The 56,097-nt window shown below is 46.0% G+C and overlaps 1 protein-coding gene across 1 annotated transcript; it reads left to right on the top strand.

Moving 5' to 3' along the window:
- The first annotated feature begins 12,967 nt into the window (after nt 1-12,967).
- On the top strand, nt 12,968-55,277 carry TYMS (thymidylate synthetase). Its single transcript, XM_068234724.1, has 8 exons — nt 12,968-13,126; nt 13,199-13,362; nt 34,621-34,694; nt 36,590-36,764; nt 36,876-36,977; nt 46,033-46,208; nt 48,876-48,947; nt 55,058-55,277. Exons 2-8 carry the CDS (start codon nt 13,224-13,226, stop codon nt 55,193-55,195), a joined length of 876 nt encoding a protein of 291 aa, XP_068090825.1. The 5' UTR covers nt 12,968-13,126; nt 13,199-13,223; the 3' UTR covers nt 55,196-55,277.
- The last annotated feature ends 820 nt before the right edge of the window (nt 55,278-56,097 follow it).

Here is a 56,097-nt window from a genome sequence, read left to right as displayed (position 1 = left end):
ACTTCCCCCTGGATCTTTGCAATCTTTTCGGGTGGTAAGTAGATCCTCCTTTCTATCGAATTTATCCTGTATCCTAAAAACACAATCTCCTGTGCTGGATTCAGGGCTGATTTCTTGTAATTTACTAACCATCCCACTTGGGATAGGAGGGAAATCACTGTATCTCTGTGAGCTCTGGCCAGAGCCTCTGTTTCTGCAAACAGGAGGAGATCGTCCAGGTATGGGACAATCGCTATTCCCTGTATCCTGAAAATCTTCATAACCTCTGCTAATATTTTTGTAAATATTCGGGGTGCCGAGGCTATCCCAAAGGGAAGGGCCTGAAATTGGAAATGTCGAATCTGGTCCTGAGACCTGATTGCGAACCTCAAAAACCTCTGATGGCTGGAATAAATGGGAATGTGCAGATATGCGTCGGAAAGATCTATTGACACAAAATTATCCATGCCCTGTAATAGGGCCCTCACTGAATAAATGCTTTCCATCCTGAACTTCTTGTATGTCAGGAATGGGTTGAGAGATTTCAGATTCAGAATGAACCTGAATTCCCCATTTGCCTTCTTTACTAGAAAGACATGGGAGTAGTAACCCTGGAATAATCTCTCCTGGGGTACTGGAATTATAACTTTCTTCTCTAAAAGTTTCAAAATTTCCATCTCCAAACCCCTGGCCTTTTCTGGGTCCTTTGGAGTTGGATTCACAAATTCTCTTTGTGGAGGGGGGCTTGAAAACTGAAGACGATAACCCGTCTTGATTATCTGAAAAACAAAAGGATCGGGATTTAACTTTTCCCATTCGACTTGAAAATAAATTAGCCTCCCTCCAACTGGTAAATCGTCATTTACTCGGCTTGGGGGGCTCCGTCTTTCCGAGAGTGAACCCCCCTTTTCCTTTACCTTTGGGAAAGGACCACTTCCTCTGCACATTCCTATTTTTTGGAAGGTTAGAGTCCTGTTTCTTGGGAACAAACGGTCTCTTTCCCTTGAAATTCTTCTTTTTGTTAGGAAACTGTTTCCCTTTTTCTGCTGAACGGGATAATACTTCTTCCAGACCAGATCCAAACAAGAGACTACCCTCAAATGGAATAGAACATAATCTGTTCTTTGAGGTCTGGTCCCCTTCCCAGGTCTTCAGCCACACTGCTCTCCTAGCCGAGTTAACGAGAGCCGTAGTGCGAGCTGATACCCGAATCAGTTCCGTAACCGCATCCGCTAAAAAAGCGACGGCTTTAAGGACGACCGGCAAGGACGCCGCATAATCCTTAATCGGAGCACCCTTAGAAATCGGATCAATAAGATTATCCATCCAAATTCTAAGGTTTCGGGAAATACAGGTGGCTGAAATACCTGGGATGAAACCAAAGGCAGCCGATTCCCAAGCTTTTTTGAGAAGCGCATCAATTTTCTTATCCATCACATCCTTGAGGACACCTGCGTCCTCAAAGGATAGATCCGAGTCCTTAGAATATTGGGACAGGGATGCGTCAAGTTTAGGACATTTAGTCCATCTGTCAATTTCTGACTGAGAAAAGGGATACTTTCTCTTTGCTGACTTGGGAACGAACAGCGGCCTCTCAGGATTTTGCCACTGGGAAGTAATATATCCTGTAAAGTTTTGTGGATAGGAAAAACTCTGCCCGAGGACTGACCTAACCCAAGATACACCTGATCCTGGGGAGTAATTTCCGGAACTGATTCCTTTATCTGTTCCGTGGTATATACTGCCTTAAAGAGACTCTGTAACATTCAAAAGATCCCCTGGGGGGTACTCACCTCGGGTGGGGGAAGCCTCCGGATCCTAATGAGGCTTCCCACGCCGTCCTCTGTCCCACGGGGGTCTCTCCGCAGCCCTCCGAACAGCCGGCGACTGTGCCGACTGTCATTTCAATATTTACCTTTGCTGGCTCCAGCGGGGGCGCTGTGGCGGCTTTCCATTCCGAACTACACGGAAATACCCGATCTCATTCGGGTCCGCTCTACTGCGCAGGCGCAGGAGACTTGCGCCTGCGCAGTAGAGCGGACCCGACGGCGATCGGGTATTTCCGTGTAGTTCGGAATGGAAAGCCGTCAGAGCGCCTGCGCAGGAGCCAGGAAGGTAAATAATGACGTCACCGCTGCCCGGACTCCACGGATGGCTGCAGCGAGACCCCTGACGGATGGAGGACGGCGTGGGAAGCCTCATTAGGATCCGGAGGCTTCCCCCACCCGAGGTGAGTACCCCCCAGGGGATATTTTTATGTTACAGTTCCTCTTTAAGTAACTCAGAAGATTCCTCGGGGGAAAACAAAAATCTAGGCGTTTTTACCCTATCATCCCCCTCTGAACCCCCCGACTGAGGCTGCTCTCCCTCCTCCTGGGATACTGACACCTCTTCCCCTTCCTCTTCTCCCTCCTCTTCCTCGTCAGCTCCAAAAATATCAGAAAAGGAGTGATGGGAAGGAGTGCCGGAAAAGGGTCCTGGCAGAGACTCCTTAATTGGCTGCACCAAGGACTCTTTAAATTTTTCTAATGTTTCCTGCATATTTTTGTTAACAGTATCCATAACTTCCTTTAGGATGTTGGGAGTCTGGGAGGCCACAATAGCATCTTTGCAAGCCTGACATAAATTTCTTGGGGCTTCTAAGGCTATTTTACTATTACATAAGCTACATCTTTTATAGTTAGCTTGAGTGGATGTAGTAGTAGTAGTTTTAGGCTCAGATTTTGTCTGCAATAAAAACAACAAAGACAAAGTACTGAGATGCCATCCTATACATTACATTGTCAAATGTGGTAGTAGGAAAGATATCCTCCAACTGGAGGCTTACCCCACTGGACCCTGATGGCAGGACCTGCGAAGAGGATCTGGGAGCAGAACTCGCCGCTTCCGACTCACGCTGCTGCTGAGGCTGCTCTCCCCTCTGAGGCTGCGACATCTCACCGCTGCCGCCTGCAGGTCTGATCGGAGACGCCAGGACCACGCTGCCTCACTTCCTGGCTTTCTCCAATGTTCCTCCTCCACGCCCACGTCAGACGCCACGCGACGTCTGACCTCCTTCCGGCGTTCAATCAGCTCTCCGGATGCGCCTTGCAGAGCCGGCGTCTGATGGAGGAGGCGCGGCGTAACGGCCCTACACCACGCGGAAGCCGTACACCGCTCCAAGAGGTCTGTAGTCCGCGCTGCTGCTGAGGCCGCCTCTGCTCTGCCTGCTGCCGCTAAGGACCACACAAAAAAACCTCCAGCGTACTCAAGACTCACCCTCTGGTGAGTCCAGAAAACAAAAAAACGGGAGCTTTGCTTCTAAGGTGTTTCCGTGGCGGAAACACAGATAAACTGAGGATGGAGGGTGGGCGGGGGCTTTTAATGTCCTTGGATTCGTGTTTCCACAGATCCGGGGCGGGACCGGATCTCAGGTTGTCCCGGATGACAATTAGAGAAAATAGCATGTTTTAGCGTGAAATATTGTTTTGCGGTAAGCAACCCTGAATGCAACCTGTTAATTTCAGGGTCAGCTGCAATAAAGGGATCAAAACTTAAATGACGATGAGCGCTGCAGACCGGTGATAAATGGTGTACAACTGTCCATGTGAACTGGCCCCTAGGTAGAACTTGTAAGTATAAGGCTAAGGAGTCAGACTAATTTTGGGAACCTGGAGTTGGAGTCCTTGGTTAAATAAATTGAGGAGTCAGATGATTTTTGTACCGACTCCACAGCCCTGATTATAAGTTTATGGGAGTAACTCTTGGTATAGTAAATCCAGATATTATAGAACTTCTGTTTTTGGGCCCCTGCGGTATTCTGTATTCAGCTATTGTGGAAAGTGGGCGGTTGCATGCGCCACATGTCAGTCAGAGACCCATTAACTGTGGTCGGTGGGCGGGCGGGCTGGCAGCAAATTGTAGTCTGCTCTCTATCTGCTTACTACTCTGGGCCTGCGTCGATTACCTCAAAGCACCAGCTGGTGAGATCTATGCTTCCTGTGTAAGCTGCTGCCTGATTACTGAGGGAATTGCCTGCCATCTGTGACTTGCTTGTGCATGGCTGCAACGTATCAATATCATCCAGACTGCATAGAAATGTGGACAGTGGAGCACACTATCAGTACTTTACCTGCATTAACTGGTGAGATCTATGCTTCCTGTGCAAGCTGTCCCATGATTATTGCATGCAAATCCCTGCATATTGTGCACTGTGCATTTTGATGTAGCTTAGACACTGTCTGTGCTCACCAGTGTTGCCAACCTTTCACATTAATGACAAAGGATATTTTTTACTGACAAAAACCTACGATTGGCGCACTGAATAATGTGCATGGTCACGCAACAGACCGTGGTCATGGGTGGGGCCAAATATACATGACCTTAGCAACGGTGTAAAAGGTCTGCCGGGGAAGTTTGAGCTCGAAATATATTTTTACGGATGCCGCCCTGACTCACGGATTTCATAGGCAGGCAAAATTAGGGCTGGTTTCTGCGTAGCGTCGCGTCTGGGGGCGTTGCGGCGGCTGCGCGGTCAGGCTTTCAGTAGCCTTCGGTCGCGTCGTGATGCGGTTGCGGTTTTTTTCCCCCGTAGGGGAACATTAGCCGTCGCGGTTGGCCGCTCCCTGGAAGCTACATGTTGCTTCCAGGGGCAGCCCGAACGCTCTCGAAAATCGGGACCCGAACGCCGCGTTCGGGTAAAAGCGCGCAAAAGCTTGGTGTAAACGCTCCCATTCACTTGAATAGGAGCGTTTACCGCGACGGTCCGAACGCTTGCGGTAAACGCTCCGCAAGCGTCCGTCTGAACCAGCCCTTAATGTTACATTTACGGAGAATCCATAAATTAACAGACGGTTGGCCACACAGGATAAGTTGCACCAGTTTGTGGTCACATGGGGCAGCCAGAAAACAGTGTATAGCACTGGATGTGAATATTGGTGTGTAGTGTCTGTACTGTATACGGTCTGATCTTCAAGGCTCCACCCAGGGGCGTAGCAATAGGGGTTGCAGAGGTAGCAACCGCATCAGGGCCTTTGGGCCAGAGGGGCCCCCGTGGGGTCCTCCCTCAACTACAGTATTAGCTCTCTATTGGTCCTGTGCCTGTAATAAATCACTTCTATAGATACTTTGAATAGTAGTGATCATTAATATACTTGGTGAGGAAAGGAACAGCGCTACTTAAAAACAGATTGCATCCTTATGACTACCTGCTTGAGAGTGCAAGCCCCACTAGTGGGATAAAATACACACCCAGCATTCAAATAAAATGCACCTGTCTACCATTGGAGGATGTTGGTTTCCGTAATAGCTTACATGCAACTTATTAAGTACTCGTCCCTCCCACTGCAAAGAAGTCATCCCCCATGGGAAGGGCCCTAACACTAACTAATCCTAAATTATGCATATGCATAGCCTGGGTGCGCTACCAAGTAAAAATTCAAAATTGCGCAAAGGTGGATCAGCGCATCACCAGGCTGCCTCCGAATGGCCACCAGAGGTGCACTGAGGCCCCCCAAGAAACTACAAACGCACCTTGAAACCAAACAGAAGCTCTGCATAAACATCAATAAGCAATGCTATTAAATGGGATCATCTGGCCAAAGTTACTTACATTTGTACATCATTAATATACTGTTCCCCATCCCCTTCTAGCACCTCTGACACTGTAGTTGCCATTGGCAAGTTTTGGTGTGCCATATTAATTGTTATGTATAGTGCTTGGGGGGGGGGGCCCATTGTAAACCTTGCATCGGGGCCCACAGCGCATTTGCTATGCCACTAGCTCCACCCTCTGCACACTCCCAGCACCATTCTGGGTACAGATATGAAAATAAGCTCCCAGCAGCACAGTGCATTGTGGGAAGTGACACAGAGATCAGTATTATGCTGCACAGTCTTCAGTCTCCCAAGCACACACCAGCAGCCTCCATTCCACTGAGAACTGCACACCACTGGTCTCCATGGTCAGCCAGCATGACCTGTCACAGCTGCTAAGGTACTACGGATACCAGCATGCCCTGCCACCCTGTCCTAGCTGCTGAGGGACTACAGATACCAGCATGCCTTGCCACCCTGTCCTAGCTGCTGAAGAACTACACATACCAAACCAGCATGCCCTGCCACCCTGTCCTAGCTGCTGAGGAACTATACATACCAGCATGCCAGTCACCCTCTCCTCCCTCATCATCAGTGTGAGGAAGTACTTCGGCTCAGGCTATGAATGAGGCGTGTCAGAGAAGGCTGACACCTATAGTAGATGGGTGGATTGCAGCGATGGAGCCATTCGTTTCTCTTACTAACTTGCAGAGATATTTCAAATTTAAGAAGTAGTCCTAGCTCTCGTGGTAGAGAGAGGGGGTGGAACCTGGCAGAAGGGAAGAAAGGGGAGGGGCTGGGAGGGACAAAAGCTGGGTTCATGTTGCAATGCTGAGCCGAGCGGGGCAGGACTGGAGTCTCTCTCTCGGCCAGCTGTTTCTGTTAGCTGTGCGGCAATGATGCCGCGGCTGCCGGCTCCGCCCCTTGCCGGAATATATTTTTACGGATGCCGCCCTGTTTCTTACGGATTTCATGGGCAGGCAAAATGAACGTTACATTTACAGACAATCTGTAAATTACCAGATGGTTGGCAGCAATGGTGCTTGTCAGGAACCGGCCCGCGGCACGCCTGCGTATACGGTTCCCGACTGCGGGTTTGACCAGACTGAGAGGGGAAGCAGCCTTAGTCAAGCTAAAACAAGGCTGGGACCCCTCAGAACACCTCTCACTGCCACCACTAGCGGTTCGCTAGACACTTCCACTCTGCTGTCGAGTCCTCAGCGCGCACTCCGCGTTTTCGTATTTGGGTCAGCTTTGCGCTTAGGCCGAATACGAGAACGCCACGCACCCACACACACAGTACAGTTGTACAGTAACACAGCACAATCAGACACTGACTTGTAATGCAAGTTACACTGTTGTGCAGCAAAACCCCTAACAGTCGTTCCGAACGATACTGTTAGCTACTCGCACTGGCGTTTCGTACGTTGGGTCAGCTGCGCGCTTTAGGCCAACGTATGACAAACGCCCCCCCACACACAATGCAATTACAATTTCATATGGTAGTGTTGCTCAAACATACAACTAGGCACGGACTTATACACAGCTACACTGCAGTCTCCTTTAGGCTATGAGTGTTAGTTTAGTACGGCAGAAGTCAAGCTTATTAAATAGTAATTTAATATTCCAGAAAAACATAGAACAATGCAGAACTTAATATATACAAAAGATTACAAAAAACAAAGTGAAAATAGTTACAAGATAAAAGTTACAAAGATAACACACACGGATATTTGCGTAAAATAAAAATGGGGATTAAAAAAACGTTACTTGAAGGTCTCAACGTTGTCGGCAGGAGCATGCCGCTTGTTCGACCAGAAGTCGAGATCAACTCTAGCTATGCGCTAACTCCAAGAGCAGATACCGGTGGCTGTCCTGGGTCAGCTTAAATAGTCTGAAGTGTCCCCTGGGGCATTTAATGTCCAGCCCCCAGGAACTAATGCACTTTCCCCGTTTGTGACATCACCGAACGCTTGTCATAATCTTGAGAACAACAAATATCCTGTTGACACTTACAGATTTCAAAGCAATTCCTTTTCCAGAGATCCAACATCCACTATAGTACCCACACCCAACAAAAGACTTCCTTAGCCCAATTTCCCCAGGTTACAATGTCTATACATCCAGAGATTGTTAAGTGAGGCTTTCAACTCCAGGTGCAAACTTGATTAAGGCTTTTTCCTGTCTCCTGTTTTTAAAGTCTGCAGAGATTTCCAACCCCCTTCCAATAGATGTAAGTTACAGGGTATGTTTGCGTTTCTTCACCACAAGTTGACATGTGTTAGGGCCCTTTTCCACTAGCAATCGCTAGCGTTCACGCTGAACGCTAGCGACTGCTGAATCGCAATTAGCGGCGATTCCCCGACGTTCGCGGCCGCGATTTTGCTATGCTATGCACTGCATAGCAAAATCGCGGCAAAAGTCGCTCCGCGGCGCGATCGCGATCAAGTAAAAAACGAATCGCGGTAGTGGAAATGACCTACCGCGATTCCTATGTTAAAAAGCAAACCGTAGCGATTGTAAAATCGCTAGCGGTTTGCGTTTTTGCGATTCAGCCAGCGCAAACGCGCTGGTGGAAAAGGGCCCTTAGTCTTTTCCTGACTAGGCTTGCTTTGTGTATTGAGACAATGGGCCGTCTCCTGAGTTCAAAAGCCAGGCAGATAATCCCATTAGCAGAAACTCAAAGCACCTCATATGGTCAAGACAATACCCACTTCCTTGCCCCAAGCAATCAACGGCCACAGCTCCCTTCTAGCAGACCTACATGGAACACAGGCAGAAAAATGAAATAATATGTTCCTGTTATCCTTACATCATAAGCACCCCAATATATTCCTGACAGTGCTCACTTGCTGAAGCATTGAAAATAAAAAAAAGGTTATTGACTGAACTAAAATCCAGCACTATAGGATACTGTCCAACAGACCCGATTTGGGCGGGACAGTCCCGATTCCCACCCTTGTCCCAGGTCCAGCCCCCTCTTTACCAAGTCCCGTTTTTACCATCCTTCCAAATGGTTACGAATAACAGGTGTCTATGACGCCTGTCTTTTTAAGACAGGTGTTTGTCTAAGGGCCCATTTCCACTGGCGCGGAAACCGGGCCAAATCCGCAGAGTTTCTCCGCAGGCAAATCGCTCGGGGAAACTCTGCCATAGGAAATAATGGCACTGCCGTCCGAATCGCTTGCCGTAGCAATTCGGCCAACATTGCCATGAGTTCTCGTGCGGGATGCAGCGAATCCTGTAGCTGTGTATGGCACGGCTTCTGGGATCCGTCTGCGTACATGGAGACCTGGAAGTGCCGCAGCGCGTCTCGCAGACGCGCAGTGGCTAGTGGAAACGGGACCTAAAAGTGCTAATTACAAGCAGTTATATCCTGCGTGACATAGACTGAAATCCCAGACCTCTCTCTCCTTCCCTCCCCTCTGTGTGTACCTCTTACAAGCTGTCTCCTCCCTCCAACCAATAGAAACAGAGAGGCAGCCGTGGCCGCCCCACCCCCACAAGCTTGTTCAGGCTAGGAGAAGCGTCAGCCTGCATCCTGGAAGAGAGATCAGGTGGCTCCCCACACAGAAGTTTTATGGTAGGCACAATGTAGAGGAGATAATGCACAGCTTATCAGTCACACCACAAATCACTGGAGCCTGTCCCTTACTGCAGAGGCGGCTTGTGAGTGCGACTGATGCTGGGTACACACGATGCGATTTCCTGCTCGATTGTCGGGATCGATCGATTATCTCTGACATGTTCGATTGGGTCTCGATTGATACAGCGGTTGATTTTGCACACTTAGCATTAGGAAATTGACCGCTGTATCGATCGAGACCCAATCGGACATGTCAGAAATAATCGATCGACCAGTCGATCAAGCGGGAAATAGCATCATGTGTACCCAGCATGAGACAGATAGTGATAGACCTGGAAATGTAACTCTTTCCTCCTGTGCTGCTGCAGACACATAGAGAGAGAGAACTCAGCTGTCGTTTCTGTAAGGGCCTGAGCCCACTAACGCAGTTGTGTCTGCTTTTCAGCAACACATCAATGTTACAGATGCTGAAAAGTGGATACAACTGCGTTAGTGGGCTCAGGCCCTAACCAGTATTATTATTACTAGTATTCCCTTTCTCTTCAGTAGCAATCCTTCACGGGAGGAAGGAGACTCGGACTTTCATGATCACCAGTGACTGTCAATAGGACAGTAATGGTCAGAATAATATCACAGTTGCATCTGTTAATTCCTTTCTATTCCACTTCCTGTTTTCTGTCTTATTACTATTCCTCACTGGGGAGAAGCACTAGCAGCATCCATTATCACAACTTTTATTTTTATGAGTTTATAATATGTAGCATAGCTCCCAACTGTCTCTATTGGAGGGACAGTCCTTATTTTGGGAGCCCAATCCCTCTGTCCCTCTTTCTTCCTCATTTGTCGCTCTTTCAGGACTCATGTACAGATCTGTGTAAATTTATGTATTTTTCTACTGAAAATGTGTTTGACTCTAAACTGTATTCCCATCCTTTAAAGCGGACCCAAACCAAACATTTTTTTTAATTAAAAATATTTAGTTGCACCACGCTGACACATACAAAGATAAATAAACACTCCTTCAAGCCTATGAGCATTTCCGTGCATGCTTTTCACCCTTCTCTTTTCATAACTAGGGTTATACAGGTGGCAGCCATTAGCAATTCCTCCTTTGCCGGACACCTCATACTCCACCAGTCTGCTGGATTCTGTCCCGGCAATATGAAAGGAAGGGAGAGGTTTCTCCAATAAATGTAAAATATTTTATATTTGTCATCATGCAGCTGAAAAGGGCTGCTGTTTATTATTATAATTTAGAAAATAGATTTTATTTCTGAAATCTTGTATTTTTAATTTGGGTCCACTTCAAATTGATATATTCATTATTTTCGCATGTTACCATGAAGGCTAATGAACCAGAATAGAAAGAAGCAGGGTGGTTTAAATTATAACTTACAGTATGAAATGGTTATGTGTGACTAAGGGTGTGCTGGGGCGTGGTTAGGGGTGTGGCAGGGGCATGACTTAACTGTCCCTCTTTCCTATCTCAAAAAGTTGGAAGGTATGACTATAGAACTTTGTGTTGTTGATTGTGACTATTTCTGATATTGTAAATTCCTGATGTAGTAAATTACTTTTCTCTGTACCTTTGAGTTTACTATAAAGGGATTCTCGCAGGGAGTCGAGGAGTCTGAGCCATTTTGGGTACCTGGAGTCGGTGTTGGAGTCGGAGTTTCATAAACTGAGGAGTCGGAGTTGAAAGATTTTTGTACCGACTCCGCAGCCCTGGCGCTTTAAAGGAATCAAAAGCCAAATTATAAGAAAATATTTACTTACCTGGTGTGCAGCCGACAGGGGCTTTCTCCAGCGCTGTAACTCCGCCGCCCGCCATCCCCACACGGTGTCTCGCCAGGCGTCCTCTACTGTGCGGCTGTCAATCAAGGCCACATTGTCCGCGGCTTTCTGCGCAGTACAGTGCGTAGAACGTGGGCTTGATGGACAGTGGCGCTTCATGCAGGAGCAGTAAGGATGACCTTGAGGTCGTCCTCTGCACCATGTGGGGACCCTGGGCCAGCAGCGGAGAGCGGAGCTGTCACCATGGGACAGTTGGCTGAAAGGGGCTGGAGAAAGCCCCAGGTAAGTAAATCAGCTTTTTTTTTTTTTTTTATAATTTGGCTGATGATTCCTTGAGACAGGGAACACACTTGACCGTTTTCGTGCGCGTTTTCTGCACAGAAAAACTGAGAACTTAGGTTAATCAATGAAAAAAATACATATATCCAGGCACATCGCCTCTAGTTAGGACATTAAATAAGTTATTAAGGAAAGGGAGGTGCTGAAGGGGGTGTGGCCAAAAAAAGCAAAAATCTATTAACCCTACGCACTCTCGCATGCAAATGTTCAAACAAATGCATTCACAGATTCACTCATCCAGGCACAACTGTTATCCCTACAGCTAAGTTCAAAGCCGGGGTTTTAGTTCACAGAAGAATGCATTCCTATGCTTAGTCACCTATACTGCGCAGAAGTACCCAGGTAAACATAGGTGTCCTAACTCTGGCCCTGTAACATGCATAGTGCAGACATGCAAACACTTTCATTGCATCAAACCAATCAATGGATTAGGAGCACACATCCTGACGTCCTCTCCTGGGACAGACAGTGCATCTTACCAATAGATTTTTAGGTTAATCAATGGGCTAGTCCACACTTAATATGTTGTTCGCGCGCAGAAAAAAAACTGACATTCTGCATCCTGATTCTGCACATTTTGGCAGTTTTCTCTATCAATTACATTACCTGCTGTGAAAAAACGCGCGCGTTTTCCTGCATAGAAACACACTTGGTGTGCAGAAAAAGTATGCAGGAAAACGCGCGCAGAAAACTGAAAGCCAAGTGTGTTCCCTGCCTCAAAGGGAACCAGAGATGAACCTGAGACGGGAAAATGAAAAAGATGTTATACATACCTGGGGCTTCCTCCAGCCCCATACACTCTGATCGATTCCACGCCGCCGTCCTACGCTGCCTGCATCTACGAGAACCGGGTCCCATCACTGACGTCATCGGAGCCGGGCTACGCAGGAGAAGTGTGCCCTCTATGTATCTCTCCAGCGGCTGCTACAGATACACAAACAGCGCACTTCCCTTACGCTTAGACTGGCTCCGACTGACGGAACAGCGGGGACCCGGTTCTCGTAGCTGCGGGCAGAGCAGGATGGCGGCGTGGGAGCGATCGGAGCATATGAGGCTGGAGGAAGCCCCAGGTATGTATAAAATCTTTATTTTTTTCATCTATGGTTCCCTTTAAAGGGGTTCTCATGGGTTTGAAAATAAAATCTGATACTTACCTGGGGCTTCTATCAGCCCCCTGTAGCTGTCATGTCCCGCGCCATCCTCCTCCAATTACCTGTTCCCCGCCACCAGGCAATTATTTATCTAACAAGACGAATAATGCACGCTCCTGCTCGCATCATTAGCAACTTACTGCGCAGGCGCAGTATGACGTTTTCTTGTACTGCGCCTGCGCAGTAAGCTTCCGATGACACCGCGTTAGACTGGGGCCGGCGGCAGATCGTTGGAGGGCGGCGTGGGACATTACAGCTGCAGGGGACCAGTAGAAGCCCCAGGTAAGTGTCTGTATTTATTTTCAACACCCCCCACCCCAGAGAACCCCTTTAAGAAACGTACCCGTTTGCTTTTGCTATTCAGACTGGGAAATGTACTCAGCCAGCTGCAGTTCGTTCTGTACAAAGTCAGCCAAGTAGCAGATATCACTACACCTAGGACCAGATCATGCATACTAGAGCAAAAAGCAGCAGCCACGCTCACCGGAATATAGACCACTCTGCACAGTATATTCCGCACACACAAAGTGACGTAACTCCGCCCCGGCTCTGCAGAGAGAGGACAGGAGAATCAGGCGGGAACTCAGAGGCGCCAAAACCAAAAGCAGCAGCTTTACTTCCTCCGCTGATAAGTCAGGTACTGCACCGCAGTAACGCAATGCCCGTGGCAGCAGAGGTGGCAGAGCCCGGCACACCGGAGCTGGTATGTATAATACGTGCAGAGTAAAGTGTTGTGCGGGGGGCTGCTGTTCATTATCTTTCTTCCGTCTTCCAGGAGCAGGTGAAGGCTGAGGCTGGGCATGATGAGCCCCCCGCATGATGAGCAGCAGTACCTGGATCAGATCCGACACATTCTTCAGCGGGGACATCGCAAGGAAGATCGAACCGGTACCGGAACCGTGTCAGTATTCGGCATGCAAGCCAGATACAGTCTACGAGGTGAGAGCACTTCAGTGGAACTACAAGTCCCAGAATGACAGCTGGCAATTGGGGGAGGGGGGGGGGGGGGGGGGGGCTCAGTTTTTCTTAATCTTGAGGGAGGAACTCCATCTCACCCAAGAATAAAAAAAAATAAAAAAAAATTGACAGCTCAAACGCCCCCTGCACACTGCATATGATTCTTTTACATGCGTTTCTGATTTTTATTTTTTTTATGTTACTGCATGCTGCGTTTTTTTCCTGCGTTTTTCTGTTGATAGCATTCATCAGGGGAAATCGGAATCGTGAACTGGATTTGCAGTGTGCAGGGAGCCTGAGGGCTCATCCACACTACAGAGCGCATACACGAACGCGATTTTGTGTATGCGTTGCCATCGTGCGGCCAATGCATAGAATACACGTTGTGGATGCGCTAGCAGCGCAGACGTTGGCAGCCAACTAATCAGGAGAATGTGTGTGATTAGTTGTTCCCAAAAGCGTTACATCGTAAGGCATGGGAACGCACACCTGTAATGTGAATGGTAACATGAAAGTCTATGGACTTTCAAGTTGCCATGTAGATCATACACTATGTGCGTTGCGTCAAAACTGACAGCGCAGCACATAGTGTGAATGAGCCCTTAGGGGTCTTTTCCACTATGATAAACAAAAGTAGGGACACTGAGAGCCCAATATAGTGTAGTACGCAAAACAATAGGTTGGAATTATAAAGTATATAGTGTATATACTCACAGCAGTGGGTTACCTCCTAGGTAACCACTGTACAGGCAGGTGAGGAGATTAGACCTGTCCTCACTCAGGATTAAACGTCACTCTCTGTAGATCAGGAAAAAAAAAAGAGATGGGGATCGATCCCTCCACCAGGGGTGGATATTGGTAATATAAGAGTGAACAGAGGTGCCAGCAGGATAAAAGGTACTAAAAAGTTTAAAATTCCTCAGGAGGTTGTGGTGGACTCCTTGAAGTAGACAAGGTTAACAGGTTTATTTATATACTTCAGACAACCATGCAACGCGTTTTGCAGGTATATTCCTGCTTCCTCAGGCAATAACAAATAGGAATACATGCTGAAAAGACAGAGACAAAGTGTCCTCAGAGTAATGTACATATTGTCGAGTGGTATTTTTACATTAATTGATATCGTCTATTGAAATGTATGGGCTGGGGGGTGGTGAGGTGTGGATGGGGAGGAAGTGTGAGGAGAGAAATAAATATCCTAGTGCCTTCAGCTTACATTTTATCCTGTATACCATCCCAACCCCCCCCCCCCCCCCTTTGCCCACTAGGATATTTATTTCTGAGGGAGCAGGAATATACCTACGAAACGCGTTGCATGGTTGTCTGGAGTATATAAATAAACCTGTTGTTAACCTTGTCTACTTCAAGGAGGAGAGTCCCACCACCACCTGTACTTATTAGTACCTTTTATCCTGCTGACGCCTCTGTTCACTCTTATATTTTCCACTATGAAATGTGATCGCAATTGCGTTTCAATTTCCACCATGCGATTGCGCTACTATACTCAGTATAGTAAAGCTCAATCGCATCCAAAATGTGACAGGACGACGATTGCGTTTTGACAAATCGCATCGCAATCGGATTGCACTAATGAAAATTACTGCTGCAGTTTCCATTAGTTTAATGTACTTTGTGATCAGAATCAAATCGCAGGGTAGTGGAAAAAGGCACTAAGGCTCCCTGCACACTGCAAATCCGATTTGCGATTCCGATTTTCCCTAAATGCTATGAACAAAAAAAAAAAACGCAGAATGCAGTAACTATTAAAAATCGGAATCACATGTAAAAAACAAACATCAGAATTGTGTGCAGGGGAGCCTTAATGTGCTTTTTTTTTTTTTTTTAGATTATAATTTTTTTTTAATTTTTTTTTTTTTTTTATCAGTACTATCAGAGCTGGGACAAGGTCCTCCAGCACCCAAGGCTGATACACTAAAGTGCTCCCCGCCCCATTCATCCCTCCCACCCCAGCTGTCACTCACTGATTGCTATTAGACTAAAGGTAGCCATACACTGGTCGATTTGCCATCAGATTCGACCAACAGATAGATCCCTCTCTGATCGAATCTGATCAGAGAGGGATCGTATGGCTACCTTTACTGCAAACAGATTGTGAACCGATTTCAGCCTGAAAACCGTTTCACAATCTGTTGTGGTGGTGCTGCTGCTGCCGCCGCTCCCCTCCCCCGCATACATTACCTGCTCCGCCGGCGCGACTGCCCCCCGGTCACTGCTGCTTCCGTTTCCGCTCCGCTCTGGTCTCCAGGTCCGGCATGCTTTACTTCTTCCTGCTCGGCAGGAAGTTTAAACAGTAGAGCGCCCTCTACTGTTTAAACTTCCTGCCGGGCTAGAAGTGAAGCATGCCGGAGACCAGACCAGCGCGAAGACTGAGCAGCGGTGACCGGGGGCAGTCGTGCCGGCGGAGCAGGTAATGTATGCGGGCTCTATTGCGTCGGTCGTCGTGTACTCGAACGCCGCTAGCGACGCGTTCCCTACCCGCGGGCGATCGACGGTAATTTTCCGCACGGAGCGATCGACTGGATCGGACGAAATGGATCGAAATTCGGCGTGTTGCGGGAACAATGTGACAGCAGATTCTATCCCAGTGATCGAATCTGCTGTCGATCTGGCGGGAATCGGCCTAGTGTATGGCCAGCTTAAGAGGCGCTCAGGCCTCTTTCTCCCCCCCCCCCCCAAACACCTTTTTCTCTAGTTATCTGGCTTGCAGTCCACTGCCATGTATCCCCTTTTTCTCTCTGCTTCAAACACAATAGGGGAATGATAGCTCAGTGAGTTGTGTGCCCCCTCCTACACTGAGCCCTGAGGCTGGAGCTTCTCTCGCCTCTGGCCCGGCACCTGAGTACTATGACTTATAGTTTGCAACTTTTCCAACAGTACTAAGGGGCTTTCTTATTTAAAAACCTGAGCTATTTTGCCCCTTTAGGGCTCTCTTTCACTGGCTTTGATTTTCTGCAATGTACAGATTTTCTTGTGATCCACAAAGCGAAAGAACACCAGCTTAAATCATGCGCGTAGATGTGATGCTATTGCGAGGTGATTTTGCCCAATCACAAATGTTGGCCCTGCTGCATGTTTTGTATTTGCAATGGAAACAGAGGGCGCCAGCAGAGTAAAAATTGATCATAGGTAAAAACAGATAAAAGTTGGGTGGCAAGGGTGGATTTACCTCCCAAAACCAAACACAATCACTATGGCCCTCGATTCATAAAGCATTACCTCATGCGGTAATGCTGAAAACGGCAGACTTTACCGACCACTTAGCAAAATGTCAATTCATAAAGGCTGTTACCGCATGAAAAAGCTAACATTACCGACCAGGGAGATAAATTACCGACTTGGCTGCAGTTACCAACAACACATGTCAGTAAATTGTCAGCAAATGTCAATTCATAAAGCCTTCAACAAGCGGTAAGCCTGGCGGTAGTTACCGACACCTCTAGTGAGGCGATAACAAGTTACCGACCGCTCTGACAGCTCTGATAAATGCAAAAGTGCAGAGATCCGAAGTCTGTTTGAGTCATTAGTGGAGAGAGTCAGGGAGCCCTCTGTGTGAATCATTTCAGCAGGCAGGGAAAGACTGTGTGACTCATCTGTCTGAGTCATCAGTGGAGAGAGCCGTCTGTGTGATTCATTTCTGCAGGGCAAAGAGGGGAATCGGGACACTGCTCTACTCTACCGCTCAATGGGCTGCGGTAATTTACCGACCTCCAAGGGCAGCTGGGGAAATCTTTATGAATTAGCACACAGACCGGGAAAATACCAAGTGCGGTATTTTTCCGACAAGATTTTTTTTATCGCACTGCTGTTTTATGAATCGAGGCCAAAGTATGGTTTAACCACTTCCCGACCGCCTAACGCACAGGGGCGGCCGGGAAGTGGAGCCCTGAAGGACCGGCTCACCCACAGAGGCGGCGGTCCTTCTAAGGGCATGGGCGCGGAGCGATCGCGTCATCTGTGACGCGATCCTCCGCCTGGGATCGTTACTCGGGCATTTTTGTCTCCGCTCGCCGGCCACTTAGCAGAGCCGGCGAGCGGAGGAATCCGCACAATAGCCCAATCAGAGAGTATAAGGCACTTTGTTAGGTAAACAAAGTGCCTTATACGTGCTTCCTCCTCGCCTCGTGGTCTCATTGTTCCAGAGACCACCAGCGAGGAGGAAGCACTTTGTAAGTGACACTGCACATTGCTTTTTTTGCCCACAGCCCCCCTGATCTCCCACCCCAGGCCTCATACCCCCCCTGATCACCCCAGCAGACCCCTGCCCAGCACCCCTATAAAACCCCCACCCCCCACCTGCCACTAACTAGCGACGCTGCCCTTTAGTTTAGGTCCCTAACTGCCTCCTAGTCACCCCTGATTCCCCCCCCCCCCGCCTACCTTTAGATCACCCCCATCCCAGACTACACCCCCTGTATACTGTATACATCTGTATACAGCTACCTTACCCTCTGATCACCTGTCTATCACCTGTCCATCACCCCCTCAGCACCCCCACCCATCAGAGCAGACCCTAACTGCCCCGCGGGGGGTAACCGATCACCTGCCCAGGCCCTCGATTGCCCTCATACCCCCCTTCTGATTACATCCCCTGCTCTTTGTTTACATCTGTCCTCCCCAGCAATCACTAACTGATCTTTGATCAGTAACCCCCTGTGTCTGCCTCTCATCGGATCAGGACTCAGTCTGCCCCGTGCAGGCTCCTGATCAACCCCCCCACCCCCTCAAATCGCCCTCAGACCCCCCCCCCTAATCACCGTCCAAGTGCATTGTATTTGATTGTGCTGCACTTGTATTCGATTGTGCTGCGCTTGTATTCGATTGTGCTGTAATTGTATTTGATTGTCCCGTGATCGGCTTCGATTGCCCCGTGATTGTTTAATTGCCTGAGACCCCCACTTCCCACCACACCCAACCCCCCCCCCCCCCCCCCCCCCCCCACCACCACCTTCCGAGTGCATCAGATTTGCTTGTGCTGTGATTGGAGTCGATTGTGCTGTAATTGTATTTGATTGTCCCGTGATCGGCTTCGATTGCCCCGTGATTGTTTAATTGCCTGAGACCCCACTTCCCCACCACACCCAACCCCCCCCCCCCCCCCCCCCCACCACCACCTTCCCGAGTGCATCAGGATTTGCCTTGTGCTGTGATTGGAGTCGATTGTGCTGTAATTGTATTTGATTGTCCCGTGATTGTTTGATTGCCTCTGAGACCCCACTTCCCACCAACCCCAATACCTCTCAAATACTCCCTTTTTGCTAGGTAGGTGCTCTTTTTTTCTGGGTAGTCTCGGAGGAAAACCCCATAAATTTAGTAATCCACAATGGCAAAGAAGGGGGGCTTTCCGATGACGAGGTATACAGGTACATGGACCAGTCGGATGAGTTCTTTTGGGAAGAATCATCCGTCGAATCTTCCGGGGTCCGAATTTGAACCTGTAGAAAGCAGTGGTTCCTTGACCGAAAGTGATGACGAGGCTATGGTCCCGGCTAGAGCCAGGCGTACCAGACCCCAAGTCGTTAGACCGCAGGTGGCGCAGGATCCGCCTCAAGGGCAGCAGGGTGGTGCTAGCGCTGATGATAGTTTTCTTGGTGAGGCAGGCACCAGCAGCGCAGCATCTCCTGGACTTAGTGCCAGTGCTTCCGTAAACCCTGGCGAAGTGGTGAGCGGTCAGCATGGAAGTTGAAACTGGTACCGGTGGCAAGTGCAGTAGTACCCCCATCGCAGCCACCAAGAAGAAGACAGGCCCGTAGTACCCATAGACTCCCAGAGGTGCTGGCACAACCAGATTGGCAATCCCCTGATTCCGCCGCACCCGTAGTGCCCCCTTTCACCGCCCAGTCTGGAGTCCAGGTGGCGACAGCTCATCTAGGAACGGCCCTAGACTTTTTTGCAGCTGTTCATCACCCAGGTTCTCCTGGACTTAATTGTGGTTGAGACCAACCGTAAAGCACACAATTCATCACCGAGCACCCGGAGAGCATGTAAGCCCAGCCTTTCGGGTGGAAACCAGTGCAAGTTTCCGACATTAAAATCTTTTTGGCCCTTATCCTTCACTTGGGACTAATGAAACAGAATGTACTGCGGTCGTATTGGTCTACGAACCCAGTAAATTATGTTCCCTTGTACCCTGCTGCCATGTCCAGGACACGATTTGAGTCCATCCTGCGCTTCCTGCACTTCAACGACGACAAAACCTGTCATGAAAAGGGCCACCCTGCTTATGACCGGCTCCACAAAATTCGGCCCCTCATAGACCCACCTGTCATCAACATTTGCAGATGCTTATATCCCTGAACAGAACATCTGCGTAGACGAGTCCCTCTTACGCTTTACTGGGCGCCTTGGCATCAAACAGTACATCCCAAGCAAGCGCGCCCGGTATGGGGTGAAACTGTATAAGCTCTGTGAAAGGGCCACAGGCTATACATGTCGTTTTAGGGTCTATGAGGGGAAAAGACTCAAAATTGGAGCCGGTCGGATGCCCTGACTACCTGGGGAGCAGTGGAAAGGTTGTGTGGGACTTGGTGTCACCCTTGTTCCAGAAGGGGTACCATCTTTTTGTGGACAATTATTACACAAGTGTGGCCCTCTTTCAGCACTTAAAGTTAGAAGGAATCCGATGCTGTGGCACTGCGCGGCCTAGTCGCCAGGGCTTCCCCCAACGGGCTCGTTACCACCAGACTTGAACGGGGGCAGAGGGCCGCCTTGCGTACTGAAGACCTGCTCGCGGTGAAATGGAGGGACAAGAGGGACGTTTACTTTCTGTCCACCATTCACACAGACACGACAGTCCAAATTCAACGGGCAACTGCGGTCATTGAAAAGCCCCTTGTCGTCCACGAATATAATGTCAACATGGGAGGGGTGGACTTCAATGACCAGAGGTTAGCGCCCAATTTAATTTCCCGGAAAACAAGACGCTGGTATAAGAAAGTGTCTTTTTATCTGATTCAATTGGCAGTTTACAACAGCTTTGTTCTCTACAGTAAGGCTGGGAGAACTGGATCTTTCCTTCAATTTCAGGAACAGATCGTTCTGGACATCCTGTATCCAGGAGGTGCCAGGCCCCATCCCCCCCCCCCCCCCCCCCCAGATGCAACTAGCCGACTGCATGGAATGCATTACGCCTATCAGCTTCCGTGTGCCCCAGGTCAACGCATCCGAAGAAAACGTTGCCGTGTCTGCAGCAGGGCTGGAACAAGGACTGACACCGTTTATTATTGTCCCCGCTGTCCTGACCAGCCTGGCCTATGCGTAGGGCCGTGTTTTGAGAGGTACCACAAGCAGGTACACTATTAGAACCTAGGGAACTCCAGACACAGGAGTAGGCACACACTCAGTGGTCTTTTGCACATTGTCGCAGGGAGAGGAGAGGTAAGTTTGAAAACCAAACGGGTAAGCATAAAAGTCGGAAGAAGGATCGGGTTCCATGCTTGATATTGCTGATCTGTCCTGGGTTGGCGATATAAGATGGCATGTTTGAATTTCCCTTGAGTCTGGACACCCCCGGTTTATATGTGATTTGGGCCTATGATGATGCTTTAATGCCACACAGTCATCTCTATTGGCAGGCATATTGCTGTATCCTACAGGCATAATGCTGTATACTAAAGTTCTGAGGCCCAGTCACATAAGTTGGTGGCTCACCCTGAGTGCAGGGTGGCACGGGGTGTCTCTCTCCTGAGGTTATCACTGCCATTGATGTGGAGGAAGATCTGCCATTGATGTGGAGCAAGGTATGTTTGCCGTTCATTTTTCCTTTCAGCCCAGAGTGCATTACCCGTATACCCAATATAAGGAGTATAGCAGAAACTCCTAATACTGGCCATACATGTAATGATTGCAGAGACCCTAAAATGCCAGGACAGACTTCACAAATGACCCCATTTTGGAAAGAGGACACCCTAAAGTATTATGTGAGGTGCACGGTGAGTTCATAAAAGATTTTAGTTTTTGTCACAAGTTAGCAGAATTTTTTTTTTATTTTTTTTTTCTAACAAAGTGTCATTTTCCGTTTACTTGTGACAAAAAATAAAATTTTCAATGACCTCACCATTACCCTCATGGAATACCTTGTTGTGTATTCTTTCCAAAATGGGGTCATTTGTGGGGTTTGTTAACTGTCCTGGCAAGTGGGCGGGGTGCTAAATTGTGAGCACCCCTGTAAAGCCTAAAGGTACTCATTGGACTCTGGGCCCCTTAGCGCAGTTAGGGTGCAAAAAAGTGCCACACATGTGGTATCGCCGTACTCGGGAGAAGTAGTACAATGTGTTTTGGGGTGTATTTTTACACATACCCATGCTGGGTGGGAGAAATACCTCTGTAAATGACAATCTTTTGATTTTTTTACACACAATTGTCCATTTACAGAGTTATTTCTCCCACCCAGCATGGGTATGTGTAAAAATACACCCCAAAACACATTGTACTACTTCTCCCGAGTACGGCGATACCACATGTGTGGCACTTTTTTGCACCCCAACTGCGCTAAAGGGCCCAAAGTCCAATGAGTACCTTTAGGATTTCACAGGTCATTTTGCGGAATTTGATTTCCAGACTACTCCTCAAGGTTTAGGGCCCCTAAAATGCCAGGGCAGTATAGGAACCCCACAAATGACCCCATTTTAGAAAGAAGACACCCCAAGGTATTCTATTAGGAGTATGGTGAGTTCATAGAAGATTTTTTTTTTTTGTCAAAAGTTAGCGGAACATGACACTTTGTGAAAAAAACAATAAAAATCAATTTTCCGCTAACTTTTGACAAAAAAAAAAATCTTCTATGAACTCACCATACTCCTAACGGAATACCTTGGGGTGTCTTCTTTCTAAAATGGGGTCATTTGTGGGGTTCCTATACTGCCCTGGCATTTTAGGGGCCCTAAACCGTGAGGAGTAGTCTGGAAATCAAATTCCGCAAAATGACCTGTGAAATCCTAAAGGTACTCATTGGACTTTGGGCCCTTTAGCGCAGTTGGGGTGCAAAAAAGTGCCACACATGTGGTATCGCCGTACTCGGCAGAAGTAGTACAATGTGTTTTGGGGTGTATTTTTACACATACCCATGCTGGGTGGGAGAAATACCTCTGTAAATGGACAATTGTGTGTAAAAAAAATTGTCATTTACAGAGATATTTCTCCCACCCAGCATGGGTATGTGTAAAAATACACCCCAAAACACATTATACTACTTCTCCTGAGTACGGCAATACCACATGTGTGGCACTTTTTTGCAGCCTAACTGCGCTAAGGGGTCCAAAGTCCAATGAGCACCTTTAGGCTTTACAGGGGTGCTTACAATTTAGCACCCCCCAAAATGTCAGGACAGTAAACACACCCCACAAATGACCCCATTTTGGAAAGTAGACCCTTCAAGGTATTGAGAGGGGCATGGTGAGTCCGTGGCAGTTTTCATTTTTTTTTTTTTGTCGCAAGTTAGAAGAAATGGAAACTTTTTTTTTTTTTTTTTTTTTTTTTTTTTTTTTTTTTTTTTTTTTTTCTCACAAAGTGTCATTTTCCGCTTACTTGTGACAAAAATTAATATCTTCTATGAACTCACTATGCCTTTCAGTGAATACTTTGAGATGTCTTCTTTCCAAAATGGGGTCATTTGGGGGGTATTTATACTATCCTGGAATTCTAGCCCCTCATGACACATGACAGGGGGTCAGAAAAGTCATAGATGCTTGAAAATGGGAAAATTCACATTTTGCACCATAGTTTGTAAACGCTATAACTTTTACCCAAACCAATAAATATACGCTGAATGTTTTTTTTTTTTTTTTTATCAAAAACATGTTTGTCCACATTTTTCGCGCTGCATGTATACAGAAATTTTACTTTATTTGAAAACTGTCAGCACAGAAAGTTAAAAAAACATTTTTTTGCCAAAATTTATGTCTTTTTTGCTGAATATAATAAAAAGTAAAAATCGCAGGAGCAATCAAATAGCACCAAAAGAAAGCTTTATTAGTGACAAGAAAAGGAGCCAAAATTCATTTAGGTGGTAGGTTGTATGAGCGAGCAATAAACCGTGAAAGCTGCAGTGGTCTGAATGAAAAAAAAGTGGCCGGTCCTTAAGGGGTAGAAAGCCCTAGGTCCTCAAGTGGTTAAAGACTCCGTAACAAAAATTGCATCCTGTTTTTTATCATCCTACAATTTCCAAAAGCTATTCTAATGTGTTCTAGCTTACTGCAGCACTTTCTACTATCACAGTCTCTGTAATAAATCAATGTATCTTTCCCCTGTCAGACTTGTCGGCCTGTGTCTGGAAGGCTGCCAAGTTCTTCAGTGTTGTGGTTCTGCTATGAACCCCCCCTTCCAGGCCCCTCTATGCACACTGCCTGTGCATTATTTAGATTAGAGCAGCTTCTCTCTTCTCTCTTATCTTTTACAAGCTGGATAAATCGTCCTCTGAGCTGGCTGGGCTTTCATATACTGAAGAATTACAGACAAGGGCAAAGCTGTTTGCAGGAAGAAACAAGCAGCCTGAAACTTCAGTGCATGAGAACTGCAGGGGGAAAGAAACACACAAATGATCTCTTGAGATTCAAAAGGAAGGCTGTATACAGCCTGCTTGTGTATGGATGTATCTTCTATGTGTGGACATACTGTACATCAACCTACTTCCTGTTTTGGTGGCCATTTTGTTTGTTTATAAACAAACTTTTTAAAACTGTTTTTGACTACTTTTAATGCGGCGAGGAGCGGCGAAATTGTGTCAGAGGGTAATAGGAGATGTCCCCTAACGCACTGGTATGTTTACTTTTGTGCGATTTTAACAATACAGATTCTCTTTAAACAAGATGCAATTCGTACTCCAGAACAAATGCAACGTGTTTTGTGGGTCTCTAGCCCGCTTTCTCGGGCAATAATAAAGATAGGAGTAACTCAGAAGTTGTGTAGCCAAGCACAGCGCCTCTGGCTACACAACTTCTGAGTTACTCCTATCTTTATTATTGCCTGAGGAAGCGGGCTAGAGACACGCGAAACGCGTTACATTTGTTCTGGAGTACGAATTAAATCTTGTTTAAACCATACATAGTGGTTGTGTTTGGTTTTGTCCACCCTTGCCCCCCAATTTTATCTGTTTTTACCTATGAACAATTTTTACTCTGCTGGCGCCTCTGTTTCCATTGCAATTATTGTTATCCACCTGGTGGCTGGGTGAACACACCTTCTTTCCTTCTACAGAGAGCGACGTTTTAGCCTGAGTGGGTACAGGCCTAATAATTGCTTTAAGTGGTTCCCTGAACCCGGCAACCCATACTTGTGAGTATATTTCTTATTGCTGCTACCTTGGCATTCCTTTATCATCAATAATACACTATTGGGGGCTCTCTATTGTGTTTTTCCTTTCTTTTACATGCATGTTTTGTATGTTTGTGCTTCTGTATGAAGTATAGCAGCACAGAAAAATTGCATAGCAATTGCAGTACTGTGTGATTATTTTTTTTTTCCCAGAACGTCATTTCGGACAGCACCCCTGGATGAGACTGGTCTCCCTCCCCACTGTGGACAGGAAACTGTTAAAAGAAGAATTTGCATAAGCAATAGGCAGCCACATATAAGATACTACACCTGCCACAGTACCTCAGTTTAGTTTCCTGTCCCGGACGGGATGCATGGGAGAGGTCTCCAGGAGTGCCATCCATGTCAGGCGGCAGGGGCAGCGTTTTCCAGGGCTCCAAGCAGCACTGTTCAGTGAACAGTCGGAGCCCTGCAGCGTGGAGGAGGCTTCTCCATTGGAGGCAGCAACTTTATGCGCGCAGGTGCGTGCATTGGAGAGAGTTCACTTCCGGTTGAACCGGAGGTAGTCACGCGCTGGCGTCCCGCGTGATCTGAAGTCTGAGCCGGGCGGCAGGGGCCGCGGCGGTGATTAGGAATCGGCATACAGCTGATTCCTTAAGGTAAGAAGCTGATTAAGCATATGCTTAGCCGGCAGGGGCCGCATGCATAATTGGATCAGCTGCATCAAATCAGCAGCACAGGTATAAGTTTGTAGAGTCCATGATGCACTCTGGTTTGTGGCTGAGATCATGGAGGACGCCTCTGGGTCAGCTCCTGCACAATCTGCTGAATCTGCCCAGGATCCCTCTCTGGCAAGTAGATGTAATTATGTTTCTTCTGCTTGGCTGGATGTATGTTATGTATAGAGGGATTTGTCTAATGGCTGGCTATCGTTTATTATGTTTTATACCCCAAAAGACATAAGACTGAGAAGGTTGAAAAGTCTGAAAAATCTTCTACTCAGTCCAGTCAGCATGGATTGGCAACTCTGAATGGAAATTGTGCCAGTATTGTACAGAGAAGGTCCACAGCAATAGGAAATTAAAGATTCTGCTATTGCTTCTACCGCCTCAGCTGCTTCAGATGGGCCTGGGACTAGTACTGCTATGGCTTATCTACCTGTTATAGCTAATCCATCATCTCCTATGTTGTCTGCACCTCTAACTATGCCTCCTGCTTCCAAGAGACATAGGCCTCTATTTATTGAGCATTCCTGCATGCGGTAATGCTCAAAACAGCTGACTTTACCCACCATTTAGTAAACTGTGCATTCATAAAACCTGTGTCCGCATGAAAATTTATAATTCCTGAGCAGGTGCCAGAAATTAACATCTTGTGCGGAGATTATCACAACACAGGTCACTGAAGGTTAAAGACAGACCTCCCAGGCAGCTGCAGTGAGAGCAGAACAAACTGCATCCCGGAATACCCAGGCTGTGTTTTTAACCCCTTGGGTACCTGTTTTCAGATAAATTTCACATCAGAAAGCCTGCATGTGTAACATTCTTGAAGTTCTTCTAAGCTGCAGCAATTAAATAGATTGTTTAAAAGAACTAGACAGATTCAGGGCAAGGAGAGGCAATTTAAACAAAAATGCACATGTAAAGGAATGCTGGGGCTGCCTCCTTTATAGTAACTCTCTCTGCACAGAGAAAATGTATCAAACTAGGAGGAAGATTTGAGTAAAACTAAGGGCCTTTTTTTCATTACTCTGCGAGTTACGATTTGATTCTGATCACGAGGTACGTTAAACTAATGGAAACTGCAGCAGCAATTTCCATTAGTGCAATCTGATTGCGATTCGATTTGGACAAAGCACAATCGTCATCCTCCTGCATTGTATGCAATTGAGCTGTACTATAAGTATAGTAGCGGTAGGAAAGAGCCCTAACCGCAATGTTTTTTTCCTGAATTAATGAAAGACTTACTAATAGGTATTAAGTCTGAGCAGAAATCTTTGACACCTTTGGATCAAATGTATGAGAGTTTGGCGGATCCTCATTCTCGGCTTATTCCAGTCCATTCTACTCTTAAGATTAGGATTAAGGAGTGGGATAATCTAGGAAAAGTTTTGTTTTTTTTTGGCCCAGATCATTATCTAAATGTTGTTTTTCTCCTGAAGATCAGGGTTTTGGGGAACCCCGCCTAAATTAGATCCATATTTTTCAAGGGTATCAAACAAAACTGACCTACTTTTTTGAGCTTTTCTGGGAAATTTTGAATGATTTCCCTAAAGTTTGGAATGCTTCCAATTATCTAGTGGACGCTTCAGATGATACGGTTAAACTTATGGCCAGAACTACGGCATTAGTTAATTCAGCCAGAAGAGGTGTATGGGTAAAAACTTGGAATGATGACAATTCTTCAAAATCAAGTTATGTGGTGTACCTTGTGAAGGGGGTCTGCTGTTTGAGTCAGTTAGACAACCCTCTAGACAGAACGGCAGACACACATTAAAAAAAAAAAAAAAAAAAAAAAAAAAAAAAAGTATTCCTGTTAAAGGAATTCTATCGATTCACATATTTTCAATTGACACAGGAATTGTTTGGGAAGTGTTGCTAAGTACTGGTGTATACATTTTAGTAGCAACCTCTTTGTTTACTGTTATCAAAATGCTTTCAAACTTTACTGACAAAACTGACTCTGAGCCATGAGGAGAGGGGAAATTTCCCTCACACTTGATCAGATAACTCTGTGTAACTGTGTGTGACAGAGAGAACAGCTGCAGCTTCTGTGTCCTGTTTCGGACTGAAGTGTCTGTAGAGAGCAGAGGAAATGTAACTAATTGTTACAGCTTTTCATACTGTTTTTTGCTTTCAGAGTTTGTTTGATATTTGCTTTCTGTAGTCCGATATGCAACTCTGGCTGTGCATTGAAGTAGACACCCCTTCTGCAATTGATTTGTCCCAATATAGCTAATCCTACCCTCAGTAAATTACAGCTTTTGCCTCTGATATTTAACATGAAAAGTAGGAAAATGTTTACACAGCAACTTAGACATTATTTGTACATTGTCATTTTAAAACACTTGGGTATCGATAGTATTCCTTTAAGAAAGGACCTTTTCAAAGTAAACGGTCCTTTCGTCCCTCCTTCTAAGAATAAGTCAGATCCCTAGTCCTCTAAGGGCAGGAGATGGGCTCTCTACAAGTCACAGAAGCCTAAGGGCCTGTTCAGACTGCACACGTTTCCAGCTGCGTTTTGGAAACGCGTGCAGAAGGCCAACACGCACGACATCAGACAGTGCATAGAGTGCACTGTCTGATGTTCACACTGCATGCGTTCCGAACGCATGCTGCACGCAGATTTAGCAAAAACGTGCGGCTGTCCCATTTACTTTTCAGTGATGGGATCAGCCACGCAACGCATGCAAACGCGGATGGCGTGCGTTCGTACGCGTTGCGTTCCGCATGCGTGGCCGTCCGCGTTTGTAATGTGAACCGGCCCTAAGTCCAACTTCACTTTTACCAAGAAGTCAGATAAGCAATGACGCTAGTATTCCAGTGAGATGGAGAATTGCAAATTTCAAAACCTGGCAACTACAGTGCACAAAATATTGGTTATTTAGGCTTCTTTCACAGTGGGACGTTACAGGCGCAGGTTAGAGCAGCTTGTAACGCAGCCCAGCTCACAGTAATGAAAAATCAATGGGCTGTTCACAGTGCCCACGTTGTGTTACACTCTAACGCTGGACGTTTAAAGAAAGTGCATCATGCTGTGCGTTATACACGGTTTTAGCCGCATTAGACTGTTTGCATATGCTCAATAATGTGTGTTTTTTGTTTTTTCTTGCAGAAGGAGAGTCCGCTGTTGTGGCCAGCCACATGACTAATTAATATGCACTGCAGTGTTAACGTCCTGGAGCGGCCGCTTATTGGCTGGCAGGTGATGCGGAGTTTTCCGATCACGTGCTCTCCACAGTCTTTTGCCGCATGCGCCGTTTTCGTCCGATAGTAGGCGTCAAAAAGTACGCATCACAGACCCATCAGGAGACGCATAACGTGGCTCTAAATAGCATCCAACTTCAAAGCTCACATGCGTTGCGTTGGGGGCACGTTATGTGACCTTAGCGTCGCATCTAACGCAACGTCTTAGTGGGAAAGAGCCTTTAAGGTGTTTTTTTGGAGGGATACAGAATAGAGTTCAGCCAGCCTCCTTTTAAGAGCTTTTGCATTACTCCCCGTTTGCAGGACCAAATAAAGTTTTCAGCCCTACAATCGAAAGTCCTTTCCCTGTTTAGAAAAAAGGGTAATTCGAGAAGTACCGAAATGTCAGAGGACAGGGATTCTATTACCCTGTGTTTTGTCTAGTAAAGGAGCTACAGGGAAATTATCAGTTCATACTAAATTTAAAGAGTCTAAACCAGAAGGTAAAATACAGAAGATTCAGGATGGATTTGATCTATTATTCATCTCTTACAGAAGGACGATTTCCAAGCCTTTCTAGACTGAAAAGATGCGTATCTTCAATTACCGATACATCTGGCTTCTCAATAATGCTTAAGGTTTGCCTTCCAAATGGAGGGAGAGGTAAGAATGTATCAGTTTAATGCTTTGCCCTTCGGATTATCCTCAGCTCCAGGGTTGTTTATGAAGGTAATGTCTGGGGTTCTAGCTATACTTAGACAGAGAAAGGTTAACATTTTGGGTTACCTTAAATTTCTGTTTTGGGGGACATCTCCCAATTCGGTAAGAGATCAGATTGTTACGACAATAGTCTTACTACAAGATCTAGGTTGGATCATTGATTGGGAAAAATCTTCCTTAATTAAATCCTACACAGATTATACATTAGTTTGGGCTATTTCATTAGCATATCAGACACAGGGGGAGCAATTCAATTCTATCATGGCTCATTCCACAAGAGGAATTTCGACTTCTTGGGCAGAGAGGGCAGGGACCTCTATAGATCAGATTTGCAGAGCTGCGACCTGGTCAAGTCACAATAAGTTTGTAAAGCACTATCGCCTTAATGTATCTGTCTGCAGGTTATGCTTCAGAAGGAAAGTTTTGCAAGCTGTGGTCCCACCCTAAGGTTTTTAACTCTTGTATATCGTCTCATCCAGGGGTGCTGTCCGAAATGACGTTCTGGGAAAGACCACTTTACTTACGGTAAAGTCTTTTCCAGTAGTCATGAGGACAGCACCCCTGCAACCCGCCCTTATTTGGGTAGGAGAGAGAAATAAGTTTGTGTAAGCATCATTAAATGTCCGTGTCATCTTTTTTATTAACTGAGGTACTGTGGCAGGTGTAGTATCTTATATGTGGCTGCCTATTGCTTATGCAAATTCTTCTTTTAACAGTTTCCTGTCCACAGTGGGGAGGGAGACCAGTCTCATCCAGGGGTGCTGTCCTCATGACTACTGGAAAAGACTTTACCGTAAGTAAAGTGGTCTTTTTTTCCCCTTGCAATTTGGACATTTTCCTGCATGTCCTTGTCCTTGTCTTGTTGCATATGCAGTCATTCCAGTGGCGTAGCTAAGGAGCTGTGGGTCCTGATGCAAGTTTTCCTTTTTGGGGCCCCCCAAGCACTCTATACATAATAATTGATACGGTGCACCAAAACCTGCCAATGGCAACTACAGTATCAGAGTTGCAAGAAGGGGATGGGGAGCAGTTTGTTAATGATTATCGTTCAAAGTATCTATAGAAGTGATTATGAGCACAGGACCAATAGAGAGCTAATACTGTAGTTGAGGGAGGACCTTTTGGGGCCCCTCTGGCCCAAGGGCCCCGAAGCGGTCACTACCTTTGCAACCCCTATTGCTACGCCCCTGAGTCATTCCATGAAACCTGTAGAATGTCGCAATAATCGTGTTGTCAATGTGTGCAGTGGGTAATGGAAAAATTGGAATTTCATTTTCATTGTGAGTCCTACTGGACAACAGTTCTAACACCACAAGAGCTTTTCTAAGCACTTTATGATTTTAAAAGCTCTTGCCAATGTTATCTTGTGTGTGTTCACACTGGAGCGATGTGATTTTGTAAAAATCCCCCATAGCATTGCATTAGCAAGAGGTTTTAAAATATGCAGCGTTTAAAAAGCTCTTGTAGTGTGAATCAGCCCTAAAAGGGCCCTTTCACACTCCGTTGCCAAAAAGTTGCACTGAACGTCACCTCCGGTGCTTTGTGCAGCGATTTCCAGCGCTTTTAGAAGCAGTTTTAATTTAGTGCTAGCAATCTGTAAAGCGATTACAATTTGTGGTTGTTAGAAAAATCGCTTTTGTACAACAATTGAAAAGCAATTTTGCAGCACTCCTAGCTTTTGCATTAGAGCACAATCCCTCCTAAAATGCTGCAGAACCCAGGGCTGTGGAGTCGGTCCAAAAATCCACCGACTCCAACTCCTCAGTTTAGGATTCCACCGACTCCACGACTCCGACTCCTCTAATTTGCATATTACAATTTTGTTGATTAAAAATATGTAACATGAAATTCGTCTCTTAACTGCCAAAGCTTAGGAATTTTACAAGACAACTGAAGTGAGAAGGATATGTAGACTACTATATTTATTCCCTTTAGGCCACATACACACATCAGACCATAGTCTTTTGAAAATGAAAGATCACAGACCAATCTTACCACCCTTCATGTAGTATGAGAGCCATACTCTACACAGTCTATTCTATGGAGCTGAACTCCACATCAGAAAAAAATCTTTACAAGATGCTGCACACACAGATGCTGTACAGACACAAAAGATCAGTATCTGCAAAAGATCTGTTCCTGCCAAGAATCCATTCCTGCAAATTGCAATGATAGTCTATGATATCTGCAGATCATCATACACACATGATTTAACTGACATTCATCTGCAGATCAGATCCACCAGGATGGATTTTCAGATCTGCAGATCTGCAGATGAATGTCAGTTAAATCATGTGTGTATGATGATCTGCAGATCTCATAGACTATCATTGCAATTTGCAGGAATGGATTTTTGGCAGGAACAGATCTTTTGCAGATACTGATCTTTTGTGTCTGTACAGCATCTGTGTGTGCAGCAGCCTGCAGAGATTTTTTCCTGATGCGGAGTTCAGCTCCATAGAAAAGACTGTGTAGGTATGGCTCTCCTACTACATGAAGGGTGGTAAGATTGGTCTGTGATCTTTCATTTTCCAAAGACTATGGTCTGATGTCTGTAAGTGGCCTTAGACTAAAACTAGTCCTTGGTAAGAGTACTTGTAAAAGGTACAAACCGGAACAAAGAACATCTATCAGGCCCTAGGCAATGTAAGTGTGGGTACATGTAAAAATGATGTGCAGGTACTCTGCAGGGGAATGAGGAGATTGTAAACAGACAACACCTCTGTGTTCAATGTGCACAGCATTCTCAGTGGATTCCCTGCAGCTATGTGGGGAGTGCATATGTAGAGTATAGTACTACTGTGTAACAAAGTAAACCTGAGACAGATGAAATTAAAGTTTTATACATACCTGGGGCTTCCTCCAGCTGCCTTCAGGATAATCAGTCCCTCGTTGTCCTCCTCCACCACCTGGATCTTCTGCTATGAGTCCAGGTACTTGAGCCAGTCAGGCGTAGTGCGCATGCACACACTCCGCCGCCAGGAGCATACTACACCTGTGCAGCACTATTGCGCAGGTACAGAATGTTCCTGGCTGTGGGAGCGGCATGCGGCCGGACAGCGCTGACTGGCTGAATTACCAGGACTCATAGCAGAAGATCCGGGTGGTGGAAGACAGTGAGGGACTGATTAGCCTGAAGGGGGCTGGAGGAAACCCCAGGTATGTATAAAACTTTACTTTTCATCCGTCTCAGTTTCCCTTTAATTTGTAGTCACCAAACCAAATTTTAATAACATATCAAATTATTTGATTTCATCAGCAAAGGGAGTGCATACATTTGCATAAATCAGCATCAATGCAGAATTATTTCCATCTCGTTGACCATCTCTATTAGTGACACGGCTACACATCAGGCTTTATACTTACAGCATAGATGTTATTTAGTGTATAAAAGAGATTCCTGTGTACACTTTATATACAGTCACAATCAGATATGTATATCTGACTTTAAAAAATACGGGGACTGCTTTATTGAAGCAGCACAAGTAACTAATTTTGATTGGTTTATTTCATTTTTGTAGACTAAGCACAGCTATTACTGTATATATACTGTATATATACATTATTTTTAATGACGTTTATCTGAGAAATAGAACATTTTATCATATTTTCTATTTTAATTACAGTTACAAATTCATTAGGAGTCGGAGTCGGTGCATTTTTCCCCGACTCCGACTCCGACTCCAGGCACCCAAAATTGCCCGACTCCACGACTCCGACTCCGACTCCACAGCCCTGGCAGAACCTACAATTGCAGTGCCGCAATCCCCGACAGACGACATTAGTCTCGGGTGCGTACGCACCTTACAGTGTACCAGAGACGGGGTCACATGGATAAAATATACATACCTGGGGCTTCCACCAGCCTGATTGCTCCCACGCCATCATCCTGCCGTTCTTTCCTAATTGGCCCCAGAACGTCCTCTGGTCTAGGGACATCTGTAAGCTATAGTATTTAGCACCAAAATAAATACTGTATAATTGCACTTATGCTTTGCATAGGTCCTAGATTAACCTCTGTCTCCGTGAACAGCCTGCGAGCCTCCGGTTGCGGCTCGCAGGCTAATTTTAAACACGCGGGGAAGAAATCCCTGCTGTTTACATCAATACGACGCTGCTGCGCAGCAGCGCCGTAGAGGAGATCGGCGATCCCCGGCCTCTGGCCGGGGATCGCCGCCGTGTGATAGGCTGAAGCCTATCAGAGGCGGCACAGGACGCATCACCGTCCTGTGCCGCCCATGGAGCGAAGGGGAGGGAGGAATCGCGCTGCAGAGGGGGCTTTGAGGAGCCCCCCACTTGGCCACATGGAGCGGCGGCGATCAGACCCCCCCCCCCCCCCCAGCAGATCACCCCCCCCCCCCCAGCAGATCACCCCCCCCCCCAGTGGGAAAACGGGGGGGGGGGGGGGGGAAGGAGTCTGGTCGCCCTGCCTTATTCCTGATCTGTGCTGTGGGCTGGAGAGCCCACGCAGCACAGATCCTGCAAAGCACCCCTGGTCCTTAAGTGGTTAAAAACAAACTCTTATTTCCTTTAATCCCCCCTCCCCCTCCTCAATTGTCCCTAGAGAGTGATCGGCAGGGATTAGATTGTGCACACACCTGAGGGAAAGTTAAGGCCTCATTTCCACTTTTAGTGCGCTTTTTGTCCGCTTTTTATTAGCACATCAATGTTACAGATTGATACATGTTGCTGAAAAGTGGACATAAGCACACAGAAATTCGAGGCCTTTGTGACAAGGCTGTCACTTCTACAGCACTGCGTGAGATCCGCATTGCTGTTTACTACCCCCCAAGCGATGATCAGAAGCCTACCAGGCTTATATCTGCAGCCTCCTCTCCCTCTGCAGGGAACGGCGCTTGAACGAGCGCTCGCTCCCGACAAATCTTGCGCATCAAGAGATGATGCACTTCCACGTTAGGTGGTCCTGGGGCAGCCACTCTGCAGCCATGGTCGCAGAGCGGATAAAAAAATCGCCAGGAAACTAAATTGTTTTCTCTGGTTTTACTTGCGTCCATAAATTACACTGATCAGACTGACCTCCTCCAAGGGACACTTGGTGACACAACCATACCCTGTATAATGCGCTGAGAAATATGCAAGCGTTATATATTTTAAATGCATAATCATAATTTATCACAAAGATGCACTTTAAAGTTCAGCAATGCTGAATTCATTAGTTTGGTTCCAAGGGCTTCTTTATTATTTTTCAAAATTAATGAAACCTAATGTGGAGACTCTGTGGAGACTGTAAACTTATTGGCCTCTCATACAACTCTTAAAATGTGTATTATGTGCTTATAAATGTTTATTGTACTTAGTGATTTGATTTTTTTTCTTGCCCCACTAGATCAGTTCCCTTTGCTGACAACGAAGCGGGTGTTCTGGAAAGGAGTGCTCGAGGAGCTTTTGTGGTTTATTGAGGTCTTTTATTAACTCACATTCTGTTTTCAAATAACATTTGATATGTTTATAGGATTGCAGAAACAATGATTTATAAATTACCATAATCGCCATACTTACCCATTGCATATGGACCTTGAAAGAGTAACAAAGTTGTAAAATAGAAAATATGTAATGTAAACCTCTGTTTTAGTTATGCAAAAATCAGTGGGTGCAAGGGTTAGTAATGCACCGCTGGCCAGTAAATTTTTATGTCTAAAAGTCTTTGCCTCCCTCCCTCAGTTGTCCAAAGTGTTTCCGTAGCTCTGTGGCCACCTGCGTTGCTGGGGGCAGGACAGCCAACTTAGGTGGTAGCGTCGCAAACACTTTGAGCAGCCAAGGGTGGGTGGAGTTTCAGACATAATTTACGGGTGAGTTACTAACCCCGGCACCCACTGATTCTTGTATAAATAAAACAGAGGTTTACATTAAGAGCTTTTTCACACTTATTTTGCAGCCTTTGTCTTTAAACATAAGCTGATTCATGTGCACAATTACGTTTTTTTTATTTTTTTATCTGAGAGGTTTTGGACTGGATGCTATTCCCATGGGGAATAATCAGGGTTTTCTTTATTTTCAAAAGCACTAAACGACAGTTCAGTTGTGGACAACTGGGTAGGAGCCGCCCAATGATGTATAAAATAAGTAAAAACAATATACAAGTTGAGAGGTGGCTTACTTAAGGAATAAGGTCTAAGCTTTTATTCTCAGAAATAGTTTCTTGCAGGAAAAAGACAATGCGTTTCGTGAGCTACATGCCAACTTCCTCGGGTCAGTAATGTGCCAAGAATGGGATATTGCTCAGAACGCCACATTTCACAATATTCAGAACGTGTGTGTGTGGATAGATAGATAGATAGATAGATAGATAGATATCAGACAATAATTTAAAATAATTACCCTCACTTTAGGTTGCATACCATGTGGGACACAACCGCAAGTGCCTGGATAGGTGAAGTGGGCGCACACCTATAGGGCTGATGTGTGCACTCTAATAGGTGAAATGCATTGGACTTATGTTTGCGACAAGACTGGTATGATGAGGAATAGTAGTTCAAACTGAATGAATGAATGAATGAAAAAGTGAAAAACATACAAATTAATGTAAAAATGGAAATTAATGTAATATGTTGATGGAAATTTTTTTTTAAAGGGAAGGTCCAAGCAAAAAAAAAAAATGAGTTTCACTTACCTGGGGCTTCTACCAGCCACATGCAGCCATCGTGTGCCCTCGTAGTCAGTCACTGCTGCTCCAGTCCCCCGCTGGCAGCTTGCTGACCTCGAAGGTCAGGACCGAATTGCGTACATTTTTACACACTCCCGCTAGTGCAGGAACATTAACACATACATTTTTATGCGTTAGTGGTGCAACGCGTAAATTTTTGTTCCTGCACTAGCTGGAATGCGTAAAAATGTATGCAATGTGGCCCTGACCTCCGAGGTCAGAAAGCTGCCAGCGGGGGACTGGAGCAGCAGTGAGTGACTACGAGGGCACAGGATGGCTACATGGGGCTGGTAGAAGCCCCAGGTAAGTGAAACTCATTTTTTTTTTTTGCTTGGACCTTCCCTTTAAGATAAACCTGAAAAAACATCTACACTTACAATACCAACGTGTTCTGCCTATGGCAGGCTTTGTAGGGTGTATTAGCAAAGAAACTATAGCTCCACCACCCACAAAACCCCCTAGTTAGAGTAGTCAGAGCGAAATAAACATTTGTGCAAAAACAGTAGCAGCCCAAGTCAGAGCTCCTTTTAGTTTCTCTCCCACGTTTTCCAAGTAACTCCTCCACACTATAGATTTCTTATCTTAGAAGATTCAGATATAGAGACCTTACTAGTGCTGTTTAAGCAATTTAGCTGAACTGTATATTTTATAGGGCTCTACAAATGCGAAAGAGCTTTCTGCAAAGGGGGTCAAAATCTGGGATGCGAATGGCTCCAGGGAGTTTTTGGACAAACAAGGCTTCACATCCCGAGAAGAAGGGGACCTTGGGCCAGTTTATGGCTTTCAGTGGAGGCATTTTGGTGCTGAATATAAAGATAATCACACAGGTAAGTTAGGCCACAGTAGGAATGCTTTGACGTCTAACATTCTCGACTCATTTTGAGCCCGTGCAAAACTTGATATTTTAAGACGGTCATAAGTTTTTATTTTTTTTTTAGATTACACAGGGCAAGGAGTCGACCAGTTACAGAAAGTCATTGACACAATTAAGACTAATCCAGATGACAGGAGGATCATCATGTGCAGCTGGAATCCCAAAGGTTGACAATACTTTATAAATGTGTAATAGCTACAGAGTTTGTTATAAGACCATCATTAGGCAAAAGGCAAGAGAGCTCCATAAAATAATGTTGGAGAAATATGATGTGGTTCAAACAATTCATTCCATTATTTTGGGCGTGTCCACAAAAAAAAATGTAATTCTCTGAAGAGAGAGGGGATCTCATTAAATATATTCTGATGAAATATTAACCATTTACTTATGGACCTCTGTAGCTTTTACTTGCATGAACAATTCATATCTAGTAAAGCCTCCAGTATGTGTGTGCTTGCCGGTTGCTTGAGAATTTAACTGGCGCTAAATAACACTAACCTCCAGTGGGAGAAAAGACTCATTCCACGTGAGTCTTATCTCCAAATAACGAAAATTGTATACTTACCTTCGGTAATTTTCCTTTCCTGTCGAATAACCATGGCAGCATACTATGGGTTAATCCCGCCCCTCAACCAATCAGGACTGGTATCTATAAATCTTTCCACCCCAACATGGCTCCCTGCTTTTGTAACTATGTCCATCTAAGACTGCATCTTACTAGGGTGGGTGTCCCGTATGCTGCCATGGTTATTCGACAGGAAAGGAAAATTACCGAAGGTAAGTATACAATTTTCGTTTTCCTGTCAAATCCATGGCAGCATCAATGGGATCTAATTATCCATCTAATAATAAGACTCGGGAGGGCACAATATGCTGCTTACACACATTTAATTTCTAATTCATAATAATGATTTGATATACACTGAACAGATCATGAAAATTCTCATCATTCTCATTCTGTATCTGACATTGTGGCTGCTGTAAATATCCTTTTGCCAAAATGAACTGTAGAAGAGGCAGCCGGGTCTACCTTATAGTGCTTAACAAATGTATTGGCCGATGCCCAGTTAGCCGCCCTGCATATGACCTCTGCTGAAACTCCTGCTTGCGCTGCCCATGACGATGAGATTGCCCTCGTCTAATGCGCTGTTACTCTTGTTGGGGCAGTACCGTCCATGATACTGTAGGCTGACTGTATAACCCTAACCAGCCAAGTGGCTATGGTCCATATGGAGGCCGCCTGCCCCTGCGATATCCTTCCGGGATTATAAAAAGTCTGTCTGACTTGCGGAATGGTTTTGTAATCTCCACATACTGTTTTAATATTTCTGGAATGTTCCATGCTGATGTTTCCGATTCCCTATCAATGAATACAGGTAAGTTCCATTCTTGTGCGAAATGAAAGTTTGTGGCCACCTTTGGTATGAATTGCGGCACCGGTCTCAGTGTTACTCTGTCCGGAAAGAAATGCAGGTAAGGGGGTAGCCAACTTAGAGCTTGAATCTCCGACACCCGTCTTGCCGAAGCTATGGCTACTAAGAATACTGTCTTCAGTGTCAAATTAGTCAGGTTACACTGCTCTAATGGTACAAACTGAGGTTTTGCTAAACCTCTTAGCACTGTGGGTAGGTCCCACTGCGGGTATAAATTATGTACTGCCGGTCTTAATTTGCTTACTGCCCTCGTAAACTGTAAAACCAGTGGATTGGTGGCTAGGCGACGATCTAGCAGTGCTGACAAAGCCGAAATCTGGACCTTTATAGTCTGGCTTCCTAATCCCATGTCTACTCCCCTTTGCAGGAACTCAAGTATAGTGGGTATTTCAGGGTCATTTGAGTCCAAAGCTCTGTCTTTAGTAAACTGTATAAATTTGTTCCACACACTGTGATAAGTTTTATTAGTGGAGTCCTTCCTTGCTTTTAATAATGTGTCTGTAACTGCCTCCGAGCATCCTAACGCTGTTAATTTAGACCTCTCAGCTTCCAAACCGTTAAAGCTAACACCTTGGGGTCCGGATGAATTATGCCCCTCTGCGTCAGTAAATTCCTGGGACATGGTAGTGTCCATGGAGGTTCCACCGCTAGTTTCTTCAACATCGGAAACCAAGGCCTTCTCGGCCAGTATGGTATTACCACAATCAACGTTGTTTTCTCCATCATTATTCGCTTGAGCAGGCGATAGATGAGGGGGACTGGAGGGAAGGCATAGGCTAGTTGAAAATCCCACTTCGCCGTTAGTGCATCCCAGCCTGAGGCCTGTGAAAACTTGTACCTGGAAAGGAATCTCCGACCTTTGGTGTTGTTCGGGGTTGTCATGAGGTCCACTTCCGGTTGACCCCATCTCTGGCAGATTTGATCGAACACTTCCTGGTTCAATTCCCACTCGTTGTTGTCGAACCATTTTCTGCTTAGAGTGTCTGCTAATGTGTTCTTCGTTCCTGGTATGTGTACTGCCCGAAGTGAGGTCAGTGTCTGTTGCGCCAATTCCATAATCGGGCAGACTTCCTTTAGTAGCGACCGACTCCGCATTCCACCCTGGGTGTTTATATATGAGACAGCTGTGGAGTTGTCCATTCTGAGCACCACTGCTCTGTTCCGGGTCTCCCCCTTGAAACTGAGAAGTGCGTTGTGTGCTGCTCGAATCTCTAACACATTCGCGGGGACTCCACTGACAGGCTCTTTCCACATACCTTGTACATACTTCGTGTCTGTGTGGGCTCCCCAGCCCCAGAGACTCGCATCGGTTATGTAGTAATATTCGGTGATCTGTATACTGTGACTTCTGCTGAGGTTGTGATCCAGTAGCCACCATGTTAGTTCTGACTTCATGTTGTATTGAAAATGGATCCTCTGGGATAGGTCCTTCCCATTACATTGCCTTAAGAAGTTGTTCTGGCATATCCTCATGTTCCATGCTGCCCACATTACCATGGGAATTGTCGTCGAAAGAGTGCCCAGAATTCTCATAAATTGCCTGGCCTGTAAATGTTGATGTTTTATCACCTCCAATATCCTCTGTTTGACCTGTGCTTTCTTGTCTTCCGGCAGGGATACCGTGTTGTTCTTCGTATTGATCAATGCCCCTAGAAAAATCAATGTTTGATTCGGCTCTAACTGGCTCTTATTCAGATTTATTATCCAGCCAAACTGTTGTAATGTGTTTACGAGGACGTCCCTGTGTCTCATTAGTTTGTGCTCTGACTCCGCTATTAATAACACGTCGTCCAGGTAGTGATGTACTCGCAGATTCTGCTCCCTTAGAAATGCTATTACGGTCACCAATATCTTCATGAACGTTCTTGGTGCCGTACATATACCAAATGGTAATACCTGGAACTGAAAATGTATTTCTCCTACTGCAAATCTTAAGTATTTCTGAAAGTGCGCATGTATGGGGACGTGGAGATATGCATCTTCCAGATCCGCTGACAATAGCCAATCTCCTACCTGGATGGATGGAATGATGGTCTGTAGGGATTCCATTTTGAATTTTTCCTGCTGAATCTGTATGTTTAAGAGCCTTAGATCTAATACCGGTCGCAAATCTGATTTTTTGATGACGAAGAATAGCGGTGAGTAAAACCCCCTGTTCCTCTCTTGCTGTGGGACTTCTCTGATAGCGTTTTTCTGTATTAAATCGTTTATGTATTGCTGGAGTATTAATACCTTCTCTTTCTTGTGTGGTATTCGTGTTGGCACAACGTGGTCCAATGGGGGAAGATCTTTGAAGTGCCATGAATGACCCCATTCTATTGTATTTAAAGGGAAGGTTCAGGGAACTCTTGAAAAAAATAAAAATCCCTATCCACTTACCTGGGGCTTCCTCCAGCCCGTGGCAGGCAGGAGGTGCCCTCGCCGCCGCTCCAGAGGCTTCCGGTCGTCTTCGGTGGCCGACCCGACCTGGCCAGGCCGGCTGCCAGGTCGGGCTCTTCTGCGCTCCATGGCCGGGCTCTTCTGCGTCCCACGTCAGCGCGCCCGCGTGGGACCCAGAAGAGCCCGGCCATGGAGCGCAGAAGAGCCCGACCTGGCAGCCGGCCAGGTCGGGTCGGCCACCGAAGACGACCGGAAGCCTCTGGAGCGGCGGCGAGGGCACCTCCTGCCTGCCACGGGCTGGAGGAAGCCCCAGGTAAGTGGATAGGGATTTTTATTTTTTTCAAGGTTTCCCTGGACCTTCACTTTAAGACCCAAGAGTCCTGTATTTTGTCCGCCCAAGTCCGAAGATAGTTGCGTAGTCGTCCTCCAACCGCCTCCAGACGGGCGGGCACTATCTCAGAATGACTTGGCGTTCTGCGTAGAGGTAGAGTTTCGCTGTTTGTTATACTTTGATAAATTTGACTGTGCTCCCTGCCACTGCCTGCGAAACCCCTGATTGCTTCTTTGAGGCCTGTAATTTTTGCTTCTTGACTGAAACGGTCTCTTATCTGTTTGTCTTCTGTTAGGTCGCCTGTCTTGAGGGAGCAATCCAGACCTACCGCCCGTAACTCTAGCAATTGCCGTATCCATCTTGCTACCAAATAGATTCTTACCGTCAAAAGGTATTCTACACCACGCCGCCTTGGAATTCGAGTCTGCCGACCATGGTTTCAACTAGGCCTGAACGATTTTAGGAAAAGATTGAATTGCACGATTTCTGTCAGAAATCTCGATTTCGATTCACGATTTTTCAAATTCAACAGTGCCCCTAGGCCCCCCACTTCAGCTTTGCAGAATTGATCACCACACAGTGGGCCACACCACAGCAGTCATCATCATTATCACGCTGACACACATTGCAGCCTGGCAGAGGCATACAAAACTTGACTGACAGGAGTGTGGGCGGAGTCTGCTGGCCATGTTTCATAGTTTGATTGACACACATGCGGGTGGAGTCTGCCGCCCGCCAAATGATGTTGAAGCACTGGGAGGAGGGAGTTGCCAAGTGAGAGCTGCTCATCATACCACTTAAAAAAAAAAAAAAAAGTGACACAAATCACCCAGTACAAATAAGTGGTTGTCAGCAGCAGACTCAGCCTGCCACCTGCCCAGCTTATGATTGATGTGGAGGTGCAGGGAATATTGAGCCGCCGGGATGGAGTGTGAGAGCCTGCGAGCTGGGGTGGGCGGAGTCTGCCACTCGTAGCACTCGGTGTGATTGACAGCCACGTGGGCGGAGTCTGCCACCCGCCCAGCTAATGTTAGGAGAAGGAGTGGGAGAGCCTGCGGGCGGAGCGGAGCCTGCTGCCCGCTCCGCTGATTGGCTGCACAGTGGGCGGAAGTTGTGGGAGATAGTGTCCCGCCTCCACTCGGAGAAATGTATGCAATGAGCCACCGCAAACTGCCGCTGCACAGAGCGGCAGAGGGGACCGCTGCACGGGCTGCAGAGTGGGGTGAATATCGTTGCCATGGCGATCCCGGAATCGGCATTTCCGGGATCGCAATTTCGATCCAAAAACGATATATCGTTCAGGCCTAGTTTCAACCACATTGCACGTTTTGCTGTCACATCATATAACATACCTCTCGTGGCGCATCTCAGGATATCAAACGACGCTTCACCTATGAAATCTGACACGATACGGAATTCTTCTAACCCTGCGATTAACGTTTGTTTGTCTGCGTTAGCCTGGATTGCCCCCTCAAGGTTATCTGCCCATACTCTAATAGCTTTTGCTATCGAGGTCAATGCTATCGCGGGTTTACAGGCTCCACCCGTACTTAAATATGCTTTTTTCAAATCTTGATCCATCCTTCTGTCCAGCGAGTCTTTAAACGCCACCGAATCTTCTATTGGTAGGGTGACATGTCGGGCTAGTCTCATTACAGATGCATCGACTAGGGGTGGTCCCTCTAACTGTGCCGCTAGTTCACCTTGAATAGGATTCAACTTGGATAAACGATTGCCCATAGCAGGTATCTTCTCTATTCTGGACCACTCATCTTTTACTAACTCCGAAACCTCTTCCATGATAGGAAAAGACACCACCTTCCTTTTTAAATGCGGATAGTATTTCATTTTCTTTGCTTGGGGTTCCTGGGGTTCTTCCCACTGTATGGCTTCCCTGACTGATCTTATGAAAGGGTCAACAAGTGCAAAATCGAAAACCTATCAAACTCCTCCTCCACTTCCACCTCTTCCATTGAGGGCAGCGTATCAGTAATACTTGCGCCTCCACTTATGGGCCGATTGTCCGGCGAAGACGCTGCAGTGCGTTCTTCTAAAGATTGCTGGACTATCTCTTTAATTAGTGTTGGCAAGTCCTGCTGCTGATTTTCCTCCTCCATGGGGAAACAATAGAAACAGTCTATACACACAAGTTTTCCCGGCATTGTTTTCTCCCCGCATGCCCAGCAGTACTTCTTATCTGGCATATTAGTAAGGCTTTGCGGGTTTTTCTGCGGAGCTCTACTGGATTTTGCTGTTGCTTTATGACCAGAAGATGAGGAAGTGGATGCTCTATCTTGAGGGCTGGGAAGACAAAATACACATTCGTGTATGAGTCCCACAGTCAAACCCCTCACCTCTATTATTCCTACCTAAATACCTACCTGTCTATGGCCTTACCTATTATCAATGTGCTGATCTCTGTCACCGGTAGAACCTTCCATTATTTTCTCCGTAAAGCTACAAACAAAATAATGGTGCACCATGAGCTGGAGGGAAAAAAAAAATATATATATATGTATATACACATCCCTGACACATAACTTTATGCTGCTGACAAACTGAATAGACAAATGTACCTGAAAACCACAGCTACACAGATGAGGTAATACACATCTAACGTGCCTCAGAAACCGGCGTGCTGTAACAAACAAAAGCAAAGCCCAGCATAATCAAAATCCGCAATTGATGCATGCCATCAGCCTTAATAAAAAATGTGTCATGCAAAACATAAAGTACCTGACTTCCCCTGCGACGGAGCACAAGGAGGATACTGCAAAAAACAACCATAAGAAAAGAACATTACTGTGAGCCTGCAGCGCTAACCATTCTCCACATATTGCTCCAAAGACAGTAGCACAGCTTATAGCCAAACAGGAGTAGTAGAATCCATAGCACTTACATTTCCCAGCAGACTAAGCACGCTCTCCTCCCAGCCAGCAGCATCTACTATGCACAGCCATAGTGTCTTTATGCTTCCTGAGTGGGTGACGTCATAGCTCCGCCCACTTCCTGGAAGCCCCAGTCATGTGACTTCTCTGACACTGCCTTCAGTCCGTGGAGCGCACAGAGCGAGGAGTACACGCCCTCCTAGGAAGTAGCCAGCCTCAGCTCCCTGGTGCCAGTTCTACCCAAGCGAAGCTGCATTGCAGCTATGCCGCCGCCAAGAATATTGTATGTGGCTTCCACTCCTCCCCAGAGAGATCAGCAGACGGGGATCTCCACTCACACTCTCGTTTAGAGGTTCTCAGAGGGAGTTTCGCGCGAGGGGAGGCACCCTGCACGGAGACTGCATAAATACAGTCAGGTAAGGCCAAAAAATAAAAACCTTGTACTTTGAAATGTACGACCAGTCCTGACAGCTCGGACAAAGGAAAAAAAGCAGGGAGCCATGTTGGGGTGGAAAGATTTATAGATACGTCCTGATTGGTTGAGGGGCGGGGTTAACCCATAGTATGCTGCCATGGATTTGACAGGAAATAGTGTCTATGGTCCTGCTGCCCAGCATCCTGAAACCTTGCACAGTACGTTGCATAAATCAGCTTGAGGATTTTTTTACAGAGATGCTGGCCATGGTCATCTGCACTACGTAGAAAATCTTGGCTTCAGTGTTTTGCATTTTTTTTCTTAATTATAGTAAAAAAAAAAAAAAAAAAGAGATCCCCAATTGAGATGAAAAAGGAATACAGATAGGCAAAAAAACGTTGTTTTTAATAAACGTGAACCTAAACTGAGATAAACAATTGTTTATCCCCCTACTCCCCAAAAATTGTTTTAGATATCCCATGGTTTTAAACATTTACAAAGTAGATTGAGTGTTTTATTGTCTCTGCTCAATGGCAATCTAATAAGTGTCCCAGAGTTAAAATACATGAACTATTGAACTTTTTTGTATCTTTCCCCTGCGCTCTGAAGTTTTATTCTGCCAGGAAAACTTGAATGGCTGTAATTTGCTTATCAGTTAGGTTTACTTTATTCACTTCACTTGCATGCCTGAAAATTAACTCTTTCACACAGCAAAATAAAACAAGAAAAACAGCCTGGTTATTGATGATTTGCACTGTACACACAAGTTTATCTCATCATGTCACATGATGCCTTGGGTACACTTTAATCTTAACACTTCTTCTAAATGGGTAGGGTGCCAAAATGAAAGGGGATTTCCAAATTCTACATGCATGGGGTGTAGTTAACCCCACCTCCCTGATCATCAGGCCTCTCTAAGCTACATTAACCCCTGCTGCCTTACCAGTTACACTACACAAACTCCTGATGGCCCATCAGTTACACTGCTCTACACTACTCTGATGCACCCCCCTCCCCCCGGGTACACTAACCTACAACTGCTTCTCTATGTCATTTTATAGACCTATAAGTGGAAGCTCTTATCCAGCCGCCAGACTCCTCTCCTCTGTCTTTTTCTGCAGTCGCCGATCCAGCCGGGCCACCGCTGCATCACTGTGTCAGATGAGCCACTGTAAACGTCCGGCCACTCTACACGCACCGTGGCTGTGTCCAATTGTGCTGCTATACTCTGCACCAGTCTTCCAAGAGTGCTGTACTTCAGGGTTACAGGTACCCGTCTGTCTGCATGGCCCCCAGCGTGTGCGCGCTGCACATTATGCGTGACCCCAGCGCATGTGCACCATTAGGTCACACAGTAAGAGGGCACCAGTAAGGACAAAGCCCTTGGACCGGTGCAGTATATGGCCGCACGATCGGACACCGCAATGGAGTGTGTAGAGAGACAGGATTTTAACAGCAGCTGCAGATGGACAAGGAGAGGAGCGTGGCAGCTGGATTGGTAATTGCTTATGCTGTGCACTCTGCATCTGCACAGTTGGACTATAAGATGCACTGACTCCTTCCCACTGCAGTTTTGGGTGAGAAAAGGTGCGTCTTATAGTCCGAAAACTATATAGTTTTAAATTAACTGTTCTCCTTCTACACTAGCATGTGATCTTTACAGGATTATGAATATATCGTAATGGCCTTATCTGCTTTCACTGAAATACAAATCCACTGACAAAATCAGTCTATGTAAGAAATACTATATATATTAATGGCGTTTTTGTTCGCAGATCTCCCTCGAATGGCACTTCCCCCTTGCCATGCCCTCTGCCAGTTCTACGTCATCAACAATGAGCTCTCTTGTCAGTTATACCAACGATCAGGGGACATGGGCCTAGGAGTGCCGTTCAACATTGCCAGCTATGCTTTACTGACCTACATGATTGCCCATGTTACAGGTCTCCAGGTAATTCCAAGTTTACTTTAAAGAACAAGCGACACCCATGCTAACATAGAAATAAAAAACACATATATAAGTAAATAAATACTAGTTCTACTTAACAGATGTATTGTGATATTTAGATAATGATTCCTGTGAATTTTATAAAGGAAAAGCAGAAAATTCTATTCTAGGCAGTGGCCATCTTGCTAAGCTAATACTGACCTCATATCCTCCCTGACTCTTGTCCCCCCCCCCTTTCTCTTGCTTATTGTGTATTCATTAGCTGCCCTCCTCCCAGAGTCTTCAGACACTCCCACTGAGGTGTATACTAGGAACTGTCTTTCTTCTTCTTTTTTTTTTTTTTTTTTTTTTTTTCTCTCTCTCCAATCACTGAGTCACCTCAGTCATGCTTGTAAACACAAGTGAGCAGGGGATCGTGTTTCAGATAAGCAGCTAGACCGGGAAATAAATAGAAGAGGAGGAATATATTATAGATAGAAAGAACCCCCAGCATTCAACTGTTTGGCACTGACTATTAAAGGGAACCAGAGAGGAAGGGTAGGGAAAAATAGGAATAGATTTTATACATACATCCAGCCCCATAAGCACGGGTCGCTCCCACGCCACAATCCTCCGCTTCCTGTATCGCCGCTACCGGGCCCCGTCACTTCTGGCGGACACGACCAATTGTCCGCATGCACAGGGGCTCCCTCCATACCCTTACGCATGCGGCTGCGCAGTATGCAGCCGCACGCGTAGGTATATGGAGGGAGCCCCTGTGATGCGGACAATTGGCCGCGTCCGCTGGCCGACTCGCGAAAATGATGGGATCCAGGCAGCAGAGGACGGCGGCGTGGGAGCGATCCAGGCTTATGGGGCTGGAGGAAGCCCCAGGTATGTATAAAACCTTTCCCCCAACGTCTCTGGTTCCCTTTAAGGGCTCGTTTCCACTGTAGCGGTGCGGAATCGCCTGGATTCCACCGCAGAAGAAATCGCATGCAGGTGCGTTTTTTTTACGCGTTATTTTACGCGATTACGCATGCGATTTCGCATAGGTTAGGCTATGTGCGTTTTTAACCATGTCACTGCCTGTGTTAATTTACATTGGTTCCTATGCGGAATCGCATGCGTAATCGCGTAAAATAACGCGTAAAAAAGCGCATGCGATTTCCCTATTAAATACATTAGCGGCGATTCGCATGCATTCCACTAGCAGGCGAATTCGTTGGCTCTTTTGTGCGTTTTTTCACCGCTCATAAAAACGCACCACGCAAACGCTACAGTGGAAACAGGTCCATTCACTTGCATTACATGTGCGAATCTGCATGCGTTGGACGCATGCAGATTCGCGATAGTGGAAACGAGCCCTAAAGGACCAGTGCTCCTAAAGTATGTGATAACTCCAAACCATAACGGCAGAACAAGTTTTGAATGCAGGATTAGCACCGTTATCACTTAATACACTCAGACCAGTTGCTGTTGAAATTTGATTTTTATGGTGACAATCCCGCTTTACCGCTGAGCTCGAGCCCAAATATGTAGATGAAATACATAGGAAAAGTGACTGTAGAAATACTTGTAATTCAATCCAGTTCTGTGAACCAGATAGTCCACCAAAAAAGGAGGTGGGCATAGAACTAATTTTACTAACTGCTGAGTACAGGAAGGGCAAAGTTCATCCCTTTACTACCAACACAAACTACCCGCTGATTGGATAGTGTAATTCATGCTGTTACATGTCAGTTCCTCAATTCATCTTTCTGTAAAGAAAAGGGACTTTATATGAAATAATTATTACATCACTTTGCATACATAAAAATATCTAACTTTAATGCTGAAAAACAAGGCCAGTGAAAGCACAGGCTGACAAATATTAAAGTGGGCAGAGTTACACAACTTGGTAAACAAACTCTCACAAATTAGCTCATTGTGTAGTCCTCCCTCTGCTGGGATGTATATACAGTACTGCTTTGCCAGGATTACATTAATTTGATGTCAAGTTGTAGACACTTACTACCTGTATATAAACATCCTATAATATACAGTACATGGAGGGCATACTGTGAATGAAACAAGGACATTTCTTGCCTGCTATGGTAGAAGGCAGGTTTCTAAATCATTTTGTACTCTTATTTAGCCCGTGTGGTCAGAATATCTGATCAGCTTATGCCTTCTTGGCCAGTGATACAGAAAGTATAAGCACGGCAATCAAGCAAGTATTTTTTTTTTTTTTCTTTTCTAGAGGATAGCTTGCAGCCATCGTATCTCTTTCACTTTACACTATTAACAAACCAGATGGAGACTGTAGGTTCCTTCTTAACCTGAAATTGTATTCAAGTTGAAACACTGCCAACTCTGTCCCGTGCCTTAAGTGTTCCTCTGTGCTTCTTCCTGTCGCTCTGTACCTCCCCCTCTGCCTCCTTCTGTTGTCCACCTATTCCTCTCTTGCCCCCTCCCCGGACGCTGCTCCGGAAGGCTCGCTGCGATCTCCAACCCCAGTGCGTGCATTGTGGAAGTGACCTCATGTTTGGCAGGACGTTTTCTGTGTTTCTTTTTTAGGCATTTAGCATCTTATGATAAAGTTGTAAAGCATCTAATAATAGTTGTAAACAAAAATACAAGGTGTATAAAGTATTGGTAGGCCACTCGGGTTTCTGTCAATGGCTTAAAACTGTTTTGTCCCATTTGCAGCCTGGAGAATTTATCCACACCCTTGGAGATGCCCACATATATCTCAACCATGTTGAGCCATTGAAAATACAAGTACGTTTTTACACATAGAAATGTGCATTTTTTTTTACTACTTCTTGGCTTATAAAAAGTTGTGAATAACCTGTTACACATTGGATTTTGATGTATTCTTGTTTTTTTTTTTTTTTTTTTTTTTTGATTGTGTATTTATGTATGTTTATCCTTGTCTGTAACAGTTTAATCAGGATTATGCTTCTTAGGAGACAGCTTGCTAGCATTTATGATAAAAAATATTAAGCACATGCAAAAATGTTGGTGAGTGGATTGGAGGAAATTAAATCGCACATGCACACTTGGCCACTAAAGTGATCCTTAATGACCCTTATTGGTAGATATTTAAAAAAACAAAACAAAAAAACCTTTTATTATACTTAAAGGATACATCCTGCGGTTTAAAAAAAAAAAGTTTTACTCACCTGGGGCCTCTTCCAGCCCCTAGAAGTTTGTTAGGTTCCACGGCGTGGTACTGTTCTGAGCCAGGCCTCCACTTTCTCCTCTGGAAGATCAGGGTCGGGATCCTCTGCTCGGCTGCACCACTTGCCTCGTGATCACGCTCCCACCACTGGGAGCCCTTGCACAGTTCAGAGAGAATTGTACTGAGCAGAGCGCTCCTGGCAACAGGAACACAATCACAAGTGTGTGTCCATGTGCAGAAGATCCCGGCCCCGGGTCGCCATCTTCCGGAGGGGAGAGCAGAGGCCTGACTTAGGTTCCATGGCACAGTTCCGCTTTAACAGATTTCTAGGCGCTGGAAGAAGCCCAGATGAGAAACCTTTTAAAGCTAATGTAACCCCGGTTTAAAAAAAAAAAAGCAGATACTTCACCTAAAGGAGAGGGAAGGCTCGGTCCTAATGGGCCATCCCTCTCCCGGTGCTGCGCTGGCTCCTCCTTTCTCATCCCACGCCGAAGGGACTTCAGGAGCAGAGTCCTCCCGAAGACAGGCGGCGCACACGCGAGTGCGTCATAGGGCGCGTGCGCAGTGTCGAGCGGCCCGTATTCGGGAGCGCTCGGGTTTCCGAAGCCTCCCTTCGGCTCGGAGACTGGTATTTGACCGAAACGGTCGAATACCGCTACGTGGGAGCCAGGACAGCAGCGGGCACCGGTGGTCCCATTAGCTTTATGATCAATCTGTAATAATTGAATATAATATGAAAAAGTACCATATAAGAGGTGTGAGACACAGGACATGTAGCTTCAAATCATTTAAGAGTAGGAGGACCGTCCCCAAAGAGACCTGGTAAACTGTGTGGAAGGGTTTGGTTTAAAAGCCTTTAGGGAGGTGGTGTGGCCAGGTTTCCTCCTGTCTGTCTGAAAGGACAACTGAAGAGTGGTATGGAGGCTGTCATATTTATTTTAGGCTGGTTCCACACCAGGACGTTGCGTTTTAGGGGACGTTATGGTCGCATAACGTGCCCCAAACGCAACGCCTGGTGCTCTCTAATGTGGACGTCAGAGTGAGCCGCGTTGTGCAGCTCACTCTGGCGTCCGTGATGCGCACTCTTGGACGCATGCGGCATCACGTGGTCCCGCCCGGCCAATCGCCGCACAGAGCGGCCGCTCCAGGAAGTAAACACTGCACGTCACTGAGTGCAATGAATATTAATTAGCCATGTGCTTGGCCGCTCTCCGCTCCTCCCCAACATTACAGCGCATGTGCAAGCAGTCTAACGCGGCTCTGCCGCTTATAAAGTACTGCATGCAGTACGTTGTCTTATGGCGCAGCGTTACTAACGCAACGTGGGCTCTGTGAACAGCCCATTGATTTTTCATTACTGTGCGGTGGGGTGCGTTACAGGCTGCTCTAACGTGCGCCTGTAACGTCCCACTGTGAAACCAGCCTTAAGCAGTACCAATTGCCTGGCTATCCCCCTGATCCTCTGCCTCGAATACTTTTAGCAATAGACCCTAAACAAGCATATGCACATCAGGTATTTCTGATTTGTCAGATCTGACTTAACCACTTAAGCATTCAGTCGTTTTTATTTTATGCATCTGAGCAATTATCACCTCCCATTCATTAGCCTATAACTTTATCACTACTTATCACAATGAACTGATCTATATCTTATTTTTTCATTCATTATTTCTCAGTTTTCGGCCATTATAGTTTTAAAATAATACATGCCTCCATAATTAAAACCCAAGTATTGTATTTGCCTAATGGTCCCGGGTATTACACCATTTAAATTATGTCCCTATCACAATGTATGGCGACTATTTTATTTGGAAACAAAAGTGCATTTTTATCTGTTTTGCATCCATCACTATTTACAAGCTTATAATTATTTAAAAAAAAAAAAATAGAAACATTTCATCTTTACATTGATATTTAAAGTCTAGACCCTTAGGTAAATATTCACGGGTTTTTTATTTATTGTAATTTTTTTTTAAATTTTTTTTTTTTTTTTTTAAACCTTTTATTTGGGTATTTTTGGGAGGGTGGGATGTACATAGTATTTTTTTATGTAAATATGTTTTTTTTTTACATGTAGATTTAGCTTTACTTTTTGGCCACAAGATGGCAACTGAGTTTGTTTACATAACGTCACTCTAATCGTAACATGTACGCTTAAGGCTCATACACACGGGGTACGGCCGTCGCCGCAACCACGTGGCACACGCGTGTTGCGGCGACGGTTCGTCCGTGTGTGACGCGCGCGCCCCGAACCGTCGCCCGTCGGAGCTGTCGCCAGGCGATTGACATGTTCAATCGCCGGCTACAGCCGTCGCCGCAACATCGCCGGAACTGTCGCTAGCTCCGCATGTGTATGCGGGCTAGCGACAGCTACCCACACACAGTACACGGAGCATCCGGCGGGGGGGAGGAACCTCGGCGACAGCTTCCGCCGCATCGCTAATCCCTCTGCTGCCGTGTGTATGCAGAGGGACTTGGCGACGAGCTGTCGCCGAACTGTCTCCGAACTGTCGCGCACACGCTCCCGTGTGCAGCGACAGCTACAATTGTCCCCCCGTGAGTACTTAGCTTTAGGGGGACGTAAGAGGCAGAAAAGGCTAACGATCCGTGGCCGGGAGCGCACATGGCCTTAAATGATTAGATAAGATTAGCTGCATGCTTGTTTCTGGTGTTACTTAGACACTGCTGCATTCAAATAGATCAGCAGGGCTGCCAGGCAACTGGTATTAGGTATGTGACTGGTATGTGATGGGCGCTAGGTGTTATTGACATGACTGTAAAATGCTCCTTTTGTTTATTGCCTGATGAAGCAGGACTATACCTGTGAAACCCATTGCATCATTGTTTTGGAGTATATTAATTATGCTTTTTGAAAATTGACAGTTTCATGTCTGCTTTGGGGAGGTACCGTATATACTCGCAAGCAAGCCGAATTTTTGACCCCCCAAAAGTGGGCCAAAAGTTGGGGGGTCGGCTTGCTTGCGAGTCATGTGTGTGTGGGTGGGTGGGTGGGTGGATAGGTGCTGTCCCTCCCCGCTCCCCCCGCGGCCACCGCTGCTATTACCTTAGGCGGCGGCGCCGCTGCCTCTATCCCCGTCCTCCTCCGGTAACTCATTCACAGCAGCGCGCCCCCCGCTGCTGTGATGACGCAGGAAACCATAGAGAGCGGTTCCCATAGTAACGGCATCACGCTACAGGAAGCCGCTCTCTATGGTTTCCTCGTCATCACAGCAGCGAGAGGCGCGCTGCTGTGAATGACTTACTACCGGAGGAGGACGGGGATAGAGGCAGCGGCGCCGCCTGAGGTAATAGCAGCAGCGGCGGCCGCAGGGGGAGCGGGGAGGGACAGCACCTACCCACCCATACTGGGGCATTATGCTAGCTATATGGGGCACTATACTAGCTATATGGGGCACTATACTAGCTATAATGGGGCACTATACTAGCTATACTGGGGGCACTATACTAGCTATACTGGGGGCACTATACTAGCTATACTGGGGGCACTATACTAGCTATAATGGGGCACTATACTAGCTATACTGGGGGCACTATACTAGCTATACTGGGGGCACTATACTAGCTATACTGGGGGCACTATACTAGCTATACTGGGGGCACTATACTAGCTATAATGGGGCACTATACTAGCTATACTGGGGGCACTATACTAGCTATACTGGGGGCACTATACTAGCTATACTGGGGGCACTATACTAGCTATACTGGGGGCACTATACTAGCTATACTGGGGGCACTATACTAGCTATACTGGGGGCACTATACTAGCTATACTGGGGGCACTATACTAGCTATACTGGGGGCACTATACTAACTATACTGAGCACTATACTAGCTAAACTGGGGCACTTCACTAGCTATACTGAGCACTATACTAGCTATACTGAGCACTATACTAGCTATACTGAGCACTATACTAGCTATACTGAGCACTATACTAGCTATACTGAGCACTATACTAGCTATACTGGGGCATTTTACTAGCTATACTGAGTACTACCTACCTATACTGAGCACTATACTAGCTAAACTGGGGCACTTCACTAGCTATAATGAGCACTATACTAGCTATACTGAGCACTATACTAGCTATAATGAGCACTATACTAGCTATACTGGGGCATTTTACTTGCTATACTGAGCACTACCTACCTATACTGGGCACTATACTAGCTATACTGGGACATACTGGGGGGATCACGCGGCCAGCGTTTCCTACCCCCGGCTTACATGAGGGTCAATCATTTTTTCCTGTTTTTTGGGGTAAAAGTGGGGGGGTCGGCTTACATGCGGGTCGGCTTGCTTGCGAGTATATACGGTAAGTCCACCACTGCCTCCTTAGCATTTCTAAATTTTTTGTTTGTTTTTTTTGCGCATTCTATTCTGTTTGCGCCTCTGTTTACTGCATATGAGGCAGCTGGTATTGTTTAACAGGAAAATATAGAAGCCTCCATATTCTTCTAACTACAGTTGTCTTTTTTCAAGGGGAGAGGCGAGCTTCAAGCCAGTATCTGAGTATAGAATTTGCCTACTGGTCTAGGATAAAAAGGAGCGGCCAATCATTTCTGTGGGGTCCTCTACCCATTTAATCTTGTATAGCACACCTGATGAGATATATAGTCTGCCATAATTATGGTTGGGAGCACACTAGGCAGTGCCAAAAAAAAATTTCTGCACTTTTTTGAGGTGCATTTTTTTTTTTTTTTGATTTCCGTAATCAATAGAGTAAAATAGAGTAACATATATAAAAAAAAAAAATGTAAAAATGCATTCCTTTGCATCTCAATTGAGAAATTATGTGGCTCGTTTTGAAAATTATGCAGCAAGTTGTGTATTTTCAAAAACGCAAAATGTAAAACTCGCATATGCATTTTTACAGGCGGCCCATATACTTTAATTAGCAGCAAAAACGCTCTTTTTCCCGCAAGAGTAGCATTTCTGCCTAGTGTTTTCCTAGCCTGAGGCCTTTTAAACAATGCAAATTGCCTGACTGTTCTACCTCTAATACTTTTAGCCACAGATCCTGAACAAGCAGATCAGGTGCTCTGACTGAGGTCTGACTAGAAAAGCTGCATGCTTGTTTCAGGTGTGCGATTCAGACACTACTGATTCCAGAAAGATGAGGACACCAGGCAACTGGCATTGTTTAGAAAGAAATATGGCAGCCTCCATGTGCCTCACTTCAGGTTCTTTAAGCACTGCTATTCTGAGAGGGTGTGAGCGTGTGCTCGTAATTCTGGTTCCATTTTGCAAGTCATCAGAACTTTAGACAGTATAGAATATAGAGTTGTCGGTAGTTTGTAGCGATGGGCTTCCGAGTAGGAAGCCACTTGAATTTGTGATTAAAATGAGGCTTAATTGCCTCAGGTGTGCGACTGGGAGAGAGGTTACTTACCTATAAGTCCGTTGTCTTCTATGCATTCCAAATGTCTTGCATGCGTCCTATTGGACGCGTTGCAAGACTCAGTAACACGCACTTCATCCTTCTGTCTTTGAGGAAGTGCGCATGCAACAAGTTTGGAACGCATAGAAGACAACTGACTTATGGGTAAGTAACCCCCTCTCTCCCAGCCGCACACTTGAGGCAATTAAGCCTCATTTTATTCACTAATTTTTTTTGTGGCTTCCTACTCGGAAGCCCATCGCTAGTAGTTTGAAACAGCTAAATCTTTACTTTGCATTATAGCTTCAAAGAAAGCCAAGACCATTTCCTAAGCTGAAGATCCTTCGGAAAGTGGAAGACATCAATGACTTCAAAGCTGAAGATTTCCAGATTGAAGGCTATGATCCTCATCCAACCATCAAGATGGAAATGGCTGTGTAATTTGTATAGAATTTTACTTGTATTTGTATAGTAAGTTAATTTCCATGTGTTTGTCTCAAAATAAAATTTTACGTAAACAGGATCATTCCTTTGTACTTGAGACTTGCAGTTTAACAGATGCCTAAATCGAATGGTAAATAAAAAATGCTACTCTATTAGTGTGTGGGGAGGTGTGCAGACTCTTACCACACCTCTCTTGTGTGCCAGCGCCCCCCTCCCTTTCACTCTAGAAGCCTGTTTGGGTCCTCTAAGCCCCTTTAACCCGGACATACATGCTGCAGGTCACTGCGTGTGGCTGTGTTCCTTGCTCCTCTAGGTGCACGAGTGAGGAGCATGGTCACAAGGCACTGACCTGACATACTGGCCATGCGCAGCCATGTATGTCCAGGTCAAAGGGCGCTGGACTTACGGGACCCAAACTGAGGCTTTTAGAGAAACTGCGGGGGATGCTGACACAAAGAAAATGCGGTAAGAGTCTGTGGACATCCCCCACACACTAATATTGCGTAGTGTTTTTTTATTTACCATGCGATTTTAGGTGGTATTTAAATCAGGGGTGTCAGACTACGTTTTAGATTTTGGCCCCTGAAGTGATTGAGTTTAAGTCGCACTCCAAATTGTCTAAAATTTTACTAACTATGGTGATTGGGGGGGGGGGGGGGGGTTGAGGGGGTTCCTGCTCCTTCCCCCTTCAGCAGAGTGACGCAGTGGAGTAGTTTACTATTTACCTGCTCCAGCGACGCGTCATGTCTCTTCTGTACGCTCAATACTGACATACATCCAGTTTCTGATCATGTGACATGCCACAGGAGCTGGAGATATGCAGCATAAGCTTGTGGCTGTCGAGATCAGACCCAACACAGCACTGGATCTTGACAGCCACACGCTTATGCTGCATACCT

The sequence above is a fragment of the Hyperolius riggenbachi genome, chromosome 5 (assembly GCF_040937935.1).
Source record: "Hyperolius riggenbachi isolate aHypRig1 chromosome 5, aHypRig1.pri, whole genome shotgun sequence".
Taxonomy (NCBI): domain Eukaryota; kingdom Metazoa; phylum Chordata; class Amphibia; order Anura; family Hyperoliidae; genus Hyperolius; species Hyperolius riggenbachi.
This window is presented reverse-complemented; position numbering and strand designations above follow the sequence as displayed.

Coding starts and splice junctions, on each gene's coding strand:
- TYMS (XM_068234724.1), top strand. CDS start 13,224: ATGATGAGCCCCCCGCATGATGAGCAGCAGTACCTGGATCAGATCCGA. Junction 34,695..36,589: donor AGCTTTTGTGGTTTATTGAG/GTCTTTTATTAA, acceptor TATATTTTATAG/GGCTCTACAAATGCGAAAGA. Junction 36,978..46,032: donor GTGCAGCTGGAATCCCAAAG/GTTGACAATACT, acceptor TTTTGTTCGCAG/ATCTCCCTCGAATGGCACTT.